Source organism: Brachyhypopomus gauderio, chromosome 8, assembly GCF_052324685.1.
Source record: "Brachyhypopomus gauderio isolate BG-103 chromosome 8, BGAUD_0.2, whole genome shotgun sequence".
NCBI lineage: Eukaryota > Metazoa > Chordata > Actinopteri > Gymnotiformes > Hypopomidae > Brachyhypopomus > Brachyhypopomus gauderio.
The window spans coordinates 25,260,030-25,332,118 of NC_135218.1; the positions used below are offsets into that span (position 1 = coordinate 25,260,030).

The 72,089-nt window shown below is 40.8% G+C and overlaps 3 protein-coding genes and 1 non-coding gene across 6 annotated transcripts in view; 1 reads left to right on the forward strand and 3 right to left on the reverse strand.

Annotated features, from left to right (window-relative positions):
• Nucleotides 1-22,929: 22,929 nt before the first annotated feature.
• Nucleotides 22,930-39,547, forward strand: LOC143522117 (membrane-spanning 4-domains subfamily A member 4A-like). 2 transcript variants are annotated; one of them, XM_077015847.1, is made up of 8 exons: nt 22,930-27,220; nt 27,638-27,748; nt 28,016-28,072; nt 28,153-28,287; nt 28,589-28,702; nt 29,043-29,123; nt 29,395-29,524; nt 37,899-39,547. In XM_077015847.1, exons 1-7 carry the CDS (start codon nt 26,906-26,908, stop codon nt 29,494-29,496), a joined length of 915 nt encoding a protein of 304 aa, XP_076871962.1. In that variant the 5' UTR covers nt 22,930-26,905; the 3' UTR covers nt 29,497-29,524; nt 37,899-39,547. The 2 variants fall into 2 exon arrangements, with proteins under 2 accessions (XP_076871962.1, XP_076871961.1); XM_077015846.1 differs by lacking the exon at nt 37,899-39,547 and having other exon boundaries at nt 29,395-29,771.
• On the reverse strand, nt 34,676-39,433 carry LOC143522119 (membrane-spanning 4-domains subfamily A member 4A-like). The gene is made up of 8 exons (XM_077015848.1): nt 39,364-39,433; nt 37,872-38,092; nt 37,443-37,553; nt 37,221-37,277; nt 36,697-36,831; nt 36,169-36,282; nt 35,985-36,065; nt 34,676-35,729 (listed from the first exon to the last, which is right to left on the reverse strand). The coding sequence occupies exons 2-8, from the start codon at nt 38,088-38,090 to the stop codon at nt 35,571-35,573; spliced, it is 876 nt and encodes a 291-aa protein (XP_076871963.1). The 5' UTR covers nt 38,091-38,092; nt 39,364-39,433; the 3' UTR covers nt 34,676-35,570.
• A 9,897-nt stretch (nt 39,548-49,444) lies between the features above and the next one.
• Nucleotides 49,445-49,608, reverse strand: LOC143522257 (U1 spliceosomal RNA). The gene has a single exon (XR_013132971.1). It is a non-coding gene; the product is annotated as a U1 spliceosomal RNA (small nuclear RNA).
• An 11,153-nt stretch (nt 49,609-60,761) lies between these two features.
• The window catches only part of LOC143521095 (membrane-spanning 4-domains subfamily A member 4A-like), a 12,800-nt gene continuing 1,472 nt past the window's right edge, over nt 60,762-72,089 (reverse strand). Inside the window, exons 2-8 of one of the 2 annotated variants that reach the window (XM_077013666.1) lie at nt 70,877-71,043; nt 70,485-70,595; nt 70,322-70,378; nt 69,636-69,776; nt 68,489-68,614; nt 62,295-62,369; nt 60,762-62,073 (exon numbers count right to left, since the gene is read on the reverse strand). In XM_077013666.1, the coding sequence (XP_076869781.1) occupies nt 62,026-62,073; nt 62,295-62,369; nt 68,489-68,614; nt 69,636-69,776; nt 70,322-70,378; nt 70,485-70,595; nt 70,877-71,023 (705 nt within the window). In that variant the 5' untranslated portion in view covers nt 71,024-71,043 and the 3' untranslated portion in view covers nt 60,762-62,025. The remainder of the gene's footprint in view (nt 62,074-62,294; nt 62,370-68,488; nt 68,615-69,635; nt 69,777-70,321; nt 70,379-70,484; nt 70,596-70,876; nt 71,044-72,089) is intronic. The other variant, XM_077013669.1, reaches the window with a different exon arrangement.

Here is a 72,089-nt window from a genome sequence, read left to right on the forward strand (position 1 = left end):
TACTGTAGTCATGCTTAAATTGCAAAGCTTTTGTTTATCATTTATAAGTTTTAAAATCTGTAATGTCACTTGTTTGAGTGCTTTTTAAAACGTTGAACCACAGCAAAGAGGCTACAAATTCAAACTACTATGCAGCCTTTCAACACACCTTTAACCTAAATATCTAAAATGCTATGATAGCCTAAAATGGATACTTGCTGCTCATCCAACACTTCTCAGTCTTGACCATTTGTTATTTTATCAGAATAAGGGCGCGTGGCTGCCAGATTTTGGGAAGTATGCAAATACCAATTAATATTGATACTAATCAATCGCCATTGCTCATCATTCTCATGTAATAAAGTCCCTGTGTTATCCTAACGTTACTACCTGCTTACGTACTACACTTTCCCGCTCAGTCTGTCCCTCGGTTTCTCTTTCACAAGCCTGCATCTCTGGCTGCTGCTCTCCCTGTCTGCTGCTGCTGTCTTCACCTACAGAGGACGTGGAGGCTACAGCAGCGAACATGTCTGTGATTTTTACACATTTTGTAGCATCTACATTGAGACTCTTCAATTTCTTTGCGCGTAACTTCTCCGCACCCCCTTTCTGCCGCTTCTGTTGCTCCATGCTACCTCTCCTTTAACAACGCGCTCAACACTGAACGTAGCGGCGTTACAGCGGACCACGCAGAGAAAGGGTGGGGCCTCTTTCGTCCTATATCCTGATTGGTTCAGTCCACTGTCTATATTGAAGATGAGCCAATGGGCCGCACCCTCTAGATTGTGGGCCGGTCTCTTAGAAAAAAAAGGGAAGAAAAAAATCCATTGGCCCCTGAGGACTGTCAGCCCACCGGGCAAATGCCCGGTACGCCAGATTACCAGTCCAGCCCTGCTGAGCTGTCGTCACTGTCCACTCCAGAATTTCTTATGCTAAATTATTTAAACCTGCACATAAAACTTTAACTTAAGTCATTGTCAAGCAGGGCCGGCCCTTCCCTTAGGCAATATAGCCAAGTGCTAGGGGTGCTGTCTGTCCAGGGGGGCGTTTGCGTGCATGCGTTATTTTCTTTTTTGTATTTTTCTTTTTTTTTTACGAATGAACAATTAATAAATATGAAAACAAGCAAAGTCATGTCACAAGCAAAGTAATGTGGTTTCATAACCTAACAAATTTAAAGGATTTATGTTATAATAACAGACCAACACGCAAACAATTTTTTACATTTACGCAAATATATCTGTAATATTTGTAACTTGAATATGTAATAAATCCATCCGCTACCAAGTGGAGTTTTAGGGGCAGTCATGGCCTGGCGGTTAGGGAACTGGTCTTGTGACCGGAGGGTTGTGGGTTCGATTCCCAGACAGGCCATGACTGAGGTGCCCTTGAGCAAGGCACCTAACCCCAACTGCTCCCCGGGCGCCGGGCTAGGGCTGCCCACCGCTCTGGGCACGTGTGATCCACAGCCCCCTAGTAATCACTAGTGTGTGTGTTTGTGTGTTCTGACTGCACAGATGGGTTAAAAGCGGAGGACAAATTTCGATTGGGGTGTAAAAATCACAATTGACAAAATATGGCACATTAGGTATTTAACATTAAGGAGTAGGTACATTTATAAGTTACATATGACCCTCCGTGGGTAACGATTATGCTGATGTGGCCCGCGGTGAAAATGAGTTCGACATCCCTGCTGTAGCATCACAAGCTCTTTATTGACTGACTCGTCAGTACACTCGCGCAGTACATTCCCAATGAAATACATATATAGCCAGATAGCCTCCTTGGGCGTACCCCGTATTAATGCGCATCGTGCATTGATCCACAGAACACAATAGTGCACATCAAGTCACGTTACACAGTGTTTATTACGCTAACTAGGTATTGTGCCACATTTCTTTCTCCGCGCCAACTATCTCTGGAGATCATCTAGTTTGGCGGGCATTTGCTTTTCAGGCAAGTTCCTTAATTTGAAGAGTTTGGTTCCAAAACGCTATAAATCCATTTTGATCAATTTGAGTAAAAACGTGTTTTCTTTAGCAAGAAAGTGGTAGGCTGAAAACCACCGTTTTCTGTTTCAAACTATCAAATACCATACTAAGGTTAAAAAAACACAAACAAATCAAGATTTTAATATTTAAAGATTTATTTACAAAAAAACAATTCGTTTTTTCGCAAAACGCAATAAATCCATGCCATGTTTTTTTCAAAATGTCTTATATATCATTTGGCATCAATAGAAAACATTTTTTGACTGAAAATGTGCAAAATACAATAATAAATAACAGTAAATTGTACATATTAATATAATAGTTTGACCATTGGGCCTAAAAACTGTCACATTACGGTCACCGACCCCTCCCTTTTGGGCGTGTGTTTACATTGTCTATGTTTAGTTTAGTCGTCTGTGTCTGTGGATCTCCGTGGGTGCGGTTATGTCTTGTGTTCATCCGTCTCACCTGTAACCTGTCACTCGTCATCACTTGGGGTTTATGTGGTTTGTCTATTTAATGTGCGTTCGCGCGGTGTCCTGTGCTCATCGTTGTTTAAGTGTAACACGTTAGTTGCAAGCGTGTTTTATGTGCGCCGTCTGCGCTTTATGTGTAAATTAAAAAGTGACGTTTGCTGCTCACATTGGACTCGTGCCTCGCCCTTCACCCAGCCGCCAGCGTTACAAAAACACACATTTCAAAACATTTCGAAAAAAGTGCAAAACTTCATTAACGAACAAGACATAAATAGTAAAATAGTATAAGTATTAACATATATAGTATAACTCTTATACAAACAGGCTCCTCTATACTATCAAAACCGTTCATTTTAGCGGACTTGGAGAGTGAAAAACGATATATATTTTAACAAAGTAGGCTACAAGAAATGCCGTGCGGCTCAACAGGTCGCGTATGATGTTTCCATATCTGGTGGTGCGCTGTGATTGGATGAGTGGAGATGTGGCGTTCTGCGGGAAATCAGGAATGGCGTTTGTTGCATTTTGGAAGGAAAGAGAGAAAGTAGGGCTATTGGTAGGGCCGTTTTTAAAACGGCGTTTATCGTGTTTTGGAACCAAACTCTTCATTTCTTCACACGTTTAATAAATATAAGAGGCTGTATAACGTTCTTACATTTCTATTAAGGCCAATGATTAAGACGCATATAAAATGGTTTTTTGACCTTTGGAGATTAACCGCTGAATGGTAAGTTAGCTGTCGTTTGAAACTGGCATATCTCTACTGTGAGAAACGAAGAAGTAAAATTGTCAACATTTTAACACATTTGCAGCCTTATTTTTACATTACATCAACATTTTACACTGAACTTCATAATATAATGTGATTTTTTGTTCTAGGATTTTCCTTGCCACTGTCGCCCTTGGCTTGCTTACTGGGGGCTAGGACTCGACACTTGTAAAGCTGCTTTGTGACAACAACTGTTGTAAAAAGCGCTATATAAATAAAATTTTATTGATTGATTGATTGAGTTTCATAACTAAGAGGATGAAGTTGTGTTGTAGTCAACCAGTCTCATTGTTCTGTAACACAGAATGAAGTGCAAGCACCAGACTATGGACTTACTGGAGCCTAACAAATACCCAACATCATTGCTCTTAAGCAAACGGTCAAACTATCCAGTTAGTCCAATTTGAAAAGTGCTTTTTTTACATTCAGGATGGCAGGCTAATCAGGTAATGTTAGTTTTAACTAGTGGTGGGCCGTTAACGGTGTTAACGCCGATAACGGCCCACCACTAATTATTAGTATATGTTCAAATGTTCAGTGTAATTCCACGCATGTTCCTCCCCTTTAGTGTGTGTTGGGGGTAGTGTTGTCACAATACTAAGAATTACAACTTCGATACAATACTTCAAAAAATTTTGAAATTCGATACCAAAGTCAGATACTGTGCTCATTTCCGTTTTAAAGCCTTTTTATTTTATTTTTTAAATAAACAAACAAATGAATATTGCATTTTGTTTCCCAAATGTCAAATAAATAAAAGGTGTAGTTCCTACCACATTAAAACAGAAAAATAAATAATTGCACATTAATATAAATTAACAAATAATAGTAGTGCACTCTGGAATTCACATTTAGAAGTCAAAAAAGGCTAGTGCAAAAAGTTTTTTCTTTAAACAACTTTAAGTAACTAAACCTTCAGTATTAGAGTAGAGTTCAGTATTCATAGATGATTGATATGTTGTAGTCATTTGTCTATATATGTCTGGTCTTTTTACCAGTTGACTGCTGGTCATTATATCCTTAATTCGGATCATGTCACAGGTTTTTTGTTTGCGCACTTTCTTCATTAAACCATCCTTTCCCCCTGAGACTTGGCATGATCACTTCCATTTTGTTTCGTTCACCCTGCCCGTCACAGTTCTGAATTTAACAGAATGCCATTTGACGGTAACATGTCGATATTACATTACAGCAGGCTTAAGCTACAGTGTTAGAAGAAGTAAAAAATGTTTTATTACATTTGTTTATCAGTGTATGCCCATTTTAGCCACGACATCAGCGTACTTTTACCCAATGTGAACCAGTGGCACCGCTTAAATACAATCGGCATCTGCCTCCCCCTGTTTATGTGTCCGCTTCACGGACGTAAGCCGTCCTACTGTCGTAGTTCGACCCACACTCAATTGCTCTGCCACAGCTCTCAATTTGGCAATAACAGTCACATCAGCGCCAGATAAGGCAGAGATGTCTGCCACTTGATCGATTAACCTTTCACACCAATTGAGTGTAATTTCACCATAAGGACTCGTCTGCTACCCTTTGAATTAATCGAATGATCGCTTCTGAGGCCATGTTTAAATAAACTCGCTTGTACTGCTTAGCGTGCTATAGTCCTGTCCTGATTGGCTGCCTGAGGATGAAAGCTGTGGAACCCGATTGGCTGAATAAAGTGGTGGGCTGTGGAATTTGATTGGAAGGCTGATGGAATCTAATTTGTCTATAAATTGACTGTAGTGGAAGACCATGAAAATGCATTCTGCTCAGATTTCATTTTCATAATGCAACACAGTTTGAGCGCTGTTGGAATTGTAATGTTATTGCAAACAGGTACTATTTCTCCATTAACATTTGAATATTGGCATCTTTTTAGTGTGGTGGTGACGTTGAAAATTACATATCAAACGCATTATCACAGAATGCAAATTTAACAGGTTTGGTCCTAAGTGAAACAGCCAGATCCTACTGAACTTCCATCTATGGGTGTGGCTTTTAGGGGTTTCTCTAGAGTCCCCATACTCTCTCGACATGAGGTCCTTCCACATACAGTATGAAAACAGGTTTGAACATGTTTAGTTTTGCCATGTGGGCAACCAGATATAAGAACCAGGGCTGGTGCTTGTCATTTGGGTGTCCTAAGCACAAACGTTTTGTTGTGCCCACCAGATATTAACAATAATTCAGTATTTGTGTGCATTTCTGATTATTTCTCAAATAACTCAATATTACTGCTTTGAAATAGTTGCAAATAAGCAACTAAAACACTGAAGTTTTTCATTAACAATCTCACCAAACATTTAATCATTTGATGCGCAACATACGCGTACCCCCTCTAATGCTCAACATGGGTAAAAAATGACCCACATTCATTTCCCATGTTATGTCATGCTGGCTGGGCTTTTCTATTTTCTGTCTTTGAAAATCAATTCATTTTATGACTGAATATTTCAAGTATTCTTTAAATGTATCGTTTTTGATTACCACTGAATATTATTAAAATTTTTATTTAAATAGTTTTTTTAATATAAAAATTATTTAAAGTTACTACATCGGATTTACACACATGGGTCAAGAATGACCCCTTTCATCCAAGTGTGATATAAAATAAAGTAATTTAATATAATATTTCTTCCAAGTAGTTACTTTAGTAGTGAGTGGGGACAAACATTTACTTAGTATTTGCAGCATGTTTTTCACTTTGTCACACACACATACTGTCAGGTTTTCAGGGTGGCGACGCAGGTAAACCCAAATGCAGACACCATAGGCAGGGACAAAGTGATCAAAGCATCTTTAATATAACCAATAAACGCAGACACCATATAACAAGGGAAAAGACAAGGGCACAAGAAACATGTGAAGAAAGAGAGGAGAAGTATGAGCAGTGAATGACACAAAGGCAGGAAGTAAATATGGAACAGAACACATCCGGACAATTGCTACAAGATAAAACAGGAACTAAATAACAGATATAACAGGAACTAAATAACGGCGTGCATTGTTCACACCACCCATATAACCAGGGTGTTGTGCGGTGAAGTTGGTGAAAGCATTGAGGGTGGAAACACCTAGCATGTTGTACCAAAGAACCATGGACCACCTCGAGGTTCTCCGCTTACATGTGTAGTTGCTAACCATCTGATCCATTCTGTCCACTCCTCCTTTTGTTCTGTTGTAGTACTGGATCATTTCTGGTTTCTGGTTCTGACTGCTGTCACCCACTGCCATGTAGGGGTGTGCGATATTGCTAAAAAATGATATCTCGATATTTTCTGTAATTTTGTGGATAACGATAATAGACGATATTTTGCATTATTTAACATTTTGTTTAAATATACACACACACACACATATATATATATTAAATAAAGGCCTTTATATAATATTCTTATATTTTTTAGCTTGCACTTCTTAAATATTAATTACTGCTTACTAATTATATTAATTGAAACTATACTTAATGCATTTTCTTTTTTAAGGCATATTTTATTTCAAACAAACAAAAACATTGAAATCAATAGTGCAAATAGTTCGTCCACACAGTCCTCTGTGTATTTTGTGTTAAGGTACTCAAGTATAGTTTGTTTGATTTTTTTGGTTAGGTCTGTGTCATCAGATTTTATCTTCAGGACTTCAGTGTTAAACAAAGCCAGCACAGGTTTTAGGTAGGAAACTGTTACAAGTTTCTCACCTGAAAGAGCATCTGTGAACTCTAGAAGAGGCCCAAGTGCTTTGCTGACCGCTTCCAGCACCTCCACATCCTGCCATGTTGGGACAAGGTGTCTGAGCTTTTTGTCTTCAGCCAACACATGACGAATGGCCTTTTCCTGTTCAAGGAATCTCTCTATCATGCGCTGTCTCAAGCCCTTGTTGGTGACTCTGTGATGAGTTTATGCTCCGGGAGCTTCAGCTGCTCTTGTGCATCAGCAAGTTATTATATATATATATATATATATATATATATATATATATATATATATATTAGGGATGCAAATTATCGATTAATTCATTAATCGTTAGTTTACTGATCTTATCGATCGACTTTCGATTAATCGATAAGCGGCGTTTTTCACCTGAATTTCAGTGTTTCAATAGGGCTTTTAAAAATATCAGCTAAATATACTGCTCAAAAAAATTAAGGGAACACTAAAATAACACATCTTAGATCTCAATTAATAAAAATCTTTGAAATCAGTTGAAAATCTCTCATTTCTACCTGTTGTCTGTTCCATTTGCACAAGAGCAGTTGAAATTGATTCACAATCAGTGTTGCTTCCTATCTGAACACGAAGTGTGGATGACTTGGAGTTACATTGTGTTGTTTAAGTGTTCCCTTTATTTTTTTGAGCAGTGTAGTTAAAACACTTTGTTCAAAAAGTATATATTATATTATGATAATTATATTGTATTATATTATATATTGCTCAAGTAATTATGCATGAGGAAATTTTTATGGTATAACAAAATACATTCTTTCATTTTAAAAAAGGAATAAATTAAGGACTGGCTCAGTTCAATTTGAAACATTAGACATAAAAAAAATTTTTTTTTTAAAAGAAGAAATTAAATAGAGAGCCAAACAGAATATTATTGAGCCCATGTTTGGACAATGTTTCTAGCTTTGTAGTGAACACATGCAGTAACGCGACCGGAGAGTGCCCAAGTTTCCACAACATCATTGAGCTTGTCAGTTAAACTGTCAGCGGTGTGTCTATCCGACATGTTCGTCGTAATCAGCACTGCAGATTTTAGCTGCCAGTTCTCGTCAGTGTAGTGGCACGTCAAAGTAATGTAACTTCCTGTTGTTAGAGCCGTCCAACAATCTGTTGTAAGGGCTACAGTAGTAGCAGTAGATAGCTTTGTTTTTAGCTCACTCGTATTTTTTTGTAGCGAGCTTCGAAAACGCTCGCCTTCCCAGTGTAGCTGTGATTTTAGGTTGACCAGGTGCACAGGTGATATGCAGGACAGCTGCATGCATGGTGTTCAAATGATAATTGAGTGAGCTAGTGGAACTGTTGTACTTCAATACCGCATTACACAGAGAACATCTGACTTCTTTGCCTAAATTAACAATGTTGAAATTGTAGCGACTACTACTCCTCGCAGCAAATTCCCTAACAGACAGGCACTTGGCCCTTTAAGTGACACTGGGAGAGCGGTGCCTGCGCGCGCCAGGGGAGGGGAAGAGAACAGTGCTGTTGTTTGAGTTGCGTGGAAAATAAAGTTTCCCTCCTTGGGATTTTCTGGATTACGCAGTTTCTGCCTCGTTTCCCGAACCCGCTTCAAAATGGTCCCACACCGCACGTCTTTTTGCCCGCTTCATTTTGTTTTCCACTCTGGTCTTTCGCGACACGTGTTCACCCCTCGTTCTTACGCTCTGTTCAAGTTAATACAGGAGCGCTCTCTAATGATTAATCATGATTAATACATTTTGATCGAGTAACGTCTTAATCGACAATTAATCGAAAGTCGATTAATCATTTGCATCCCTAATATATATATATATATATATATATATAAATAACTACAACCTATTACATTATATTTAAATGTCATGTACTATTTAAAATATTGTTATTTGCATACAACAGCTTTGCTTTGTTACACAATGTACACAATGTACAATATACTTTGTTACACAAGTTACATTACGTACATTTTCACGTTTGCACACACTACTGTAACAAAGTGTAACTTCAATTGCATTATATAAAGGTTACTCACCAATAGCAATATGTAGTCTGTGTCCAAAACATGGAAGCCTCTTCCATTTGTTTATCCGTAGTGCACTGACAACATTAGCCCCACTGTCTGTTGTCATGCACACCATGCGGTCTTCTCACAGTGACCAAGATGCCAGCGCATCTTGCAGACCTTGGGCAATTAACTCTCCTGTGTGATCTTCAGGAAAGTATGATGTTTGCAAACAGTAGCTTTGCAGGTGCCAAAATTCATTGATTCAATGCGCTATCAGTGAGAGGTTCAGACGTTCTGTTCAGACGTGGTGGAAAAATGTGCGACGTCTTTTAGTTTATGCGCCAGAGTTTGGTGACATGATTCATACAGTTTGGGCAAAGCTGTTGACTGAAATATTTTCGGCCAGGCAGTTTATATCTTGAATCTATAGTGTTTAAAAGTTGTTTAAAGCCATCTCGCTCAATTACTGGAATAGGCACCATGTCTTTTGCGATATAATATGTGACCGCGTCTGTTATCTCTTGCCACCTGCTGCCTTTTTTGTCGTAAGGCACTTTTTTATTAAATGCCTCCGTTAATGATTGCTGTGTGTGTGTTTTACCAGACACATTAGTTGTTTTAGGTTTGTCTATGACAGCGGGCTCCCACAGCTTTTCATATTCCTCATAATCAGAGCCGGCCCTGACCAATGTGGTGCCCTAGGCGAGATTTTGGTTGGTGCCCCCTGCATCATCAATCATTGGGTTGATTGTGTCACTATTAAAGAAACAAATAAAAAGCAAATGACTTAAATATTACCATATAACAAGCAATAAATATAAAGGTGTTGCACAAAAATATTTAACAACTATTTTACATAACGATTCTAATTGGATAATATGATTGGTTGATAAAACTGCCAATCTATAATAAAAGCTCTCAATGTAAAAGGCAAGCGTATGCGACAGATAAACAGAAGTTCCTGGGGGAGGGCCTTTCTTTCTTTTACCTAGAAACAACGGTGTGAAATATTCTGATTGGTTGATTTTTTATTTCAGCACTAAGTTTTTTTTTCCAGCGTTGAAGTCCCTGACGGTTCGCCAATGATATAGTGTTAATTCACCACATATTACCATTATTACCTGTTTTTTTGCCGCCTTTCTTCCTCCACTTTTCTCCTTTTACTACCCTGGGCACCAGAGGACTTCTGCCTTTTTGACGTCTTTACAGGGAGATGTCACTCACTCTGTGGTGTACAGAGAAACAGTAACGAGGTGCGCAGAGCGCGCGGGGGAGGGCGGGTTGGCGCGCGGGTGAGAGGTGTTGTGTGTTGTTATTATAAGAATTATTAATTTGACTAATATTATAAAAAAATGAAATTATGATTATGTGGACTTTGCTTGTTTTCACATTTATTAATTGTTCATTTGTGTAAAAAAAAAAAAAAAAAAAAGCATGCACGCGAGCGCCCCCCTGGACAGACGGCGCCCCTAGCATTTGCCTATATTGCCTAATGGAAGGGCCGGCCCTGCTCATAATCTTTGCGGTGGTTTGTTCGGAGATGATGGAACAGGTTAATTGTCGAGCTTTCTTTTACAGCAACCGCTTTCTTACAAAGTTTGCAAATTGGTGTCTTTTGACCAATGTCTGTCTTCAAATACAAACCATCTCCACGCGAGTGAAGATGATCCTCGCCTAGGAATTAAATCTAAGGCGGTAGATTGCGAGGCTGGCGCAGTGTCTTCACTCATGTTTAGCATTAGGCATTTATGCTAGCGCACAGTATGGACCCCCCCGGTCTGTAGCATACTCGATAACGTCATCTTACACATTGTTAACGCGGCAATTAAGATATTATCGTAGACGATATATATTGCACACCCCTACTGCCATGTCATCATGCATGGAGTTCAGGACAACAACAGTCTTTCCCCTGTTTGGCAAATACAAATGTGCAATACATCGTAGCTCTTAGTAATTTAAATTGTTTATACTTAGAATTTTTATAAAAATAAAATAGAAAAATCCTATTTTCTATTGCACCAAGAGGGGGAGGGGGTTGTAATACAATTTCGTTGCGCAATGTACAAATACAATGTGTAATGACAATAAAGGTTCATTTCAATTTCAAATCCAATTTCATAGCTCACCATGGTCATGTTGCCATTGAATCCAAATTTGGAGCTATGAATCTCCTGTGACTTGGATGGCTTCATGACCTGTGTGTCTGATTCCACTGCACAATTGTTTGGACGACTTTATCTCCAAGGTTCCTCTGAACCTCCTCTCCTGGCTGTTTCCCTGTATGGACAATTCCATCTATCGAATAAGGGACCCTTGCGTCGCACATCCAGAAGATGTTTATCCTATATTTTGCTGGCTTGCTGGGCATGTATTGCTGGAACTTACACCTGCCTCGGAATGCCACAAGCTGCTCATCTATGGTGACACGGTCATTCAGTTGCCCAGGAGACAGTACCGCACATAGCTAAATGCTGCCATGTGGTCTGTTTCCATTCGTAGAGATCAAACTGTATAACGCAGCGGATTGCTTCATATCTTCTAAGCCCCATGGTTGCTTTGTAAATTGGGTTCTGCAGTGGATCCACAAACAGCTCCCACAAGGCCACGTCTCAGCTCATGTGTGCCCATGTGTATGATATGGTCTTTGCTGTAACACAGTAAAAAAGTGGCTTTTTATATACAAAGAGCGACTTTTTTACTGTGTTACAGCAAAGACCATATATATATATATATATATATATATATATATATATATATATATATATATACAATGGGGAAAAAAAGTATTTAGTCAGTCACCAATTGTGCAAGTTCTCCCACTTAAAAAGATGAGAGAGGCCTGTAATTGACATCATAGGTAGACCTCAACTATGAGAGACAAAATGTGAAAAAAAATTGAGAAAATCATTTTGTCTGACTTTTAAAGAATTTATTTGCAAATAATGGTGGAAAATAAGTATTTGGTCACCTACAAACAAGCAAGATTTCTGGCTGTCACTAGTGATGTGACATTTGAAGTGATGCCTCGGAGCTTGTATCGAGCAAAAAGGGGCGTGCCAAATGAAGCCCCGGTTCGAGGCGTGTCATTACCGTAAAAATCACGTGAATGATGACAAACGAGGCCTCAGATTCAGTGGGTTACTTCATCGTTTCATTTTGAGTGTCACATAAAGCGGTTTGAGCCAGAGTCCTGCACGGGTCCGTTTTTTTAGACCCGCACCCACCCATATCCACAGAGTACAGCACCCACCCACCCGCGAACCCGTGGCTATTCCAAAGTTAAATCCGTACCCGGCCGAACCCGTTAATATTCTACCCGTTACCGACCCGTAATCACACAAATCAAAAGTATTCCTATAGAGCACTTTATTTTTCAATGCGCCTCTGAAAAACCGTCAGTACAACACAAAATAAAATCTAAGGTTGCTGTGCAGGAACAGTATTCCTATCTAAAAGTAGCAACTGGTAAAACGCAAGACAATTTATGTAGCCAACCGTTGTCATAACACAATGCAAAACGAGAGGGAACAAATGCCAGTATAACAACTAAATAAAATCGCATAGGTTCACAAATCTATCCTAGGTTACTGTGCAGGAACAGTATATCGTCCACAGTCCCACGTTTGAGCTGCGTTCTGCGCTTTTAGATCACAAAACCAGCGGAGGAAAAATCTCTCACTTGCAGCGCTGGATGCGGGGATTGAGAGGACACTTCGGGCAGTTGTTGCCAGGTTGGGAAAATCATCTTGGTGTTTTTTCCTCCACAAAAGAACATCCAACGATTCATCCTTAGGTGGTCCGTATTTAACTTACCCGCCCGCATACCCACCCGTTAAATTGCGGTATGTGTAAAACCCACCCGTTTCAGCATCTATTTGCCTGTACCCGTACCCGACCCGGTGCAGGACTCTAGTTTGAGACTTGTGGACCTTTGTGGGTTTTGAGTTGGTGTTGTGAGAGGTGTGCATTGGTTAATTAGTTAGAGTTAGTGGTTAAAGTTCTGTTATAAAATAAATTAGATCAGCTATTATTTATTATTCGTATTATTATAGACTTTAAGCTAGTTGTAAGCTAGGTAGACTTCTAAGGCGTCTAAGAAAAGGAATCGACTCAACCCCAACACTGTTAAAAAGCTTCTTTAAAAAAAAAAAAAATCAGTAATTTATATTTGTTCCATCTGTTGCAGTATCCTGTCTTTCAGTTCCATAAGCACTCTTGTACTCCCAGTTCCATTTATTTTAAGTATTTATTTTACTTGTTCAACATCACATAACTCAAATAATAATATTTCCATGTAAAAACGCACTTTTATATTCATTGGGACGTGGCAAAAATATTTTATTTTATACACAAGACATTCTAGTTTTCTCTGACTCAGAATTAATTGAGTCTGTCATATATCCTTTTGCACAGCAGGTGTCACTAGTGAGAACGAGTCAGCGAGGCTTCGGGTAATGAACCTTTTGGTGAACCTTTTAGATGGAAAGCCCCATTGGTTCATGAAGCCTCGTTTTGCCATCACTAGCTGTCACAGACCTGTAACGTCTTTGTTAAGAGGCTCCTCTTTCCCCCACTCATTACCTGTATTAATGGCACCTGTTTAAAGTTGTTAACAGTATAAAAGACACCTGCCCACAACCTCAAACAGTCACACTCCAAACTCCACTATGGTGAAGACGAAAGAGCTGTCGGAGGACACCAGAAACCAAATTGTAGACCTGCACCAGGCTGGGAAGACTGAATCTGCAATAGGCAAGCAGCTTGGTGTGAAGAAATCTACTGTGGGAGCAATAATCAGAAAATGGAAGACCTACAAGACCACTATTAATCTCCCTCGATCTGGGGCTCCACGCAAGATCTCAGCCCGTGGGGTCAAAATGATCACAAGAACGGTGAGGAAAAATCCCAGAACCACAAGGGGGGATCTAGTGAATGACCTGCAGAAAGCTGGGACCAACGTTACAAAGGCTACCATCAGCAACACACTACGACGCCAGGGACTCAGATCTTGCAGTGCCAGACGTGTCCCCCTGCTTAAGCCAGTCCATATCCAGGCACGTCCGAAGTTTGCTAGAGAGCATTTGGATGTTCCAGAAGAGTATTGGGAGAATGTCATATGGTCAGATTAAACCAAAGTAGAACTAGTTGGTAAAAACACAACTCGTCGTGTTTGGAGGACAGTGAATGCTGAGTTGCATCCAAAGAACACCATACCAACTGTGAAGCATGGGGGTGGCAACATCATGCTTTGGGGCTGTTTCTCTGCAAAGGGACCAGGACGACTGGTCCGTGTACATGAAAGAATGAATGGGGCCATGTATTGTGAGATTTTGGGTGCAAACCTCCTTCCATCAGCAAGGGCAATGAAGATTAAACGTGGCTGGGTCTTTCAGCATAACAATGATCCCAAGTACACTGCCAGGGCAACAAAGGAGTGCCTTCGCGACGCAGAGGGAGTTTCGAGAGTGCAGTGTACTGTGTTTTACTGAGACTTGGCTCTGCGGAAATGTTCCGGACTCCGGCGTTTCAATACCGGGCTTCCAGATCGTGAGGGCGGACAGAGACCCGAAACGGAGCGGCAAGAAGAAAGGTGGAGGGGTTGCACTGTACGTGAATACAGGGGTGATAGTGGGAAAAATTCCTGAGCCTGAACTTTTTCTGAGCGGGGGGTGGGGGGGGGATTAATTATTAGAATATTTAATAATTAATCTTTAAATTAATTAATAATAAATAAGTCAGGTAATCATTATAGTGAAATAAAAAACTATAAATAAAAAAGAAAATGCTGTAACCTAAAGAGGCTGTAACCTAAACAGGCATGATTAATTATTTATTCATTACTGTTAGTAAATTATAGGATACCAGACAACTCAAAGAAATTATGCAAATAAAGTTTAAATGAATTACAAGTATTATGATTATAGTTAGTTTTTATATATAAAATTTAATACATTTAATAAATATTTTGTGTTGGTTTATTAGGACATACATTTTGTGCTTTTGTTCATGTATTACACCTTACGCCGTAAGGCGGCCAGGATGAACCAGATCGTCTGACCACCTGTACCGGCTCAAAAGAAAACCCTCTTATATTTCTGATAAAAATTTAACTTAATCAGAGTAAAGATAAAATACTGAATTTATCTTGTATCTACCTCTGAAGCTCTTCCGATGTCTGAAATACAGGTGGTCTACGGTTTACGACGTTGATCCGTCGTAAATCGATTTTCGGTGTAAATCGGAACATACGTACATACTGTACGTAAATAACGTACTATACGCAGTTATCCTATCCTAAAGCTAGCCTTTTGGCCAATACCTTTATCCATAGCTGCGTTTAACTAATCCTGACGCCGCACACACCAAACACCACGTTCCGTTTACGACGCAGAACCACTTAGGTCCAAACGAGGCTTTATACAGTAAATGGGAGATGTGTAGTAACCACGAAAAATCGTAACTTGGGAACCTCGTAAGGATCATAAGGATCATATTTCGGCCTCAAAACAGATAGCATGCGCGCGCGTGTGGTTTATCATTATGATTTGACGGATTTTTTCCCCCCCTCAAATTTTTTTTTTCTCGCGGACATGTCGGTACGCCGGAATTCCGGCGTGGCGCCTGAAATCTATCAGGCCTGTGAATAACAGGTGGTGTAACCCGGGACATATTACTGTGAAAGAGAGTCACTGCTGCCCGAACATTGAGCTGCTAGCTGTCGGTTTACGTCCATACTATTTGCCCAGGGAATTCACGGTCGCCATTATGCTTGTTGTTTACATTCCGCCGGCTGCGTGCGCGGAGGTAGCGTGTGACGTCATACTCGCGGCTGTCGCGAGACAACAAACAAAACATCCAGACTCTTTCATGGCCATCTCAGGTGACTTTAACCATGTTTCACTATCCACAATCCTACCAAAATTCCACCAATCTGTCAGATGTGCAACAAGGGAGAACAAAGTGCTAGATCTGCTGTATGTAAATGTGAAGGACGCCTACACCTCATCTGCTCTTCCTCCACTCGGAAGATCGGATCACAACCTGGTACTACTGACTTCCATATACCGGCCCGTGGTGTTAAGGCAACCGGTGATAAAAAAGACAATCAGGAGGTGGTCACCAGAGGCGGAAGAGGCATTACAGGTCTGCTTTGAAACCACAGACTGGGGGGTTTTGTGTGACCCAGTTGGTGAGGACATTAACGGGATGACAGACTGCATCACAGATTACATAAACTTTTGCACAGACGCAGCCGTTCCTGTCAGGCGGGTACGTTGTTTTCCCAACAACAAACCCTGGATCACCAAAGACCTGAGGGAACTGTTAAAAAAGAAAAAGCAGGCTTTTAGACAGAAGGACAGAGATGCAGAAGGAAGTTCAGAAGGAGCTAAAGGTGAAGTTGAGGGAGAACAAGGAGACCTACAGAAAGAAACTGGAGGGAAGACTTCAGCAGAACAATGCTAAGGATGTTTGGACTGGTATGAAAAAGATCACGGGATTCAAGTCAAGGACACAGGCTGCCGGGGGTAGTCTAGACACAGCCAATGAGATGAACCACTTTTTCAACAGGTTCAGCACAACAACACCCTCTTCGGTCAGCAGCGGCACCTCCTCCACTTCCTCCACACCTACACCCACATCCCTATGTGTGTCCTAGTCCACACTCCTTATTGAACCCCCATCACCCAACAGACAGCTGCAAGCAACAGTAGCACCTCCCCCACCCTCTCCACACCACACCACCCCACAGCCAGTATCTGACGACCTCCACCCACATCTGGAGGTGACAACGACCCAGGTGAAGAGACAGCTGATGAAGCTAAAAATGAACAAAGCTGCTGGGCCAGACAAAATCAGCCCAAGAGTGTTAAAGGTCTGTGCTAAGCAGTTATGTGGAATTCTTCAACAGCTCTTTAATCTGAGTCTCAAACTAGAGCGGGTGCCTGTGTTGTGGAAAACATCATGTCTGGTCCCTGTCCCAAAGAAGTCATCTGCATCCTCTCTCAATGACTATAGACCAGTGGCCCTAACCTCACACATAATGAAGGTGCTGGAAAGGCTGGTCCTCTCACACCTGAGACCCCAGGTTAGCTCTTTCTTGGACCCCCTGCAGTTTGCATACCATCCAAAGATGAGTGTGGATGACGCAATAATCCACCTACTGCAGAGGGTGCACTCTCACCTGGACCTAAACAACACCTCAGTGAGAATCACCTTTTTTGACTTTTCATGTGCATTCAATACTATCCAGCCCCTCTTGCTCGGGGAGAAGATGGATAAAATGCACGTGGACAAGCCCATGATTATGTGGGTATTGGACTACCTGTCTGAAAGATCCCAGCATGTGAGGTTAGGAACTTACCAGTCCGATAGCCTGGTATGTAGCACGGGAGCACCGCAAGGAACTGTACTCTCCCCCTTTCTATTTACACTATACACCACAGACTTCCAGTACAGGTCAGACCTCTGCCACCTACAGAAGTACTCGGACGACACTGCAGTAGTCGGGTGCATCGTGGACGGACAGGACGGAGAGTACAGGGATGTTGTTAACAGCTTTGTAGAGTGGACTGCAAAGAACCATCTACTCCTCAATGTAGATAACACCACCAAGGAGATGGTGGTGGATTTCAGCAAAAGGGGGTTACAAATCAGTCCCATCAACATCATGGGTCGGAATGTCTAGTGGGTGGATACCTACAAATACCTGGGTGTCCTGCTCAACAATAAACTGGACTGGAAGGCTAACACAGAGGCCGTGTATAAGAAAGGGATGAGCAGGCTATACTTTCTCAGAAGGCTCAGATCATTCAATGTGTGTAACAAGATGCTGGAAATCTTTTATCAGTCTGTTGTTGCGAGTGCACTTTTCTATGCGGCAGTTTGTTGGGGAGGCAGCATCAGGAAAGCGGAGGAGAAAAGACTAAACAGGCTGCTCAAGAAGGCGGGTTCTGTTCTTGGCTACCAATTGGTTGGTTTCGAGGTGGTGGTTAACAACCGGTCACAGAGCAAGCTCACAGATATACTGGACAATAATACACACCCCCTCCATGGGCTGCTGGTCGGACAGCAGAGCACCTTCAGCAACAGACTCCGACAGCTCAGGTGTAGAAAGGAGAGGTACAGGAGATTGTTTGTACCAACAGCGATCACACTGCATAACACACACAGTGCCAGGACACCAACAGACACCAATAACTCTGAATAACTGAGCACAAGCTGGACACTTTAAACTTGGACACTTTACACTTTTGAAGGACTGAGCATGGGCTGGACACTTTAAACACTTAAACTTGGAAAAAAATTTTAATTTATGATACGGTTATTATTTTATTACTTTATTTTATTTTGTATTTTATTATTATCATCATTCTCTTTAATCTTAAGTTTGTATAGTGTATTTTGTTTTTGATTGTACTGGAGTTGCTGCAATATGTGAATTTCCCACCGGGATTAAATAAACTTCTTTCTTTCTTTCTTTCTTTCTTTCTTTCTTTCTTTCTATCTATCTATCTATCTATCTATCTATCCATCTATCCATCCATCCATCCATCCATCCATCCATCCTCGTAAGAAACATTTCAAAGTCCTGGAGTGGCCAGTCTCCCGATCTCAACCCCATCGAAAACCTTTGGAGGGAGTTAAAAGTCCGTGTTGCCCGCCGACAGCCCCAAAACATCACTGCTCTAGAGGAGATCTGCATGGAGGAATGGGCCAACATACCAGCAACAGTGTGTGCCAACCTGGTGAAGACTTACAGAAAACGTTTGACCTCTGTCATTGCCAACAGAGGATATACAACAAAGTATTGAGATGAACTTTTGTTATTGACCAAATACTTATTTTCCACCATTATTTGCAAATAAATTCTTTAAAAAGTCAGACAAAATTATTTTCTCAATTTTTTTTCACATTTTGTCTCTCATAGTTGAGGTCTACCTATGATGTCAATTACCGGCCTCTCTCATCTTTTTAAGTGGGAGAACTTGCACAATTGGTGACTGACTAAATACTTATTTTCCCACTGTGTATATATATATATATATATATAGGTGGGCCATTAACGGCGTTCGTTAATTTGATACTCTTATTGGGCGATATAAAAATTATCGCCGTTAATCTATTCTTAAAGTTGGGTTAGGAACTGGGTCAAAATGGGTAAGCAAACTATGATGACTTTCAACTTGATAGTTTAGCTCGGGTGTATTTCTAACCAAATTGCACAGTAGGGGCGAGAACGAGGTCGCCAGGTTTGCTTCATGGAAAATTCATTTTTAGGAACGTAAAGTGTTAACTGAGCGGAGCTCCGAGCGGTCGTTTTCTGCATGGTCCTAGTGCTAGATTCGTTGCTATTTAAATATTTCTTTTTAACCATTAAAACTGCAGAGGACCAAAACCGGCTTTTGAAAAAGTCCCCCCCAAATTACGTCCGTGAGGTTAAATGTACTAAATGTTGGCTTACATTTCAAATAACATATTTATTCAGCTAAACAAAATATCAACCCCTTTTAATGTACAGTATAGGCTTACAAATTCATGTTTAACTGAATAAACCGTTGAACACGAGTAGCCTACATTTTATTGAACATGTTTTTTCTTCAAGTATCAAAGTAGAACAGCTTTCTCAAGCAGTCATTGATGTATTTTGGAAACAGGAGATGAGCCCCTGGTCTAATGCACCCTCTGTATTAAGAAACCCTATCTCAAAGACTGACTTTTAGTCATTACTTGGGTAGCACGCATATGAGCCATTTTAATCAAATCAAATCAAAGTTTATTTGTATAGCGCTTTTCACAACACATGTTGTCACAAAGCGCTTTACAGGATTTAAAAGGTTAACAATACTATGGGTCCAGAACCCTAATGAGCAAGCCAAAGGCGACAGTGGCGAGGAAAAACTCCCTATGATGGTGGGGATTAGGAAGAAACCTCGGGAGAACCAAGACTCAAAAGGGAACCCATCCTCCATTGGGCGGCCCGTTAACACACAAATTACACAAAATACAGACAAATACACAAGTCACACACAAATCACACAATCAGACTAAGTAAAGGTAAAAATGAAAGTTCTGGGTTTTGATATTGTCACTGTAAATGTCTGTTGATGAACGCCAGGCTTTCATTCCATGTCGGAGCAGCGATGCTGGTATTGTTGGCTCCGACTGCAATGTTACTCTCCAGGTGAACCTCGGAGAAAAGATACGAGATGTAGTAACTATGTAACAGATTAATCAAAGGCCAAACTAAACAGATGAGTCTTTAATCGAGTTTTAATCAATGAGACTGTGTCTGAGTCCCGAATAGAGGCAGGAAGATTATTCCACAATTGTGGAGCTTTAAAAGAAAAGGCTCTTCCACCTGCTGTGATCTTTTTGATCCTAGGAACAGTTAATAACCCTGCGTCCTGAGAGCGAAGTGAACGCGCTGGGTTATATTGTTCAATAAGTTCACTAAGATAGTCTGGAGCTAAGCCATGCAGCGTTTTATATGTTAATAAAAGTATTTTATAGTCAATACGGAATCTAATTGGCAGCCAGTGTAATGACGATAGTATGGGACTAATGTGATCAAACTTTTTAGTTTTTGTTAAAACTCGTGCTGCTGTGTTCTGAACCAGCTGGAGTTTGTTTATCGATTTACCAGAACATCCAGCTAGGAGACTGTTGCAATAATCTAAACGAGAGGATATGAATGCATGGATTAGTTTTTCTGCATCACTAATATTTAATATGTTTCTAATTTTGGCAATGTTTCGCAAGTGAAAGAACGCTACCCTAGTTATATTATTAATATGTGTATTGAACGAGAGATCTGGGTCTATTGTGATGCCCAAGTTCTTTACCTCTGCGCTGGGGGTTATAGTAAAAGAATGTAGATTCAATGCTACATTATGTATCTTGTCTCTCGCAGCCCTAGACCCAACTATTATTAATTCTGTTTTATCGGGATTTAGTGCTAGAAAGTTACACGCCATCCAATGTTTTATCTCTTCTACTCGGGTTTTGCCGATAAATATAGCTGAGTGTCGTCTGCGTAGGAATGGAAACTGATGTCATGCTTATGCATAATCTCGCCTAAGGGTAACATGTACAGTGTGAATAGAAGTGGTCCTAGGACTGTCCCTTGTGGGACACCATATTTAACCTGCATAGATTTAGAGGTTTTATTATTAACACTTACACATTGGAAGCGGTCAGTTAAATATGATCTAAACCAGGAGAGTGCGACTCCTTTAATACCTACCGTGTTTTCTAGTCTATCCAGCAAAATGTTGTGGTCTACAGTATCAAAAGCTGCACTAAGATCTAACAGTATAAGGAACGAGACAAGCCCATTATCGGCCGATATTAGTAGATCATTCACTACCCTGAGTAAAGCTGTTTCAGTGCTGTGGTTTGGTCTAAATCCTGATTGGAACTTTTCATGGATACTATTTGATTGGAGATAGTGGTTTAACTGATTGGAAACTGCTTTTTCTAAAATTTTAGAGATAAATGGGAGATTAGAAATAGGTCTATAGTTAGCTAGAGTCTGCGGATCGAGATTCTGTTTTTTAATCAAGGGTCTAATTACGGCGCATTTTAATTGTTTGGGCATGTAACCTAGGTTAAGGGAGGAGTTAATCATATTAAGTAAGGGCCCTGCAATGGCTGGGAGTAGGTCTTTAAATAGACGGGTTGGAATTGGGTCAAATATACATGATGTAGGCTTAGACGAATTAATCAGTGTTGTGAGCTCTTTTTGCGATATAGGATCGAAGATATTTAGCTCAGTAATATTTTTGGATGCATAGTTACTAATAACTAAACTACTGGGGTTGGATTGGAGGTTAGGCTGCGATGTGTTATGACTTTGTAGTCGGATATTATCTATTTTATTATTGAAAAAGTTTAAAAATTCATCGCTAGTGTGTGTAAGTGCTGTGTTAGAACTAGTGTCGTTGATATTTCTTGTTAGTTTAGATACCGTCGCGAAGAGAAATCTAGGGTTATTCTTGTTGTTTTCTATTAGTGTTGAATAGTATGCGGCTCTAGCTTTTATTAGGGCATGTTTATATTTGACTATGGCATCTTTCCATGTGATTCTAAACACTTCTAGTGAGGTGGATTTCCATTTTCGCTCCGCTGCTCGAGCTGCCTGTTTTAGAAGACGAGTGTGTTCGTCATACCATGGTGTAAGCTTTTTCTCCCTAATTAATTTTGTTTTAATTGGCGCTACACTGTCTAGGGTATTGCTGAGTGTGGAATAAAACTGTTGTGTTGCCTGTTCCAATTCATTGGGCTGCAGTGGCATAGTGTTCGGTAGCTCCGGCAGTAAGTTTATAAATGTTGCTGCAGTGTCGGATGTGATAGTGCGCGTGGTTTTTGTATGGCGCATCTGATGTACATTGTATAAAGTCATTTCATATATTAGTAAGGAATGATCTGAAATGGCATCATTTTGGGGGATGACTGCCAAATGTTCTATGTTTAATCCGTAAGTAAGTATTAAGTCTAAGGTGTGTTTACAGCGGTGGGTAGGCCCTGTCACATTTTGGGCTATACCTACTGAATCTAGTATGGAGTCGAACGCAATTTTCAGTGGGTCTGATTCATTTTCATAATGAATGTTGAAATCACCCACAATTACAAATCTCTCGATGGTTAAGACTAGTTCCGAAAGAAACTCAGCAAATTCCTGAAGAAATTCTGAGTAGGGACCCGGCGGTCGATAGATGGTCACTAATTTAAGCTTTGTTTTAATATAGATTAATTTCAAGATTTCAGTGAGATTAATCTAGATTAAAAAAATTAATCTATGCCCACCCCTATATATATATATATATATATATATATATATATATATATATATATATATATATATATATATACACACACACACACACATATATATATATATATATATATATATATATATATATATATATATATATATATATATATATATAGTAATAATACTAAAATAATACTAAAACAGCCAAACAATAAATTACAACAACCTGTGATCAAACAGCAATAACACTGTACTTTCCCAACTGTGGTCTTTGTGCTCTTTGGGTAATAAAATAATATACATATTTCCTCTGGCTCTCTGCATAAGCTCCTCCTCTCCTATAGAGTACCTGGCTTCTTCCTGTCTGTTCAGTCCTCTTGCTCTCATTAGCAGAGGTGGAAAGAGTACTGAAAAATTGTAATTGAGTAAAAGTATCTTTACTTTGCCTAAAATCTACTCAGAGTAAAAGTAAAATTACCCATCTCAAAATTTACTCGAGTAAAAGTACAAAATTACTTCATTTAAAATGTAATTTGAGTAAAAGTTACTTAGTTACTTTCAGTTATTTAATGCATGGATGAATCATGAACCAAATTCAGCACAAGTTGTTTTAATCGATTTCAAAGTGTATTTAAGTGCACATCCACACTTGCAAAAAGATCAGCTGGGCTCAGGAACGCAACCTGGTGGCAACACGGTGGCTTGGTGGTTAGCATGTTTGCCTCTCAGCACTGGGGTCTTGAGTTCAAGTCCCTATCTGAGTGGAGTTTCCATGTTCTCCCTGTGTCTGTGTGCCAAAAACATGGAGGTTAGGTAAATTGGCATTCCCTGATTCCCTGACAAATTCTCCCTGAGTGTGTGTCTGTGTCTCTCTGTTCAATAAAAAGTAGTGTCTGAGTGTATGTGTATGTGTGTGCTTGTATGCCCAGTGGTGGATGGTGCTTTGCCACTAGGGTCTGTCCTCTCTCCCCTTCCTGCACCCCATTCAGTCCCCCAGGGGGCTGTGGCTTCCGGTAGAGAGTACGCTGTGCGCAATTGGCTGCCGCTTCTCACCGGTGTGTGTGTGATTGGTTGTCTGTGACTTGTACCTGTGTTAAATTGTAAAGCGCCTTGGGTATTCTGAAAGGCGCTATATAAATCGAACATTCATTCATTCATTCAACCTGTACCATAAAGTGCAAACAATTTTCAGTTCTATTGTCCAACGGACAACACTATGATAAGAATAAAGAAATTTAAATTACAAATTATTTAAAAAACGCAATGCACACAAAATTAAGTGTCCACAAGATGCCACAAATCAAACTAAAATGCAACAGGATTCCACTACTCACAATAATATGCCCACAGGATCCCACATCAAAAATTAAAAAATGCTCATAGGATCCCACAATTTAAAAGTAAGTGCTCACAGGATCCAACTATTCAAAACACAGTGCCCACCGGATCCCACTATTCACAATAAAATGTCCACAGGTTGTCACAACTCAAAATAAAATATAAAATGACCACAGGATCCCACATCTCAAAATAAAACAAAATGTGCACAGGATTCCACTATTTAAAACGCTCACAGGATCCATCTATTCAAAATACAGTGCCCACAGGATTCCACTTTTCACAATAAAATGTCCACAGGATCCCACAGAACCTGATAGATAGAAGATTTAAAGATGAAACAATCTCATCCTTTTGGAAAAAAGTGCACCAGATTACGACCTGATTATGAGACAATGGAAAGGGCGTGCGCAAGGGAAGGCCACACAATTGGCTTTCAGTTCTGGGACTCAGAAGTTTACATTTCTGCCCGCATTTAATTTTTCACCATCAATATTTTTTTACTCAGTAATGTGAGGGCGTTCAAATGTAGTGAAGTAAAACTACTTGGGTCAAAATTTACTCAAGTAAAAGTAAAAATTACATATTTCAAAAACTACTCAGAAAAAATACTCAATTACAGTAATGTGAGTAAATGTAATTAGTTTCCACCCCTGCTCATTAGTGATATTCAGACAGTTCCAGGGTTGCCAACTTTTCAAGATCACTTGGAGTGAGTGAGATTAGATCTTGTAAATTGTTGGGGGGGGTTAGACCTGCAGTTCTAGAAGTGCAGTAGTTTTAGACATGCGCCACCTAGCGGCTCGGAATGTAACGTAATATTCAGATACTGTTCTGGGGTGGGTTTCCCGAAACGTTCATAGCGCTAAGTACTTCGTAACCTCGTATGAAACGTATGAGGTTAAGAAGTACTTAGCGCTAAGAACGTTTCGGGAAACTCACCCCTGGTATGTCGCGGGAGCAGATGGAAGAACGATGTTTGTAAGCAACAATAATATATGACAGATATATGATAATGTCTGGAGGTCATTTTTGTGTTATCGTAACATTTATGTCATGAAGGATGAATCTGGCTAGCGTTGGTGTTTGTTGGTTCTGGCTACCTTTATGGCTGCTTGGCAGCTACTTTGACTAAATTTGAAACAACTTAAAGGAAGGGAATTAGCACCAACTACACAAGTAGTAAGCAAGCTAAAGTAGCATTTTTTACGGTTCATGATTTAACGTAAATGTCACAACAATTTCATAACATGTATGTTTAACATTGTAGTTATATGAGACATAAATAATTTTATTAAAGCATTTCAATTATTAAAATGATTGGAACAAACCTGTAGAAGCTAAAAATACACCTTTCAAATCAAAGGGGGGGGGGGGGGGGGTGAACGGAAGTTGTTGACCTAGATTTTTTTTGAGAGTTGGCAACCCTGCAGTTCTACCTCTCCACCCACCACAGTCTGTAAGCTTCTAACTACTTGATTTTACTGGAAATACTCCATGAAGACTGTTAGCTGCCCAGATCAGTCTCAATGAGGCTTTTAAAATTCTTTTACACATCTTCCTCAAATTCATTACTGTAAAACATTAAAGCTTTGTCACGAGATAGCAGCAGACTTTAATCATTACTGAGAAGAGCTACAACACCTTTATGTAAATCCATTTGTTGATAAGGGATGCATCATGATTCCAAAGGTCATTAAAAAGTCAAGGAACTTCCCCTATTTAAAAAGGAACCAACAAACATAACAAGGGTTCTCCCTGAATCCACACCAGACGGAAGAGCCATTTCAATCAATTCCAGGTGAGGATAAAACATAACATTTCAGTAATTCTTTAAAATACAATTTTAGCTGTAAGGCAGAATATTTGCAATTATGTTTTTAAAATCTATCTCATGCTCATATCCATGTTGGTTTGAAGCTTTGGCTCTTTGTTTTCATACATCATGACAGACAAATCAATTTTTGATTGTTTTTATAATTGGCATCCAGAGATGTTCAAAAGTCGCAAAATGCAAGTCCAAGTCAAGTCATGGGTCATTTAGCTGGAGTCCAAGCAGAGTCTCAAGTCAATACCATAAGCTAAGGATGTAAATTAAGTGGGTGTGGCTACATTTTAGAGCAACTCACTCTCCAAAATAATTTGATTAATACAGATGTCAAACGAACACATCATGCTAACACTCATAATCGATAAACAGTACATTTCAGAAGGGAAAGAAAGGTTGCAAAAGCAATATCTAAATAAAAAAATAAAATCACAATTGGTGAATGTACATGTAGCACAATTTTTGTTGTTGAAAAAGTTATTTATTTCTCTTGCTAAATATTTGATTTAATATATTTCTAACATTTTGATATTTTGTGTACTTAGTTTCTGTCTGATTTTTTACATTTGCTTTCTCCCTTTGCGTTTGATGTGAAGACGTTAGTTCTGATTGGACGGTTACCCGGTTTGTCCCGCCTATCCGTGTATGCTAAAGTAGTTACGGTTGGATCTCTTCTTAACTTATCCCTACCTTTCACTAAACTAAATCAGGTCTGATTAGATGTCGTCGCTGGCCAATATTTTCATCTCGTTTTTATTCATTGACGAAAATGTCCATTAATGTCCATAGTTTTTTATTTAGTCTCGTTTTCGTCATGAAAAAAGGTTCGTTGACGAAAACTATGACGAAAATTATTCGTCAACGAAATTAACACTGGTTGCACTACATGATTGTTTTTGAAAGCTGAAGATTATTGAAATACAAAAGTCTGATGCATTAATCTGCTGATAGTTTTTGCAATAAAACGCAAATGATTATTTCAGTTGGTATGGATGGATTGTTGATGGCATATATTTGAAAACTTGATTTGTGACAGGTGAAACATCTCTAAGGATGTCCTCTGGTGCAGTGTCAGCCAGTAATGTGGGAAGCAGCTTTCCAGCCTTTAACCATGGGAGCCCCACACATGTGTCTCCAGCTGTAGCACAGCAACACGGAGCTACATCTGCACCGCCCATCCTCACCCTCGGAATCCCCATTGTTGTGCCAGGTGGCAACGTGGGAAACCTGGGATATGTGAGCAACGTGGGAAACATGGTCAACATGGGCAATGTGGGAAATGCAGGCAATCTGGGAAACATGGGAAATGTAGGCGCCCAGCCAGGCCAGTTTGAGAAATTTCTGAAAGTGCAGCCAAAAGCACTGGGGGTAAGATATTTCATGTGTTCAGCCAAATTATACACACACACAATCCTTTTTGAATAGACCTTAATGATGTTGAACTTTGCTACAATTATGACAGACCTGTGGGTGCCAGCAGTATTGTCATAAACAAAGTACTGAGGCAACAATAAGGAAATATTAGAGATGGCCAGCAGAAAAATACTATAAATTCAGTGTTGAGGGTAACAAAGCTTGGTTTTTTGTAAAATAATAATAATTTATTTACTTATTTTATAGAAATATTCATACATAATATGTATAACCATGAGGGCAGCATCTTATATCTTTCTGGGGTTTTGATTTCTTTTAAGAACATGTGCACAATTCCTAACCAAATGTCACAAAATGCAAATGTAATAATAAAAATTTAATAAAATAATAATTTCTTCTATGTTCTGACAGATTGTCCAAATAATGATTGGGATCACAACGATACTGTTTGGCATCGTGACCACATTCTATGCAGAGGCAGTCTCTGTGATCAGTGGTAGTGTTTACTGGTGTTCTGTAATTGTAAGTCCAAGTAGCATTAAAGAGATGAAGGATTTTTCTTCTCCAATCCTGGGGGCCCACGATCCTGAATGGTTTCCAGTTTTCCCTACTCTCCCTCATCCGGCTCTTGAGATCCTCACTTGTTCTTGAGCTGGATTGAGCTGCAGGGGCACTGAAATGGAAACTGGCACCAGGATTGAAACAAAAAATCTCTAATAATAAATTTCAGATTTATAATGGCTCCCAGTTTTGGTTGAATAGCTCATTTCCCCCCTCTTTTTTCCCCAGTACATCATTGCTGGATCTCTAACTGTCGCAGCAGAGAACAAACGTCACATCTGTTTGGTATGTAAACACTCTACATTTATGGTGTCATAAAAGCATTTAAACTGTTACTCTGTAAACCTGCTGTTCCTCTCATCCAGTTGAAAGGATCCCTGGGCATGAATGTGGTCAGTGCTGTATTTTCTGCACCAGCCATCATTCTATTGTCTACGGACTTTGTAGTACAGCAAGATTACAACTGCTATGAAAGCTATGGAGGATGCTGGATGTTTATCGTGAGTGTCTGAATCCTTGATTCTTTTCTGTTGGTGGATGATGTGGACTTTAAAAGTCACTGTCCTTAAAACACAGATTTAATATATTTTTGGAGCAATGCTGGAACCTCAGAAAATGTCCTATTACCCGAAAACACAAACCTTAAGCTTCACTCCACTGTGCTGGCTTTTTATTACCCACACAAAAAGATGCTCATAACCAGAATCAAAGAACAGACATTGTTATGGGTCTGTGACACCAATATAACTTTTTCCACATTTCTTCACATTGTTTCTATTTTACTGTTCCACCATGTACCAGAGTCGGTCCAATGGAATCAGTGGAGTTCTTCTACTGTTCTCACTGCTTCAGTTAATCATCTCCATCTGCATCTCAGCGTTTGGCTGCAGGGCCACCTGCTGTGATGAGTCCACGGTGAGTATCCCAGGACCCCCATAAAGGACTTTAACCTTCAATTTGGATATTACAGTACAGGAAACAGTTCGTGTCCATCTACGTTTTTTGTGTTATTGGTGAGGCTTTCATTTTTTCAGCTTTCTACAGTACATTAAAGTACTTTTCATCCCACATTTAAAAAAATAAAATGCTTGTTATTGCATGTAGTTTAATAGCACGGACTCTGAATATATTAGGGATTGGGTTAGGATTAAGATTAGGATTGGGGTTAGGATTAGGGTTGAGGCGAGATCTCCGGTACTTCTAAGAAACACTGCTGAATGACATGCTGATTTAATTCAATATCTGTATTTGAAAGGTGCCTGCTGTAATGGTGTCTTCCGCCTATGGAGGGTACTGTGCAATGTACAGTCCTTATCCTGCGCACAACAGCCAACAGGTAGAAGTCCTCAACTTGAGATTATTTGATGTAAAAATGCAGGATTTGCTTTTCTATTTGTTACAGTTCACCTCCCATCATTGTGGTTCCCACAGTAACTAGCAAAATCTGGATCTTTCTGTTGGTCTTTGTTTCTGCTTTCAATAGTTAAATCTTTTTTTGTTTGTGTGTTTTCCCATATTTATTGTTTTTTTTTCCCCTTTGTCTTATTAAAACCACCTCCTAAACTTGCATCTTGTCTTTACGTAAAAGTTGGAATACATTTTTACAGGTGTTTTCCATACCAAATCCACAAACCGACATAAACCACATGCCTACGGAACATCCCCCAGCGTACACAGGGAGTGTACCTAAAGCACAGAGCTGTGACTGACGGCAGAACCTGATCTGGACAAAATCAAGTAAACGAAGTCTCCATACTGTTATGCATCCTGATCCCAGGGACTCTGGGTCTGCCTAAGCTCCAGCCATCACACATACAGGATTTTTTATTGTTAATTGAGTTTCTGATCTAGGGTTAGGGTTACAATTAGGGTTGGGGTGAGTTCTTCAGTACATTTAAGAAACATTTTCAGTTTGTATCTCAACGAATGCTTAATATATGGCATGTGTAAATATCTTCATATCACATGTGATTTTATGTTAATGGCTTTGGTAATAAATGTGTTGGGTGGTATTCTGAGTGATCTTTGAGGCCTTTGTGAAGCTGTTCGAAAGGGGTGTAATCTGTTTGGACTTATGGGCACAATATGCAGCTCGTGGCCTCCCTCTGGTGGCGAACATCCGGCGCTGCAAGTCACCCGTTACAGAGACACAGTGCTATATGAATGAAGACGAAGGTGTTTGGTGGCATTAGTTTTGCTGAAACCCTTCACCAGGTCTGCATGTTCAGGAAGGCAATTCACTCTGGTATTGGTGACAGGGGTCTCTGTGAAACTTGATCCAACAGGTATGGATGGACAGTTCTGATGGTAGAATGGTGACCATGACAGTCATTCTTGCTCTGACCAAGAAATAAGGGGGTCATATCTCGTTAGCCATGGCAAATCTAATACTGTGTATTTGGATGACTTGAGGACATAATGTGTTGAGTTCAGTGTGTAGTGCACTGTCACTTAAATTTAAACAGGTTTGGTCCTAAGTGAAACAGATCCTACTGACCTTCCATCTATGGGTGTGGCTTTTAGGGGGTTCTCTAGAGGTTTTACAGGAATTTGAAGTTCCTCCATCAGAATGAAATTTCCCTCAGCTCTCGACATGAGGTCCTTCCACATATATTATGAACAGGTTTGAACATGTTTAGTTTTGTCATGTGGACAACCAGATATAAGAACCAGGGCTGGCACTGGCCATTTTGGGTGTCCTAAGCACAAAAGTTTTGTGGTGCCCACCAGATATTAACAATAATTCAGTATTTGTCTGCATTTCTGATTCTTTTCTTCAACATTACTGCTTTGAAATCAGTTCCAAATTAACAAGAGGAGAAATTAAAATCTTGCTAAAACAATAAAGTTTTTCATTAACAATGTCACTAAACATAAAAAAATAAACACAGTCATTTAAAATCATTAATAAACAGAGGTGGGGACTCGAGTCACATGACTTGGACTCGAGTCAGACTCGAGTCATTAATATTAAGACTTTTGACTTGACTTGAAAAAATATTCAGAGACTTAGACTTGACTTGGACTTTTACACCAATAACTTGGGACTTGAATTGGACTTGAACCTGTTTACTTGCAAAGACTTGATTTTTTTTTTACCCCAAATCTAAATTTTAAAACGCATATTAATATTTATAAAGTGCGCCCCATTAATTTCATTTCCGTCCTTCTGACGCAGACCGGCGTTACACCAGATTCTGTGACCGTCGAGTTTTGTGACCACAGGGGGCGCTATTTCACAGTTTCTGTTCAGAGGCACAAACGCTTTACGAATGCTACGTAAACTACGCTGATGCACTTTCTTTACTCGTTTTGTTGGTGTCCACGAGCCAAAATATGACAGATGTTTATATTTACATTTATCGTCTCTTAATTACATAAATGTACTTAAACAAGATTTACCATCCCCTCACCATTGCAGCCAACAAAGAAATCATGAATGGGATGTACAGGTGAGCCTTTTTAACTGGGGTCACCAATTCTGACGGCAGCCATCAGAATATGTGACCCCACTGAATCTCCAGGTAACAATAGTAGCCTACACCGTGACCCCACAATAACAGAAAACAATGAAAAATAACCGTAACCTTTTATTAGTCTATATTTAAACATTTTATCCAAATGTTTAGAATAACCATTCATAATGACAGCATCTTGCTTACGATGAAGCTTGCTATTTTCATGTAAAATGATGTAACGAAACATTCTTGTTTAAGTACATTTATGTAATTAAGAGAAGATAAAATGTAAATGATCTGTCATCTTTTGGCTGGCGGACACCAACAAAACGAGTAAAGAAACGCATCAGCGTAGCATTCGTAAAGCGTTGGTGCCTGTAAAAAAAAAAAGACTCGAAAGGACTTGAAATTCCAAGTTTCAGACTTGGGACTTGACTTGACGGTTGCTTGTCTTGACTCGAGACTTGACTTGAGTTGACTGTCTTTGCTTGAGACTTGACTCGGGACTTGAGGATAAAGACTTGGACTTACTTGAGACTTGCAAAACACTGACTTGGTCCCACCTCTGTAAATACCAAAATCATAATTTTAAAAGATTTGTGCAATGAGTCACGAATAACAAGTGTAACGTGTCACAAGCAGCAGGAGGCGCTATAGAGGCTGTGTGCTCTTTAATATCCATAAATCAAGGTGTACACACAGCACGCGATAAAGAACAAAAAGTATAATCGCGCGAACTCGTAACAATCACGTGGCGACAAGCGAGGAGTGAGAGAGACAGTCTGGGTTCTTATCTATTAACATGCTTTACATATTTCGATTTAAAAATATTTCGTTATAATGATTACATTTACATGTAAATGAAATTTACATAAAAATTCACCGATTACTATTATGATTTTTTTTTTTTTTCATAAAATTTTTTTTGGTGACCTACGCGCAGTGCAGTGCGTCATCCGCGTGGGAGGAGCGACTCTTCAATATTGGTTTCAGGGTATTGTTTTACTTATTTGTATTAACTAATAATACTTGTACTGACTAAGGATACCCTTCTGAGTTGCCAACTAAAAGCACATTTTATTCCATTCTGGCTAAGCACAAAATTGTAATGGGAAAAAAAGATATGACCTTTACACTAGTAAACCTTTGTATGCAGTAAATACGGACAATTTTTTGCTATAAAACAGTGAAAGTAAAGCTGCACGCGTCACACTAAAGCAGCTCGTGTTATGTTGCGCAATAAAGCACACGCGGGGATTTTGTAACATGAGCCCGCGAACGCCCCTTTACCAGAACGGTTTCTTCGTATTGTGAGCTTTAACACAGCGAGAAACTTAACTATTTGGAGAAAGAGCTACCGACACCAAACTGCAGTCCGAGAAGAACAACAAAATAATTTCACTGGTATGTTTGACTGGTCTTCAATGTCTAGCGGTAAATCCAAATGAAAACAAATGTTATGAATTGATTTTTTTACGTTCTTGGTATAGTTTTTACTGTAATGTTAGTCGTATAACAATTACAAACCCTCCACCCCCAGCTATTTAACACAGAAATGCACTCTGCACAGCGGCAGGACAAACCACTGTCCTACCTTCACCTGCAGCTGCGCCCAGGTGTCTCATAAAACCCCAAACGTAGCCTTTCTCTCGGGGTTGGCGCTAATGAAAGTCTTAATTAAAGTGTGAATGTCCAAACTCTCCAGAATGTGAGTGTGCACATGCATAAGTGCTAGACGTGTCAGTCTCTTGTGTGTCATTGTAGTGTGTAACCAGGTTTTCAGGCGGCGCAGAGCAGAGAACGTTCTCTCAGATGAAGCGGCTGAGACAGGAAGGCCGAGGCAAAGTTTTCTGTGCTTGGTTTGCAGCGTCAGATAGAAGAGCATTAATAGGGGTGTTCCCTAAAGCAGCAATCTTTTGAATGGCATCGCTGTGAAGTTTTGATTTTTCGTGCTCGTTGAATTTCTCTGTAGCTTTCACGAAGCTGCTGTCTAGCCTTACACACTGTCTTCCCTAATGAGGCCAGTTTGAACAGCCTTGACACAGCTGAAACAAACGACATGGTCACAGTCTTCAACATAATGCAGCCACTTCCATTTGTCAAACCAGCTAGAGTTAAATAGAAAAACTTTCCTTGCCAAAATGTCTTGCAGGAAAACTGAAATTAGCTGGTGGGGCTTTTCAGCCAAGGCTAAGTTAGCTGACCTTGTTGTGCTAGCTTCTTGCTCCGGGCCGTTTAGCTCTGGTGGAGTGGGCCTAACACTTCTTATATTAAAGCTAGAATGAGCTAGTCTTAAATCAGCAGGTCCACTTTCTGACAGTTCGCTGCCTGAACGTTTTTTGTTTTGTCCTGTGTTCATTAAGAAGTACTCCGATATTCGTTTCTGTGCCATTTTCGCTGTCACTGTTTGTTCCCGCTTCTGCGGTCACGTCTACATCCTGCAGTTAACGGTCAATGCAAAAAAAAAAAAAAAAGATTCATGAATTTAGATTGGAAAACCAGATTATTATTACTATTAGTAGTAGTAGCAATATTTACTAAATTATTTTTTTTTCAGTTATTTGTTTTATTCATTTTTATTTTTTGGTATCTATCATTTTTCTTTACAGTTACAGATGTTTGAAGTTATACTCGTACTGCCCACAGGGGGTGCTGCAGCACCCCCAGCACCCCTAATTCCCGCGGATATCTACGGCTGTTAACAGGCATGTCCCGTGTACGTTGTGACCGTCGTTAATTATCCTAAAATTGTTTTGCTGTTTCACATTAAGTGGTAGACTAACAGAACTAGAACATATGTCACCTTATCCGTGTAATATGTGTGATTGGAAGACTTGGAAATGCACTTGAAGAGGATTCGGTAGAGCTTGTTTGAACATTTTATTAAAGAAAAATACATTGAATGGGTGTTTATAATGTATTTGTATAATTTTGAATCTTTCTGTTTAAAATTCACGTGTATCCCCAGGATAATAATGTTGTTAATCTACTTATGTTATGTACAATAAGATGTCCACTGTTAACACAGCGCTGTCTGTCTGCTAGACGTCCATTAACACAGCGCTGTCTGTCTGTTAGACAACCCTACCATAGCGCTGTCTGTCTGCTAGACGTCCATTAACACAGCGCTGTCTGTCTGCTAGACGTCCATTAACACAGCGCTGTCTGTCTGCTAGACGTCCATTAACACAGCGCTGTCTGTCTGCTAGACGTCCATTAACACAGCGCTGTCTGTCTGCTAGACGTCCATTAACACAGCGCTGTCTGTCTGCTAGACGTCCATTAACACAGCGCTGTCTGTCTGCTAGACGTCCATTAACACAGCGCTGTCTGTCTGCTAGGCGTCCATTAACACAGCGCTGTCTGTCTGCTAGACGTCCATTAACACAGCGCTGTCTGCCTGCTAGATGTCCATTAACACAGCGCTGTCTGTCTGCTAGATGTCCATTAACACAGCGCTGTCTGTATGCTAGACGTCCATTAACACAGTGCTGTCTGTCTGCTAGACGTCCATTAAATCTTGCAGGTTAACCCAGTGTGAATACATGTAGAGTAAAATACATTTAGAGTTAAATACATTTGGAGTACACCACATTTAAACAAACAAAAATACCTTTAACCACTGTATAAAACTTTTTTTTTTTGATGAATCATAGTCCCATTTTTGTAAAAGCAATTTTTTTTTCCTATTTCTTATCCTATAACACCTTAAACACAATAACGAGGTACCACCCACACTGCCATCATATCCACAAAACAACTGGGGTTTATTTCAATAACTTAAGCACATACATGACATTGGAATCTAGACTATAAATGTTTAACTTAAAAAATCTTTTTAAAAACATCAGTACGTCTAACTGTCAAGAGCGCGAGTGACTAGGCACCTCTGTGTGTGTGTGATGTATCAGCCATTACAGAATAATTTATGAACTATTCATGTGATTTTTTAGTTTAAACAAGGCAATGCTTAAATTTTCTTTAAACTATCCGTGCATACATATGACTAAGGTTACATTCTGTAGACCAATAGAAAACATGGCTGCAAGATTGTCTTAAATGGCTTTGTCTAAAGATGAGACTACAGTATATAGGCTAGACTATAGATAATTATGCTGAATTAGCTTCAAGCCCATTTCCCCATTTGCTAATGAGTTATGGTCTATCAAGTATCATCATAACATTGACCATGTGCAAGCACAGGTAGAATTACACTGATGATATGAACGTTTTCCACTTCCTAAAAGCTTCACTAAGGTTATGCTTGCCAAATCATTTTTCATTGCTTGCAACAAGTGTCATCTGGCATGCCGCCTTAGAAGCCATTAGACTCCACCGGTGCTCCACCTGTGCTCCACCTGTACTTCACCTGTACTCCACTCTGCTCCAGCTGCAGCAGGTCCAGGTGTCTCGGTTTCACTGTACTCGGGAGGATGAGCCAGTATTGGGTTGTTCATGCTGGTATTACTGATCACAAACAGGCCCTGCAGTTGGAAGTGCGTTCATATATCATAACACCATAAAGATGAATCATTGTTTTAAATGTATATTATAAAATATTATTATTATTTTTTTCATTTTTCAAATCTCTTTTTTATTTCTTAAAAGAGTCAAAGAGCTGCTGGTTCTGAACACAAGAAGGACTGAAACCTACATCTGCATCACTGCAAAACTTCACACACCTAATGGACTCCATAATACACACTAACTGCCCCTTAAAGTCTGCTTACTTCACTTACCCCTTGAGTGCTGTAAGGTGTTATGGGACTGAGCAGTGAACAGCATGCTCCGTGGTTTAGATCCTGACCGCTGAAGGTCTCCTTAATGATACAGATGCATTAACAGATCTTAACACCTACACTTTGCCAAAAAAAAAAAATGCCTTGAACATCCGTTATTAAAGAAAGTGAAGTAAGGTGGCACCAGTGTGATTGTGCTGCACGTGGCATCGCAGGCAAACAGCGTCATGCAGATGGAGATGATGAACTGAAGCAGAGAAAAGACTAGAAGCACTCCACTGATTCCATTCGTCTGTTTCTGAGAAGTAACATTGCATGAGATGCATATAAACAATGCAATGGCAGCATTACATAATTTTGTATTTAGTTAGATATTAATACTTCACATTAGTGTTTTGTGTTGTCACACACACAAAAAATGCTACATGTGCAGGAATTCAGCCTGAAGGTGCGGAAGACCCACAGCACCGTAGTGTCTGGTTTCCCCTGCCGTAACACACCCAGCTCCACTCTAGAGCAAACGCTCACAGGCTTCAGGAGTTGGACCGAGTGTGCTACAAGGAAAACACTCTCTGCACCAGTGCTGTGGACCTTCAGGGTGTACCACACCTGTCTCACCCTGCCCAGCGAGGCTCTCCAACAGAGCGGCGCAGGGAATTCCTGCCATTTCAGTAAGCTGTTCCGTGTGGGTCTGCTTTGATCGGATGCACACCTTGAACGCGTTGCACATGATGAACTCGTTGGCACAATCATTTCTGGGCCCATAGATCAAATCCAGAGAAAACAGAATCACTGCAATGGCTGCAGTTACCACACTGACCATGTTCATCCCCAGCAAACCTTTCATCTAAAAACAAACAAATACAGAATGCAGAACATGGCTGTTTTGTGTCCTTGTGGGATTTACACTGCTGCCTGTCATGGCTAATGATGTCTAAAGTTGAGGCGATGGTGTGAAATACTTGTTCTTATTGCTATGCCATAATTATGAATGACTCTCATTGAACTCTCATCAAATAGCTAATGTAACTCAGTTATGTTTTGGGCTGTTATGACACTGGTAGAGAGAGACTCAGACTTTGTGGGTTATTCTTTTAAAACCTGTGTTCAATAAGATGAACTTTACTACCAGTGAAGACCTCTCTGCGCTTTTGGAATCTACATTTTGTTCCTAATTAATAACAAATATGAGAACTGTTGAACATAATGAAGATTCTGTGGATAATGTCTACATACCACACAGGGATGAGGGTTGATTGTAGCAACAAAAGACAGACAACCAGCGCCCATATACTGAGGGTAGGAGGGGTGGGGGTAGGAGTGGGGGGTGGGGGGGGGGGGGGCAGATGCAAAAAAGTCTGTCAAAGTTTATTGCACATTGTAAGCACTGTGAAAGAAAGTGATTGGATGTCATTGCAGTAAAAATCTCACAGAAATGGAAAACAGAAAGGGGCTTACGATTAAAGATCCCCAGTACACAAACAGACTGCGGACAGAGAGTGTGGCAGCTTCTGTGGTCAGGACTATGCCCAGCAGAAGAGTCACCACTGCAGCTGTTATGTGCATCATCTGTGGGAAACACAGGCACGCGGTTCATTCAAAGTTAATTTATTTCCTACCTATATTTCTTAGTTAAATTGCATTTTCTCATGACTACTGCACTTTTCAAATCATCTTTAAGGGTTTTTATTTATTCTTTCTTTCACAGTCACATTATAGATTAGTCATAATTTTACTGGTTATTATTTGTCTTTATCTAGTGTTTATGTTGACCCCAGTGACCTCTTTATTAAATCCGAATCAACAAACTGAGACTTTTTGTATTGCTAGAACCAGAAAAGAGGAAATTAGAAGGCACTGAATAAATCAGATGGAGTGGCCTCTTACACCAATTGCTTTCGGTTTTCTTTTCAGGAATTTCTCCACTGCAAATCCTTCGCTGGAGTGACAGTGTTCTGGATGTCTGTCTAGCGCAGCACTGAGTCCTGGTGCAGTGGCAGGTTCATACAGACCCGGTCCAGCTGCTGCTGGCTGTGCTGGGATCACACGAGTCACAATGGTGAAGCCACCTCCCATGTTATCAGTTGGTATAAAAGTGGAGGCCATCCCTTTAAAACAAGTTAAATAGAACAGAGTACATTAAAGAGGGTGTGCTTGTGCACAATAAAAATAGTTTGCAGTGAATTTATGTGTTCTCTTAGAGATTGTGCGTGGCAAAGTAAACTCTGGGGTTGTAGTTCACTACTGCTCTGGGTTGGTTCGTTTCTGTGTTGTTTTGGAGTTATGACACCGGGCAACACAATTTGATCTTTTGCAAACCAAAATAAATAATTGTACTGTATGTTTTATGGTGAACTTGGTTTTTCTGTGGTTTTGAAGTATGCAAATTCTACATTAGTAACATTATTAGTCATAAATAGGTCTAGTATGACATTTAAAAGGTGTGCCTCTATTTGTCCTCAGAAACAACAACACTCTTCAGTACTCAACATTCAGTAGTCTACCAACACAGAGGGGATCCACTAGGGTGGCCACCCAAATACGGAAGCGTCCTTAAATGTTGCATTCTCTATTGAACTAATACGGGACACTATTTGTTCCATATTTCCATAAATGTTCCCTCCACACACACAAAAAAACTGATTCCCCCCCTCAGCCCTCAGTTCTATCCTTCCTGCCATACGCCCCACGCAGCTGATCCAGAATGCTGGTCAACAACTCAAATTCAGTCCTTCCATGTTCACACACTCCCGTGTTTCCTTCCCTCAATTGGCTTCCTGCAGTTCATCAGATTTAAAACCCTGAAACTTGCCTACAAAACCTGCCCCATCCTAGCAGAAAGCACTGGTCTCACTCCAGCTTTACATCACACCCGTCCACAGGGCCGGAGTGGGACACTTTTTCAGCCCGGGAGTTTCATGCCCAAATCCGGCCCAAAATTATTTTCCCCTCCCAATCGGCCCAAACTAGAGATTGACATGAGCCGGCCCATCGGGAATCCTCCCGAATCTCCCGATTAGCCACTCCGGCTCTGCCCGTCCAGCATGGACGATGCTTCAAGACGTTTTCTGCACTTGTATCCACACGATGGAATGAACATGCCCCACCTCTCCATTCAGCAGAGGTCACACATCGATTGGAGACTCAGCTCTTTCAGATGCATTTGAATGTACACACACTTGTGTGTAGTCTCTGAGAGGGTTTGGGTTTAACACTGTCCTTACTGTCCTAACACTCTGAAGACAACAAAGTCACTCTGGGTTGTAACATTTATTTGAATTTCCTATCAGAAATAAAACACCTTTCAATCTCTGGAAACAGTTCCCAACAAAAAGAAATGAACCAGTGTAAAACATTAAACCAAGCACTGGGAATTTACCTGAAATGGATAATCCGTATTCTCTGAATGTGTGGGAGCTGGTAGGTGCTGTTCCTGTCTCTCTGCTAAGGTCAGTAACACCACTCTGTTTTAAATTCAGGAAGTTCACTACATTTATCTTGACCTTTGGAACTGTGTAAAATTCATGAGCAATAAAACAGTAGTCTGTCCATGTTGGGTAGGAACTTAGGAACACTACATTATGTATGGTACACGGAACTGCATTGATCATTATGTAGTAGCTACATCAGAATGAATTCTGCATATATTCATTTTTAAACGTACATCTAAATTATCTTTCATTCTCTCTCTGTGCACACACACACACACACACACACACAGAGTTATGTCGATGGGTACATGTATTTGGGGGTTTTCCATTATGCATGTATGTTCAGTGTCTTTCTTCCAGACAGAGTAGTGCTGCTCGGGGGGGGGGGGGGGGCAGAATGTGTAAGTGAATGGAATGCAGACGCCATTGGAACGCAGAAGAAAGCATCCATAAAAGCGGATCAGTCATTTGCGCCGCGGCAGCTTGGTGGTTCTGTTATTTGTTTGACTCCTTTTGCCGTCTGTCTTAAAATATGTGATTGTGTCATTTTTGGACCATGGTTAAAAAACCCCTTTAGTAGTTTAGTGTTCTGTGGACTTTATTTTGGAAGCGTTTTTTGCAACTGTTTCAGTTTCTGTACATATTGTAGAGTTTTGATGGTGTGTGTCCAAGTCACCCTGGGTAGTGTTGGTGGCTGTTTGATTTGTCTTTTGGTGTGGGGGTTATTCTTTTATTTTGGTTTTCAACCTGAAGTCAAAGTGGGGTGTCACATTTATGTCTATATATGTATGTCTATTCACATGTCTCTGTAAATATCACCTATATATAAACTTATATCAGTATGCGCTCTTTGTCACATGTGTAGTTGCTTATATGTGTTAGCTGTCGGATCACTAGTCAGTTGATCACTAGCTGTCAGTAGATCACTAGTCAGTAGATCACTAGCTGTCAGTAGATCACTAGTTATAGACATAACTGGTTCACCACCTTTCACTACATTTGTTATGGGCCCAACCTAGACTGGGACGTAACACACACACACACACACACACACACACCCACCCACCCACCCATATATATGTGTGTAACAATCATCAGACTAGATAAGCATTTAATAGAGGTAAGTACAGTAGCAAATGAATACAAAGTCCAAATGAAGTCAAACCAGAGAGTAAATACACATCTCTATGCAGGCATGCAAACAGACAGTACACTGCCAGGGAACTGCACAGACATGCAGACTAGGAAGTCAAGACTTAGAGATGAAGTAAAGCAGAGGAACACAGAAGTTTTGGAGGGGTCGCCCTCTGGTGGTCAGAGATAGCGTTGCTCAGAGTTGGTGTGACAGTAAGCCACAACATTAAAACTGCTGACAGGTGAAGTGAATAACTGATTATCTCATTACATTGGCACATGTTGGAATATATTAGGCAGTAGATGAGCTGTAAGTTCATTGTTGTATTGGAAGCAGAAAATTGGTAAAGTGTAAGAATTTGAGTGAAGGGCAAAACTGTGATTTCAAGATGACTGTCAGAACATCTCCAAAATAGCAGGTCTTGTGTGGTGTTCCTAGTATGCAGTGGATACAAATTCTCTCATAAAGACCCCATCTGACCATACGCCTCCAAACAGTTGATGGCTATAGCTACTTGGGCCACACTGGTTTCTGTCAGCTCTGAGCTAATGGTACTGCTGGACATCTCAGTTCAAAGGGACGTTAGCATGATACATCCTTCATCTGCACTGCTGCACATCCACTCCGTCTCCAATCCTACACGTTGCCCACTTCTCAGTTTTTTTTTTTTTTCGTTCACGTCGTTAAACACTGCAGTGGGAGGCTTGTGCGCTAGCTTCCATTATGTCTGCACGTTCATTGCCCATGACACCAAGCACTTTGTTTTAATTAGAAAGATCACACAGTGTTTTCTGCTTCTCGAGTTGCAAATTAAAATAAGCAACAATCGTTTTTTTTAAACAACGTGCTGCGTCTTTGAATTATTAATAATGCGTGGGTGGAGAACTAGTCCTGGAGCAAGCCCTTGGCTTTATAAAGCCGAGGGAACCTAAATCCACAATTTATTTCTACTTCGGTTAATTCTGGTGTATCAGGAACACAATATGCCTGTTCAAAATATAAATGGCTATAGTATTTCCAGTATCTTCAAGTAGGCCTACGTCATCAGAGTTGTCTCTTCGGGTCTTAACAACCCGGGGAGGCAGTTATCTCAGCGAACAACGTCTACTGTGATGATTTTGAAACGTAGCCTCAGTGGGATTGTAAATGTACTGCACGCCTGCTGCCTACTGCCTGTGGTTGTGCTTGCAGAGAGGGACGTCAATCACACTTGATGCTAGAATATTAAGACCAGACCTTGACAGTTTTCACAGGGCTGATGAATTCAATCAATCATTCAAGTTTTGCTGGATGTTTATTTCACTCCAGTATGGCATGATACAAAACATTAAAAATATATAACATTATGTAAATAAGGAAATTGTTGTTTCACTTGAAACCTGGAGTTGTGTTCATTTTGTAGCTGAGTTTGTGATATGTGATCTGTATCCTCTTTTGGATGTATCCACAAAAATGATTTAGCAAAAATTATTTACCATGCAGCAGTAATTGTGATGAAACAATATTAAAATTTTTGTTAATATGTTTAATTATTTCATATGTATCCAACCATGTGTCCTGAAATATTTATCAACTTGGTAGTAAAAACATGATATTTCAGTTCAACTGCCAATAATACTGTACCACAAAAAGCAGGAAAAAAATTAATTGAAATTCATTTCCTTCTCATACTCACTCATCATCATCATCGTTTGCCTGCATCATGCAAAGAGAATTTGTCTATTGACTTATTGATTCATTAATCCACTAATGCAACACTGAGTGAATAAATCAAGGCTAGAATTACAATGATCAAAAACATGGGAAAACCTGGTTGAGGCCAACAGCACCCAGGCATCGACAATGATGAATGCAACACAGCATAAAGTGATTAGGAGGAGCTAGGGCCCTAGGGCCAGCCAGGGCCAGTGCTCTAGGGCCAGTGCCCCAGTGCCCTAAGGCCAGTGCTCAGACTGACACAGTGGTTCTCGATCCGAATGGTTTAGATTGGGATGTGGGATGGGAACTGTGAAGACAACCGCCTCTGCAGATTTAGTAGACACATCGTGCATACAAGGAAAAAAAGCACATAACTGTACATATGTATACATGTACATGGCCGATGAACTGTATATATGTATATGCACATTATGTCAGAGCTAAAACCATAATGCTGTGCCTACGGTAAATATTTTAAACAACCGCTGAACTTACAGTAGGATCACATGTAGAGGTGGTTTTTGGCCTCGCTCTACTAATTTTTTCTAAAATGTACAACATAATTGTTATTTACTGGATGAAAAATTATTGATTTGACCCTGCACAGCTCATAGGTTAAAAAAATAACAGTATTGTAGTGTTACCAAAATGTGTTATTAAGAAAAGTAAGTTATTGTTTATATTATTGAAAATGTATTACAACTCATACTTGTCACGTTGAGGACCCCGGCCCCTCCCTTTTGGGCGTGTGTTTACGTTGTCCACGTGCATCGTCTGTGTCTGTGGAACTACGTGGTAATTGTCTTGTGATAATCCGTCTCACCTGTGACTCGTCTCGTAATCACTAATGTGGTTTGTCTATTTAATGTGCGCTCGTGCAGTGTCCTGTGCTCGTCGTTGTCTGAGTCTACACATTTACGTGAGTGTCTGTATGTGTTCTCGTGCGCAATTGCGCAACATCTGTGTGTGGGGAATAAACGTGAACATCAGCAAAAGCAAGGATTCCGTGTCTCGTCCTTCGCCCTGCCCGCGCGTCACAATACTTACTTGTCTTTGTACGAAGTTGTGGATGCGAGCTGTTCTATTCTTGTTGTATAAAGCCTGATAATAATAAAATCTGAGCGTTACATCCAGGACCAATAACTGTTGTGAAATCTGTCTGGGAAGCTAGTTATCTAATTGATGAATACAATAATATATATTAAAATGAAGTAGAATGCTTCATACTGGGCTCATATATCTGCAAATGTCCAACATTTTCTCAAGAGTGTGAGGGTTTAGAGACAATCATTCTGTTGTTGATAATTCCAAAAACGGACTACTATAGGCATCCGCTACGACTGTAGACTGTTAATCATTAGCTAAGCTTTGGCATTGGTCAGATATAGAAAGCATAATTTGATTAATTTAAATAACATTACAAAAAATAGAACTACATATTTTGAAGCCCTGGACAGTTCTGAACCACAGTATGCAATTTGTGGGAGTGAAAGGAGTTTTGCCCAGAGCAAGATGTAGTGTTGTTTATTTATTGTATTTTTATTTTAGTACATCAAAGACAATATATTGTTTACAAATCCGTTTCACCCCACATGCATAATGCATCTCCATGGCAGCGAATGCAAACTTTTGTTTCACTTAACGTTTGACGAAATGCTTACTGTGTCACTTATTGGCCTGTGAAATGTACCCCCCATTTATATCCAGCTTAGAAAGTCTAACAAGACTAAAATTTTTTAAAGCCGGATCTAGTACAGAACCAGGGTAATCAGACAATGAGGCATACACTGAGGAAAATAAGTATATGAACACCCTGCGACTTTGCAAGTTCTCTCACTTAGAAAGGGGGCTAAAATATATTAGTAGAACTTACTGCAGCCTTCTTCAAGATCCAGCCGGAGGTGACAGACTGAAGCAGACAGATTGTCAACAGCACTCCAAGGATCCCTTTAGTTTGGCTCTATAAAAATAAACAGCACTACTATTTTTACTCCTTAATTCTTACTCCTTGTCCAGTTCTCTTTACACGGCGAACATATTGTTTGATCTATGGGGAATAAAGACACTTCTGCTCAAACTTCACCTCCCTCCTTGTCACCCACGGCACAATGTCACAAATTTGTCCCCAGGCATTTACCCATCTGTGCAGCGAGAACACACACACACATACACACACACACACACACACACACACACACACACTAGTGATCACTGTGGTACCCATGTGCCCAGAGCAGTGGGCAGCCCTAGCCCAGCACACAGGTAGGGTTAAGTGCCTTGCTTAAGGGCACGTCAGTCGAACCCACGACCCTCCAGTCACAAGACCGGTTCCCTAACCAACAGACCATCACCACCCCTGGAACATTCATTAAAAATGCAGGTCCCAGAGATTCTACGTGTTCAGATGCTTTCCACATGTCTTTTTCTAATGCTGAATTAAATTTAGGGTCAAAGGTCAGAATAAAACCAGTGTGAAAATAATATTTAATGATTAGACATTTAAATAACATAGTTAGATACCTACCCTTAAAACAAATGCATCCACTGTGTCAGCTGGAATTTGTCCAAATATGTAAAAATACAAATCAATGGAATATAAAATAATGGCCAATTTTCCAACATATGAAGTGCTTCTGTTTACCAGCCTGCACATTTTCACCTATAGGAGCAAAGAGACAGCAGAGAGCATTTAATTGCACGAACACTGCTACAAGTGTATTTAAAATTTTTATTGTTTTGAAATGATGGCAGATAATTGTAATGAACAAACACTATAATGAATGCACGCTACATTAGTAGGTAATGTTTACCCTATCTGGATGAAATCTGTGTGCCATTAGGACTGTGCAACAACCAGCCCAGATATACTGCAGAAGAGGAACGCAAGATTGTCTATTTAACATTTTTAATGACTTGTTCAGTTAAATCTTGCTCAATTAAAATCTTGCTCAGTTAAATCTTGCTCCTTGCGCATAAATATGTTTATAAGCACAATGTATGACAATTGCATAAACATGCTTGTTAACTTGTACTGGACTAAGGGATCCAGAGGAGTCCTCAGCACTCTGTTTAACATTACACTTTAATCCCACACTTTAATCCCACACTTTAATCCCACACTTTTTTTTATCAACTTGCTCCAAAGTCCAAATATGATTTTAGTGCCTAGTCTGCAATTCTATGCACTCAATGCATAGACAAAAATAACTGATGAGCAGTGAGGCAGAGGCGCCTTTGCAGAGACGCCCTGTCTGATGAATACAACCAAAACCATTTGGAAGGGATTATAACAAAGCCCTGGATTGTCACACGACTTTTCCTCAGAGCAACAGGTTTAATGCAGGTATCAAGACAGTTTAATTGAAGTGTTCTTACATCAGCTTTAAGATCAAAGATCAAGGGCAACGATTCGATTAAAATGTTTAGTTGGACTAAAGTTTGTATTGAAGTGTTTAATCAATGTATTATTAGACTTACCAACAGAGATGCACAAAAAATCAAACCACTATAGACAAATATTATTTTATTCAGGTGGATGGCTAGTACAATGCCGAACAAGAGAGTCACCACACCATTCATTATCTGGACAGTCTGTGCACACAAACAGAGAGATATTTCATAAATGTTGGCAACAGCAGCATTTGCACACAACATAACATATTTGATTTGTGGGTTTTGATACTTTGACTCTATTGTTTGTGATGTTTTAAAATTGTACAAAAGAAACAAATTGGAACACAAATCACAAGTAATTAACCTGTTTGCCTACTTCTACTGTATATGTGTCACGGATATATATGTCCGTATATGTATGTCCGTGGGTGTGGGTTGTTAGTGAGCGTGTTTAAACTGTCTCACCTGTGGCTCGTCTCGTGATCACTGGGGGGATTGTGTAGTTCGTCTATTTAATGTGCGTTTGCGGAATGTCCTGTGCTAGTCTTTGTCAGTCAAACACGTCTCTATGCGTTACTGTTCCACGTGTGCTGTCTGCGCTTCACAAAAAAAAAAAAGTTAGCATTTTCGTTCTGTGCCGCCTCGTTTGTTGACGCGCACCGAGTGTCACAGAAAGACGAGCCGACCAAGACATGCCAGGCTACGTGTCCCGCGCAAGTAGGCACCATCACGCCTCTTCCCCTGTTGCCGCGAGGCCCCCGTGACCATCACAGAGATGCAGCAGGACCCCGTTTGTGCGAGCCTACTGTGTCACGCTCAGGAAGCCGAGGAGGCGGAGCATTTCCAGCAAGCCGCACGGAGGGTGTGGAGAGAGAGGCACTGCTCCCCGACCCTGATAGCGGGGTCCTTTGAGATCTTCACGACTGAGATGTCTCCAAAAGGCCCTGAGTGCGAGTTTGAGGGGGAGGAGACTGAAGGGGAGGAGGACTCCTCACCGTCAGTGTACTCAGCCCCCACTGAGGACTACGGTGAGGATGTGAGCTCCCCTCCGTCTGAATGCTCCAACCCCACGGAGTGTGAGGGAGAGGAGGGCAGTCCGCCTCCATCTGAGTACTCAGAGGGCGAATACTGCACTGAGGGGGAGGGGGTGAGCCCACCTCCATCGGAATACTCCGGGGAGACCGCGAGGGAGAAGAGAGTTCCGACGGAGGGCGTTCATCTTTCCCGCTCCGAGGGGAGAGGCATGGACTGCACCCTGGAGGAGCCAATGAGGTGGAGCTCGGGGGGCTTGGAGGGAGAGATGGAAGTGGAGGAACCAGCACATGGGACCAGACCAGTGGGGCGACCACCAAGGGGAGGTGGGGTTCCCCTATTGGGTCCTCAGAGGGAAGAGAGTGAACGTTGACAGGCGTACCCGGCGGTACGCCCCCCGATAGCTCCCAGAGAGACTGGTCGCATGCCCACTGAGAGGGCTGCAGGGGCAGAGGGTTTGCGGCAAGGGCAGGAAGAGGACCGTCCACTGCAGCGCCTGCAGCTCAGGGAGGGTTTTCTCCCCTGGCAGCCCTCCTACAGGCATGAAGCCTGCTTCTGTTTTCATGTGTATCTACATTTATTTACATTTACATTTATGGAATTTGGCAGACGCCCTTATCCAGAGCAACTTACTTTTTTTAAATCTCATTTTTATCTGTATCTGTGCCTGTGTTTGTGTCTGTCCCAGTGTTTCTCCCTAATCCCCCTTTCCCTATTGTGCTTCTCATGTTTCATGTTCCCGTTTGTGTGTTCATGAACGTGCCAGTGTTGTCTAACGTGTTTTCCCCTGTCTTCCCAGGGAGGGTGTTCTAGAGGAGTTCGTGGCGGGCCCCACCATTTGAGGAAGGCTTGTGGTTCCGGTTCTGCCAGTGTAGGTTTAGGGGGAAGGGGGGTCTCTGTCATGGAACAGCTCCGGACCCCTCCTTTTTGGTGTGTGTTCATGTCGTCTGTGTCTGGTTATGTCCGTATATGTATGTCCGTGGGTGTGGGTTGTAAGTGAGCGTGTTCATCTGTCTCACCTGTGGCTCGTCTCGTGATCACTGGGGGATTGAGTAGTTCGTCTATTTAATGTGTGTTTGCGCAATGTCCCGTGCTCGTCTTTGTCAGTCAAACACGTCTCTATGTGTTACTGTTCCACGTGCACTGTCTGCACTTCACAAAAATAAACGTTTAAAGTTTGCGTTTTCGTTCTGTGCCGCCTCGTTTGTTGACGCGCACTCAGCGTCACAATATGCTTGCATACATGTCACATGTGTAATGTCTGGCGGCACGAGGAAGGACGAGACAGAATCCTTTGCTGGCACGGACGCAACGTTTATTACCACACACAAAGATAGCGCAAACAGCGCACATCGAACACGGAACATACACGGTAACGTGTAGACTCAGACAACGACGAGCACAGGACACTGCGCGAACGCACATTAAGTAGACAAACCACATACACCCCAAGTAATGACGAGACGAGCCACAGGTGAGACGGATTATCACAAGACATAACCGCACCCACGGAGATCCACAGACGCAGACGAGTAGACGCAGACAACGTAAACACACGCCCAAAGGGAGGGGTCGGGGACCGTAACGTGACAACATGTGACTTGCTGGCAAACCTGGCTAATGTCTTTCAATGTAGTATTAGCCAAAGACTGCAATGAATGTTAGAATTAATTTGTTGTTTCAGAGGACAGCAGTCACACTATAGGTAAATACATCTATTCATATACAAAAATAGCCAATGATTTTCATTACTTTTTAAATTATGTTTCTTTATTATGTGTATCTGATTTTATCTCATTATTGTTTCATTTCAGCTGTTTTCAGGCTATCAAGACAAACATCTAGAAATCAACCCTGGTGATATGGAAGAGGACCGGTGTATTTTCAGGACTAACTCACCCCCAGTGCGGCCAGGCTCAAAACGAGCTTCCTAAAGTTGTGTGTCCTGACCTGTGCCTTTGCTCCTGCTCCAGGTGGCACTGATGCCCAGGCAGCAGCATCCTGCGTGCCCTCCTCTGTTTCACGGGGAGCGGCCATGGTGGAATCAGAGCTCTTCACCTGCAATAGTGTGTAGGTATGCAGTGTGAGTGTACAGGCATTCAATTAACGCTACGGTGCAGTACATAGGCAGGTTTGGGTGGTGTGACCCAAACACAGAGGCTGGACAGGAGCGGTGGAGATGGAGGGGGCATCAGGGTTTTATCCAAACGAAGGCAAACGGCACCTAGAGCAGAGAGCAGGCAGTTATGTAGCCGAGGAAACAAGCCAGGCTGCGGCAGACGAAACGTGAAGCGGCGCAGAACGGCTCCTGCGGCGTAGGGATACCAGGAGAGAAGACTGGGAAGAAGTGGAGGTAGTGAGGTCTAAACGGCAGATTGAGAACAGGGAAGTTGTGACGAAGCAGCGCAGTGCTGGAGAAAGCGGGTTCCTGGTTTGATTTTATTGTACATTACTGGCAGCTGTGCACTGAAATGAAATGAAATGTTCCATATTTTGTCAATTGTGATTTTTTTAAACCCCAATCGAAATTTGTCCTCTGCTTTTAACCCATCTGTGCAGTCAGAACACACACACACTAGTGATTACTAGGGGGCTGTGGATCACACATACCCAGAGCGGTGGGCAGCCCTAGCCCTAGCCCGGGGAGCAGTTGGGGTTAGGTGCCTTGCTCAAGGGTACCTCAGTCATGGCCTGTCTGGGAATCGAACCCACGACCCTCAGGTCACAAGACCAGTTCCCTAACCGCCAGGCCATGACAGCCCCAAAAATATCAGGGGAGAGCGCGAACGCAGTCCCCCACTACCAGAAATTATGCAGTCAAGATTCCCGCATTTGGGGAATTCGCAAGGGTCAGCACAGCCTGAGTGCAATGGCTGAGCCTCACCTTGGGCGAACCACCTTCCTGATCATGGTCTCACCCCTGCCAGGTAAGTATGTCATGGAGAGAAAGAACAAGTGATAAAATAAAGGCAATATAACCTCCATTTACTGTAATCTTTACTGTTACTAACTCACAGTACAGTGCTGTATACACACAACAGTTTACTGGATGGGTCTCTCGGGAATTTATTGGAAAACTAATCTGTCACTGTGACTTTACTGCAAGAATGAACTTATTGTTGATTTTTGGGGAAGGGAGATGGATCCTAGCATTCTGTCCAGAGGGAAATGATGGATCCAGATATATGGTACCCATAGCTGATTTTGTTTAGTCCTTCAGAAAATCATTGTTGTTTAGAGCTTTTCAGAGGTATGATGGGTAAAAGAGTGCAAATAAAAAGGAAGTGAGACACCAGTCTCAGGGAAAACGGGTGATTTAATAGATAAAGTGCATCAACTGTGATAAAATGCACCAAGCCCGTCACAAATCGAAATAAAGCAGTCAACTGCTACAAAGACAAGACATATATGGCCCATATAGACAGACAAATGACCCTCAGGTGTCAGGGTTCCTAATGGGCCCCACCCAACATGAAATACGGCCACTGCATACGGGGGTGCGGCCCGGCTGGGGGTCTCCGTACCGTGACAAGAAGAGCTTAATAAGAATCCATTGTTTATTGTTTTGGACCAAGGGCTTCACAGATCATCATGAGCCTTGTTCATTCAATAGTGTCCATCGAATAATGAGAAACTTGTTCTATAATAAATTAGAAAATGCTTATTATAATGTTCAACAAACAAATAGCAAAAAGTAATAATAAATATGTATCCTATTATGTAATAGAAATATTAGTCTGGTTTTCACTTCTGGATTAAAGATGTCTCTATTAGAACACACAACACTACACAGCACAACACTATACGCCCAGCAATGTTTACCACGATTAAATTTAAACTATTGTTCGTCTAGGTCCACGATATATGCATTGGAATGCTGATTACAACTCATGTCACACATATATAACAGCACACTTACTGTTAATAAACCAGAATACTTCAGTCTAAGCCTGTGTCACCTAAACAGTGATTATAGATTTCACTAAACTGGAACCATATCACTATGCCACTGTGCAATGCTGATAAGGAAACATTAACATTAACTGAGTCTTATTGGCTTATTCAGTCAACAGTAAGTGAAAGAGGGAGGTTAAACTGAGATTTATTCGGAAGAGGATTGTTTCAGCAGTGTGAACATGACTACCATTAGGTCTGCTTATACAAATAGAATAAACAAATGCACTTTAGTTATGTGCCCATGACCAAACTGCGTAAATCCAACAAATGCAGAATCTCATTTGTTTTACTGTGTGGTATTTCTTATTTAAAGTTAGAAAGTATCAAATAGTGAAAAAAAAGTTTCAATTATACATTTACAGACACATTGCAGAATATAAGTAACATATATTCTATACCAGAGCTCTCAGGGAACTTCTGTAAAAAGAAAAAGAGCAGTTTACTGACAGGTGCCACAAGTAATTTACTGTACACAGCATCTTTCTCCAAATGCACTATGAATAACAGATATTGATAATAAAATCAGATTCTTTACTTGCTTTCTCCTCCCTGGCCTCTTGCAGGACTGTGTACATTGAAATAAGCTGCACTCTGTCGCCGTTAGTTTTCAGGACATCTGAATGAACTACTGAGTGAACTACTGATGTGTAGCATTCCTTTGACTATGGAATCATGAGTCAAGTTGGCATGATCACATGAGGATCTTGTGATGTAATTGTTTGAGCAGCAAATGTGAGTTGAGGGATGTCGGGATGTGACGTCTATAAAACAGCACTATAACTGGATCATAAGAAGGCATCACTGCGTTCTTCGGATGTTTTGTGACTCATGGTTTTCCCACAAGGGTTGCTATAATCTGGAATGGGCATGACTTGGGACTACATAACAAAATAACAATACATTTATTTAGACAACATCCAATACTTATATCTGTTCTGTTATGGAACAACCTACCGATCCATATTAGACAGGTCTCATCACTGGCAGTTTTTAAAAATCGTCTTAAAATCAATTTTTTTCCTTGGCTTTTAACCCAGCATGTGACCTCTTATCTGGTTTTAATAGTTTTTCTTTTTTAAGTTTTTATGTTTTTTGTCATACAGGCACGTGGAGGCCACACACAATACTGAGCCTCATTTTGACTTGTTTTAAGGACATTACATCAAAGTTGGATCAGTCTGTAGTGTTTTTCCACTTTAATTTTGTGTGTGGCTCCAAATCCAGGCCTCCATTGGTTAATAAATTTGATTTCCATTGATGATTTTTGTGTGGTTTTGTTGTCAGCACATTCAACTTTGTACAGAACAAAGTATTCAATGAGAATATTTCATTCATTCAGATCTAGTATGTGTTATTTGAGTGTTCCCTTTATTTTTTTGAGCAGTGTATATAGATTTCCCTGAGAATTATCTAATGAAGAGGTTGGAAATGGGTATAACATGTATAACATCACATATATTGGACTAAATGTATTGGACTAAGATTTATTCTCAAAATTAAATGAGGTTATACTTAAAAATAAAATGAAAATTTTTTTCTGTTTAATGATGGGTTTCAAAATGTAAAAATAGAGAACACATACCAAAATGAAGCAGCTGAAAGAGCCACATCGAGAGGGAAAAGCACATTTTTACTGAAGAAAGAAACGTGCTGTGAATATTGGGATTTATTTTGTATATTTACAGGAAAATGTCCTTTCAGTGGAAAGTTTACAGTCAAACGTTCCCCAGAGAACCACACTAGTGCTGTTGAGTGACAGCACTACACCAAATAAAGAGTGTCGTGGACACGACAGAAAGATCAGCCAGCATGTGTTCAATAACATGCCTGTATTCTTAGCCTTGAAAAATGGGACACACCCCACCTTCTTTGTACTGTACAAACTGGACAGAGAAAGATGGAAAGATAAAATCTTATCTGGTGAGATGCTGTTTTAGCACATGAGATTTCAATCAAACACTCAGGCAGGTGGTCTATGGGTGTTTGGTAGCGTAGGAGTTTTGTTTAGTAGTGTAATTTTAAACCAAATTAATGTAATGGAAAGAAGAATCCTTTATTATTATTATTATTATTATTATTATTATTATTAATAATAATAATAATCATAATAATGTGTTTTTTTCTGATTTCCTCAGGTGATTATTATTGTTAGAGTTCAAGTTTATTAGTCATATGTAAGTTAACACAGGGGCAACGGTTGGATGAGAAAACAGGTCAGCTCAGCAATAAAAATATATATATATTACATTACATTTATAACTTCTGTCTTGCAAAAGTTCCACTGGTCTGAATTATTGTAAAATGTAAATTAGGGGGTGGACTTTGGCCTCCTCGTCCAGTAACTCACTCTGTGTGATCTAGTTCCAGCTGATAACGTTCATGATGGGTCATAGTGCAGACGATCTCCGTATCGTCACTAATGTTTGTTGTTATGCTGCACACTAGGAGCTGCAGGGTGGTGAGATGAGAGACGGCCTGATGGTAGAGCTTAATCAACACTGGGTAAACCCTCAGAAGACAGACATGTACTAACTGTAGTTAATGCACCACGCAGGCTATTAAACTAAAAGGTTCGATAATGTGATCACGTGCAAAAATAAATATTCTTCCAATAAAGATTCTATATTTAGGTGAAGCTCATCTCAAAGACTATGTATGAGTATAGACATCATCGGCATGGAAACAGACAGAGGTTTAAACATTGGCTTACATGGCTAATTTAGCTCGTCAAGCACTGTGCTAATGAGCTGATGAAGTTAATCAGGTGTGTTACACAGCAGACATCCAAAATGTCTCGTGATATGGGTCCCCAGGGAACTGGGTTGTTTTCATTAGCAAAAAATCTTTTACCTTTACTTTTTTTTATTTTTCAACATTTCTAGACTACAAAAATAGCATGTGAATCTACATTACTTTACAGTATTTGTAATGAACATAATACAAAGCCAATTTAGACTAGAAATTCATATCCATCTATTATCTTTACCGTTTAATCCCACTAGGGGTCACAGGGGAGCTGGAGTCAGTTCCAGCATCATCAAGAGAGGACAGTGAGGACACCACAGCCAGGTCGCCAGTCCACCATATGGCCAACACACACAGGCAATTTAGAGTGACCAATCAACCTAACATGTATGTCTTTGGACTGTGAGAGGAAACCGGAGGACCCGGAGAAAACCCATGCAGGCACAGAGAGAATATGCAAACTCCACACTGAGCAGAGAGAACCGAGAATGAAACCCGGACCACTTTGCTGTGAGGTGACCGCGCTAACCACCACACCACCATGCCACCCTAATTCATATTCATCTATACCTTAAACATTGGACACAATAATCACAGTTTCTTCCTAACATTATTTATGTAAGTGAATCCCTGCCCATTCCTAGTCTGAAGTACACAGCTGGTTCTGTCAAAGGTAATTCTTCACTAAACAGCATTGAGATTGCTAGTTTACTAGAGATTCTCTAGTAAATATCGACCTCTGATGAGGAGGTGAAATCAAATTTATTTTTGTCTCTCCACCTCAATGACAGATATACACCCACCCATGTGTAGCTACCCCTTGTCCAGTTCTGTTTGGATAAGATCTGTCCAGGGGCGCAGATGGCACTGGGGACGGGGGGGACATGTCCCCTCCAGATTTATATTGACCCCATCCGAAATTTAGCATCTACAACTTGTGGATATATATATTGTACAGCTTGGTCCCCCTCACTTCAGAATTTCCATCTGCGCCCCTGGATCTGTCCCCACGCTGGGTGGTGCTGATAAGATCTGTCCCCCTGTTAGGTGGTGCTGATACAGGCCCGTAGCCAGGGGGGATCGGAGGGTTCGTTCGATCCCCCCCCCCCCCCCCCCCCGCCCCCTCCCCCCGTCCACACATGCCCCCTCAAGATAGGTAGGCTATTCAATGAATGAATTGTTAATCTCCGATATACAGACAAACAAATAAGGACAGCAACAACAGACTCACAACAAACTTATAACAGTGTTGCCAACTCTCACGCAATGAGCGTAAGACACTCGCATTTGACCGTTTTCACACGCTCACACGCCATACATCCGATTTCTCACGCTGAAAAAAAATCTAGTTTATTTATCTCCGATCTACATCTATGATTCAATGAGTTACTAGTTCGCTCTGGCGCCAACCACTGGCGATCGATCGCTTTAGGCGCAACATAGAGGAAACATATAAGACATAACACCCCCCCCCCCGCATCAAATCTCACTCCTAGTGATTTTGAAAAGTTGGCAACCTTGCTTATAATGAATAAAATATGTGTAAATTAAAAGGTTTGAAGTGTGCTCGTGTATTTAGGGGGCATTGGAGTAGAGAGGCAAATGAAGTCCATTTTTGGGGGAAAAAGATCCCCCCCATCACAATGCTGGCTACAGGCCTGTGATAAGATCTGTCCCCTCGCTGGGTGGTGTTGATGAGATCTGTCCCCCAGTTGGGTGGTGTTGATGAGATCTGTCCCCCAGTTGGGTGGTGTTGATGAGATCTGTCCCCCAGTTGGGTGGTGCTGATGAGGTCTAGCCCCACACTGGGTGGTGCCGAGCACTCTGTATCTCTAATATCTTCTATTTTGTATGATCATAGCCCCTCTCAACACACAAACGTTGTCAAGTGAAGGGTTAACTGTGAGTGTTGCATGCGTAAGGGATATTTAGATATTTATTTGGATTGTGATACATTTGCTTATTCACATAATGAAATATGACACTTGATAATCCGTGGAGAAAATCCTTTTCTCTTATATCAGCAGAAATTATATGTATTGTATAAATGTCAATGGAAAGTAGGAAAAAGTGATTGGTAATGAATAATACAACACACTTATTGTCACGGTACAGTGGGCCCCCTACTGGCCGCCTCCGCCCATAGCAGCAGTGGGCTGTGTTCGAAATAGACTACTACATACTGGATACTGCATACTGGACTCAGTATATACTGGATACTGCATACTGGTCCTCGTAGTAGTATGCAGTACAGTTTCCAGTATGCGACAAAAGCAAAGCATACTACGGGGTCACGTGAATGTAGCGTTGCATGATGGGATGCAGTACACCACGAAGATAGCTCTGTTCGCGTACTGGAATATTTTGCGGAAGTAGTAGGTCATCCGGGTATGTTTCGCGTACTGGAAATTTTCATTTTGGTCACATACTGCATACTGATTTGGGGCTCGATCAGTACGCCAGTAGTATGTAGAAGGCTATTTCGAACACAGCCGTTGTCTTCTTGTTATTGTGTTCGTCCCTCAGGTGGACGGGGGCCGCGATCCGTCTCACCTGAGGGTCGTTTGTTTGTCTATATATGTCTTGTCTTTGTACCAGTTGACTGCTGGTCATCATATGCATGATTTGGATCACGTCACGGGTTTCAGTTTGTGCACTTTCTTCGTTAAACCATCCTTTTTCCCTGAGACTTGGCGTGATTGCTTCCATTTTATGTCGCACGCCATGCTCGTCACAGTTATCTTTACAAGAAAGAATAAATGCATATTAAGATGGAGTGAAAAGCATTCTGAAAATTCTAATTACTACAATACTGGTAGCAGTAATAGTGCTAGTCACTGATAAACCAGCCATTCCTTGGGTATAAATAGACTGTAAACAAATGTAGTCAGTTGATAGCCAGTTACACATTGCTTTTCTGACACTTTATATAGTGTAACGCGGTGGGCATGGTGACGTAACCACTGCATGATTAAACTGAGAGGCGGACCCAAGTGTTGGCTCGGACTGGCACAATAAGCCGTGATGTGAGTAGTGAGTGCGAGATTAAAGCACACACACGCACAGTGGCAAAAATACCAACACAAAATGACACGGAAAACTCAACGCATGAAAAGCAAAACTCACCCGTAGCGAGAGGGGAGAAAAATAACAAAGGCAACTCAAAAGACACGAAAAAAACTCGTCGCGTAAAAACGAAAGCAAGACGTTACAAAACAAAACCTTCCCAAAATAAAAGAATAACGGATAGGAAGAGAAACAGATGGAGGAAAACTTGAGATAGGCCAGGTAGCGGCGCAGGAGATAGAAACCCGAATAAGTGACAGGATTAACAAGCGAGAGAGGAAGGTGGCGAGACACCTCACAACACAGCGCAATGACAGAGAAAGCAGAGAAGGGCTGAAGTCGTACCGGCATGACCAAAACGAATCAGCAATGATCCGTCTTCACAAGCTTCCTTAAAAGAAGTCATGGCCACAGGTGAAACGGATCATTGCTGATTGCGTAGATTCAGTCTAGGACTGACTCGTGCCTCTTGTGGAGGTAGAAGGCGTGGCTTCCGAGCCAGCCCTGACAGATAGAGCCCCATTCTCTCCTCTCAGTCTTGGAGTGTCATGGCCAGTGTTGGGAACGTTACTTTAAAAAAGTAATTAGTTATAGTTACTCACTACTTCTTCAAAAAAGTAACGGAGTTAGTAACTGAATTACTCTATAATAAAAGTAACTCGTTACCAGGGAAAGTAACTATTTGCGTTACAGTTAAAAAAAGGTTATATGCCAATTAATTTTTTATTTAAATAAATAAAATTAATTAAATAATTAATTAATTAAGTTATTTTTTTAAGCAGTTTTCACAGTCAGTTGATATGAGTAGATCAGAAAGTAGTTTAACTTTTGATATTTATTGCACATCCACAGACCAGTGCAGGATAAAATCCTTTAAAATCCCAAATCTTTGTAAAAAAAAACAAAAAAAAAAAAAACAAAAGTAAACAGTTACACTATATAAAGTGCATTTACATCTATGAAATTAAATTAAATTCTCTCAATCTGAGACAACTGGTTTGTTCACAACAGAAGTAAACTTAACAATAAATCCTCTATTCTTAATTAAATCAAATACCCAGTATGGTAGACATTCAGGAACTTCAAGTATTTTCTTATATAAGGTTTATATCGCCTTGAAAATGCTAAATTTTCTTCGGCTTGCACCTGACGCCATTTTGGCCTCTTCTCCGTTTGTGTCGTGTCACTCACGTGCTTCGGCGCGCATGTAAAAACACTGGCTCTGACTGGCTATCATAACGCTGCCTTAGCCAATCGCTTACTGACTTGTTAAGTTAAACAGGTGTTACACCGAGAACTGTGACCTATCGGGATCTGTGACTCCTCACTAGCCTGGGCAGCGGTCCGCTCGCATTAGTATATCAATATATAGTAACGCACCGCATTTAATGACCAGTAACGTAAACGGCGTTGTAATGACAGGAAAAGTAACTAATTATATTATCCCGTTACTGACAAAATGACGCCGTTACCTAACGCCGTTATTTTTAACGGCGTTATTCGCAACACTGGTCATGGCAGACTCAACTCATCAACTATCTATCAAGCTCTTTGTAAGTCAGGGGTGATGTGAGGACAAAGCACATTTGTGGCCCCTTAGAGCACCAGATTCACAATCCACTATATAGCTTGATTTATTTCATGTTTTCCCATTGAGAGTTTAGCATTTAATTAATCCATCTTACCAACAATGATTGTGGGCTTGTTTTGCACCTTAACGACGGCTGGATCAACAGCTAGTGTGACTCTGGTGCTGAGCCGAGTCCAGAGTTAATCCGTAACCATCTGCAGGGGATTGACAGGAGCTTAACATGATTCATTTCACCCCCTTGAATGATACAAGATGTAGAATGTGGGCAGAGGCAGAGAAAAAGTCAGTAATGGCTTCCTCACACGAAACCTTCTGTCAGAGTGAAGATCTGACTGTACAAGCCAGTCTGTCAAGCCGGCACACAGAGGCATCCTCCAGGGACGTATTAACCCTGATCACAACCCTTGTGAGTTTTTAATGGTGATGACTAGATGTGGTTCACACTGGTGCAGACTGCCGTGAGTATGATTGGCCTTAGAATGTCAACTGTTAACAGATATAGGGAGAAAACGAACGGTTGTGTGCCTTTGAGCATCCCCTGCACTATGACAAAATTAAAACCCACTCCTCTTTCAGACTCTAGCAAGCCTGTGTAACCTGTGCATATAAAATTTCCACCTGGGAATTGAAGTGATGTGAAGTGATATATCATTTGCTAGTCAGCAACACGATACTGGCAGAAGACCTCAGAAGATCCGCAGTAAATGAGAACTCATTTATTTGTACTCAACTACAGCCGTTTTACTGATAGACTAATGATAAATCAATTATGAATGAATAGAAACAAGATTCATGATGCCATGATGTAAGGTGAGCTTCTCATTCATATGCATTACAATATATATATATATTATCGCGTCGGTCCAATGGGGGGTGCCAGAGGGTGACGTCATTACCCATGAGCCCTTGCGGCTCCGGCCCTGTTATGCGTGTTATGTGATGTTTATGTCTGTATAGTGTTATTAATGATTATTAATTGTGTGTTATTAGTTAAGTCACCCCGGTCCATTTTTATGTACAAGTGCATTATCCGAGTCCCCCCTCCATGTATGTGTAACGTTGCCGTCTTCATGACCTCCCCCTGTGTTTCATGTGCAAGGCCAAGCTAGTTGTAGGCTTCGAGTTTGAACTGATTGTGCCTGTGTGTGCCAATTTTCTTGCGAGGTGAAAATAAAACCTCTGTTCTTGGTAAGAATGGACTTGTCTGTGGCCTCCTTCTCCCACACCACGCCACAATAGTTTGCCTCCCTCTTGTGGCTGTTGATGTGTTCTTCAGGTAACCAGTTGAAGGTGATTTGCGACTAGGTGGCCTACACCAGAGGACTATTTTCTTCTACTCTACAACTATTCTTCCATGTGTTCCTTCATTTGATCGCTTGCTGTTTGCACAAGTAGTGCACAAGTACATACATTTGTGGCAAAGTGCACAAAAACTGTAGTGAAGCACACAAATCCGTAGTGAAGTTAAAACTTTCCAGAGGTACAGGATCTCTCAGACAGAGGTCATTCATCAGCTGTGCAAACAAAACAATGTTTTTCTAAATTCATATTAAAAAATGAAATAAAACTGTGGTATTTATGGCAGAATTCAAATATGTGGTCAAGCCTGCTTTATTAGAGCTATGGACAGAAACAGTAATGATCTTGCTTCAGGCTGAATCATACGAGGACAATTGTGAGGGAGACGAGGACTTACTAGGCTGAGTGAGGGCTTCCGAAGATGACAAACACAACCAACTCGCAAAATCGAGTTTCGTTTATGTGATCGACAAGGCATGATTTACAGAACTTCCCTTTAATTACACGACATGGAGAATACAAGAGGTCTAGTACAGACATGCACAGAATCTAGCGGGCAAGAATATTTAGGAAACGGAAAGAATACCTCAACCGATCAAAGTAACGCACAGATTACAATACTGGAACCACAAAGACAACATATGCACACTGACAATAAGAGGCAGGAATAACTAAAATCAAAATCAACTGACTATAACGCTGAGAAAATACTTTGTGACATTACGAGTACCTCAGACTAGCTAACCACAGGAAGTTATAAAAAAATAACAGTTAACATGAAACAAATCTGAAAAAATATGATTACTTTAACTAGGGGTGACCTGCAATAGTTGCTGATTCGACTATAGTCGACTATACCCCCTAGTCGACTATGAACGTCATAGTCGAATGTACCATTCTAACTGCATGGGGGTGCCCAAGGATGCTGCTAAGCATTAGTTGTTACATAAATGTCTTTGTTTTGTTATATATAGCCTTTTGCTAAATAAACTCATCCTAATTTCTGTTAATAAATATTTTTAAATGATGTGTGCACATTAACAATAGGCATCTTCCTTACTACACATTAATAAATCACACCCTGCACAATCCAAATGAACACGCTACATCTGCCGAGATTATAATGGCTACTAAAAAAACTTCAAAAGTATTTTGAAAAAGATGAATCAAACAAAGTAAATTGCAAGTTATGTCATCAACGTCTTTTATTTCGCACAACAACCACCAACATGGCATACCATTTAAAACACGTAAGGCGAAATAAAACAGTTCAGCTGTTTGTCGTTTCGGTTGTGTCGTCTCGTCGCGGTGCGTCTCGACAAGTAGGCCTATAAAGATTTTTTGTTGGTGTTTGCTTTTTAAACCCCGTTACGTGAACCTTTCCTTATATATTTTTTGCTGTTGTGTGGCAATTTTTAAAATATTTTCAGGCAGGCATATTTTATTTAAAATATTTTTGACATTTTGCACAGTGCTTGTCTTACAGTTTGATATGTGCACTGTGTACTGACGGTTAATGTTCTCTAACGTTTCATTAAAAATGTGATGGGCAGGGTGGTGAGCAAAATAATATGGAAGCGATCACACCAAGTCTCAGGGAAAAAGTATGGTTTAATGAAGAAAGTGCGCAAACCAAAACCCGTGAACTGATCCAAATTAAGGATATAATAACCAGCGGTCAACTGGTACAAAGAAGACATTTAATAGGCAAACAAACGACCCTCAGGTGAGACGGATCACAGGCTCCGCCCACCTGAGGGACGCACACAACACAACAATTACAGGACAGCTGCCGCTGTAGACGGGGGCGACCAGTAGGGGGCCCGCCATACCGTGACAAAAAAACAAATAAGTAAATAAATAAAAGCTGAATAAAGCCAACCTACCATGTTTATTCATTTATCTGAGTGTTTTAGGTTTTTACTTTGAAGTGGAAAAAATTCCTGAATGAGAATGCGATCCCGTTTAAGGTGCTCTAGATTAAAAAAAAAAAAAACCCTGATTCGACTATTAGTCGACTAAAGGGAAAATCTGACTAATCAGATTCGACTATGAAAATCCTTAGTTGAATACACCTCTAACTTTAACATATAATACTAAGATGCATAACAAAAAAACGAGAAATACTTTAAACACAAAATACTGCGAACTCTAGAGCCAAAACAAATCAAACCAGACACCAAAACACATAACCAGCCTGACTTAACAGAATCATACAAAAGTGATGAGAGGCAGCTGCTAGGAAGACACGGACTTCAAATACATACAACCACTACAATGATAACAGGTGAAAACCCAGAAGCGGAACTGTAGCAGCACTAACAAAACAGACCCACAACACCAAACAGAAAGAGGGGTTTAAAGTACCCCTCAAAAAAACTACAACAAAAAACACCTGGAGACAATAGTTTAAAAGGATTGACGGAACAGGGGCGTGGAACTTAAAAATAATTACAACTCAGAAAGTAAGACACAAAATACAAACACCATTTTAAGTGACAGGAGAGGGAGAGGTCATATGTGACACATAGTCCTCAGACAGAGCACTAGAGGACATGACAACCGGTACTAAACAAAGCCTGACAAATCAGGAAGGGAAACACTGAGGCAAAACTTAAGCAAACGCAGTGGTTAAGCACACAGGATCAAACCACCACCATGGAGAAACAACCAGGCATGGTGAGTGTACGCATATTAAGGCAGTTCTGGAGACGAGCTGTCCACATCGTCATATATTGGCTCCTAAAAATGATGAGGAAAATCATTATTTTCACTTTGTCTATTTACAGATCTAGTGTAGTTGGACATTTAACATTAACACAATAAAAACTGTGGTATTCTGTATAATATCACCAGTCATGTGACTGGCAATAAACAAGTACTATTATGCTATTTGACTGCAAGAGAAGTACAGACTTATTTTTTTATTTGAAACAACTGAGCTGTCTGAGTCTTTTTCTTACCCCCGAGATGTCTGGTTTATTGGTGTTAATGTTCGCAGTGCTGACGGAGGAAGCTGTGGCATAAATGTGCACCTCCTATATAGAACAGCAGCGAAGACACAAAATCCATGAATAGAAAATCTACTTACAAAGAAAAATGTGCAAGTACTGTTACTAACAGGCCAACACGATGGAAATGGAACCCACACATTGTCTTTTCATCATAGCCGAAGATTTGATCAAGAGTATTACTTCAGTCTTGAGCTCTGTGTTTAAGAGGGCTGAGAGTAGTCAAGACTCAAGGGAGGACACACCAATTAAGCTAATTAAGCAGCTAATTAACAACCCCAGTGTGCACAGCGCTCAAGTGAATCTAAATGACTAAAAAAGTAGAAAAGTAAGACGCAAGACAATCCAATCTGTACCAAAGAGACACAAAAGAATCAGCAGCTCATTTTCCCGCCACATTCCTGTGGGTCAAACCAATTCTACAAGCAGTGGACCTGCTCAACACGCACTCTTTGCCATGTACATAGAAGATGTATCTAACATGGACAATACACTTCAGTACAAAATGTGTTTATAACAGTCTAATACAAAAACCGTTGATTAACTTTTTGGTTTTCTTAGTCTAGGTTTACTGTGTGTAGGAGAACGTTCCCCCTTCTCCTGGACTGAAGATGGTTTTCTTCCTTTCCTTTTAAGGAGATGCATGGATGTGCTCATGCGTGCGTTCCCCTTCTGTCTGCCGCGGTGTTGTAAGACATGTTTAATCATCTTTACATGATTTCAATTTTCAATTAGCACTGATGTGTCTCGGCCACTGTGCTATTGAGCACGTCTCAGCATGTGTCTGAAATTTCGGTACAAAGTGCAAGTGATGCCACAAGTGATGACAGTCACAGTTTGGTTTTCAAATACTTGTGGCTCAATTTGTACATTACGTATTAATTGGATACGTAATAAGAATTACGTATTAATTGGATAGCTATTGTAGTGTCGAATGCCAGAACATCCCGAACATCCACCAGAACAGATGGCCATATGGTCTTTCTTGCTTATCATGACACATTCCTATCCGAACAGACCTACATCCAAGATTGCCAAATTGAACATGATTTTTATAACTCTATATACCAAGATAAACACTGGATCCCAGAGGACGTGGCTCTTCAAGACCAATCTACAGACACCAAATTTGGAGTCTGAAATAAGGTTTTAATGAAACGATTAAATCCCATGTCTGTACTGGTGGAACACCCCATAACCTGTGTCAGTGTTTGATGTATGACCATGTGTTATCGTGTGCTCTAATACTCAGCGTTCATATAACCAGACGGCTCTGGATCCAGGATGAATAAAAGTGATCAAGTTAGTTCTTGATTACGTGAGAGGAATTAAGTGTACTCAAAATTAGGTGAAAAAACTAAACTATCCACAGCATTGATTGTCTGTTATACCTTTTTATTTATTTTATTTCTTTGATTACACTGGCTTGTTTGGCCATCCTTGAGCTTGAGAAAGACACCAGGTCGTGAGGTGTCAGCAGTACGGCTCTGGCCCATGGGTTCAATCCTATGCTGCAACTCAGATCAGCCATCACATGGATCTCACAACCACTGCCATCGACTACACACGGACAGGGCGTTCACCTTCCGTTCTGATCAAAGTAAGCTTCGTCTTGGGGTGCCAACTGTGAGTTGTTTGCTTCTATAGAATTATACTTGTCCAAGCCTCTCTGCATAGTACAAGCACTTAGCTTCACTCTGTTAGCCTAGTAGTAACTATCTACTGGTCTCTTTAAATCTTTTCCTGTTAGGGTTATCCATCCGGGCATTTCCCTCATAGTCTCTTATTCCTCATTGGTAATCATTTGGTTAGCTAAGGTTTATTCAGGGCTCTCAAGTTTAGAATTAATTTCAGAGTGTGAGAGTCGGTGGTGAACGTAAGTTGTTGAGGGGGGGGGGGTGGCGAATGTAAGTTGTTGAGGGGGGGGGGGTGGCGAATGTAAGTTGTTGAGGGGGGGGGTGGCGAATGTAAGTTGTTGGGGGGGGGGTGGCGAACGTAAGTTGTTGAGCGGGGGGGCGAACGTAAGTTGTTGAGCGGGGGGGGGGGTGGCGAACGTAAATTGTATATCGTGATCGATCGCCAATGGAGGGCAACATAGATAGATATGGATCAGAGGTAAATAAACTGGATTCTTTTTTTTTTCGCCGTGTGAAATCGGAAGTGTGGCGTGTGAAGACGGTCAAATGCGTGTGTCACACGCCCAATGCGTGAGACTTGAGAACAGGCCCGTTGACAGTCTTGCTGGGGCCCGGGACAAGAAAGTTTCATGTGCCCCCCCCCCCCCGCCCCCCCCCCCCGCTTTCGTCATTTGAATTTCCTCTGTACCAGACAATCCTTGTGTTAGGTCATATAGTATATAATATAGTCACACATCAAAGCTGTTTCTGACAGCTGACTGGTTTAAGCCTGGTTTATACTTTCGCGAGCGACCGTAGCGCGCGACTCCGCCCACCTCGCGTGACCCTGCGCGAGCGGTGTAGGTGTTTATACTTTCGCAAGCGTCGCTGCAGTGTTCTCCGAAACGATAGGTGGCGATAGGTAGCAGTGGAGAATAAAAAACCTCTGCAAAACCGGGGAAAGAACATTTTTTACCTGACCAGAGACCGTATATATACACATCAGACATCAAACATAAATATGGCTTTGCAATGTTGTCCGAAACGATATGTGGTAGTATAAAGAAACACCCCTCAAAAAAAGGGGAATGAACATTTACCTGACGCATTTTGATGTTGCTTTGTGTTTCAGGTTTGAAAAGTGCTGGAATTGAGGCTAAAGTACATTAAAATGTTGAAATTACGTTAACAAATACGAGCCTCTTGTAATTCCAGGACGAAACATGAGAGAACGTGAAAACGTGAGAACGTTGAAAATAAACAACCATTAAATAATGTGATAAAAAAGCGAATTATTTCGATTCATTTCGAGTATATGTATAAATATTTAACTTAATTAAGTTTAACGTGCTGGGAAATATTGAAATGGACCTTTAAAGTACAAGTGCTTTAATTCCACCTTGTATAGGTGTATGAACCCGGCAAACATGACTTTGTCCATCGCGCTGAAGCGCGGCGCGCGCGCGAAGTTACAAAATTCGAGAGGTGCACGACCTCGCGCCGGGACAGCGCGCGAGGCCCTCGCGCACGGGCGGAGCCACAGCGATTACGTCATTTTCGCCGCGCGGACCCTCGCGCCGCTCGCGGCGCGTCGAGTATAAACCAGGGCTGTGTTCGAAATAGTCTACTACAGGGGTAATCAATTAAATTTTTCCGCGGTCCATTTTTGGCAGATAGCTCAGACCTTAGGTCCGGGTCCGCGGTGGCGAACGAAAGTTGTTGACCGGGGGGGCTGAACGTAACACTCAAATGGGTGGTGAACGTAACACTCGTCTGAAAATAAATTCTCCGGTTTAAAATTTCTTTGGCATTTGGGTCCGTATCCAGTTAATCAGGAATGTGATTGGGTCCGGACAGGACGGCGTTCGGGTCCGGATCCGGACCGCGGTCCGCCATTTGGTGATACCTGGTCTACTACATACTACTGGCATACTGATTGAGCCCCAAATCAGTATGTCGTATGCAGTATGTGACCAAAATGAAAATTTCCAGTACGCGAAACATACCCGGATGACCTACTACTTCCGCAAAATATTCCAGTACGCGAACAGAGCTATCTTCGTGGTGTACTGCATCCCATCATGCAACGCTACGTTCACGTGACCCCGTAGCGTGCTTTGCTTTTGTCGCATACTGGAAACTGTACTACATACTACTACGAGGACCAGTATGCAGTATCCAGTATATACTGAGTCCAGTATGCAGTGTCCAGTATGTAGTAGTCTATTTCGAACACAGCCCCAGTACTTGACGTGTCGCGAGCGGCGCGAGGGTTCGCGCGGCGAAAATGACGTAATCGCAGTGGCACCGCCCGTGCGCGAGGGCCTCACGCGCTGTCGATTCGCGAGGTCGTGCATCTCTCGAATTTTGTAACTTCGCGCGCGTCGCTTCAGCGCGATGAACAGAGTCAGGGGCGCAGATGTAAATTCTGAAGTGAGGGGGACCAAGCTGTACAGTATATACGTTTATGCTTGTAGATCAGGGGTAATCAACTATATTTCTCCGCGCGCCAAATATGGCAGATAGCTCCGACTTGGCGAACGTAATTTAATGTGTTGAGCGGGGGGGGGGGGGGGGGTGGCGGCGAACGTAACTTGTTGAGCGGGGGGATTTAGCCTAAATTCTAGCACTTTTCAAACCTGGAACACAATGCAACTTTAAAATTCGTCGGGTAAATGTTTTTCCTTTCTTTTCTGCGCTCCAGATTTCTGTATTTACTTTAACTATCCACCACTGTATTTCCCGCTGTTGGGCGGGTACCAGCCGGCTACGGTCGGTGCTGGATCAAACCATTTTTCAGTGGGAGGCGGGGGTGTATGCACTTAATGGAAACTATGCAGATAGGTAAAAAATATATATATTTTAGCCATTGAGCTTATTTTGAGTACAGAATTTTATATTAATGAAAGATTTTAAGATTATTTAAAAATGATAGACTTTAAATAAAAAATAAATTGCTGGGCTCTTTGATGGGCCCCCCTGGCCCTGGGCCCCGGGACAACAGACCCGGTTGTCCCCCCCTGTCGACGGGGCTGCTTGAGAACACTGGTTTATTTGAACTGTGTTGTTAACTCTTAGTTCATTTTAATTATGAAATTTGTGTTGTTTATGATTATCTTCCATTATGCTAGTTAGCCTGGTCGTTATTGTGAAAGACAACTAGGACAACTAGGAGGGAATGAAAAAACACTGAGAACGGACTGTCTGTTAGAGGCGGAGCCACACATGACAGTTAGTAATATCTCCTCTCCTGAGCCAAGTTCTTTACATATTTTACACATTTTACCCTCTTATATTCTTGATATTACCCATTCAATAAATGTTGGAATTTATTCATTAAATTGGTTGTAGTGGTAAAAATATATTTGACCAAAAGTATTAGGTCACTGCACAGATTCAGAACTTCCCCTCCCACAACTACTTAAGCTTCCTCCTCTCTCTTCCGGGTTGCGAAGTATTGTTGCGTACCGAGCGTTTAGGGTTGCCACCTAGGTCTGACAAAAAACAAGGACATACTGACACAGGGTGGGGGTGGGGGGGAATTGTTGACGGGGGGGGGGGGGGGGGGGGGGGGGGGCAATGTAAAATGTTATTGAGGGGGTGTAAAATGGACACAGCGAGAAAAAAAAAGATGGATTTAAAGTGTGCAGAAACAGTCTAAATAGTCGTTTGAACTAACCTAGCGAAAACCGGGACATTAAAGGAATTATTTTTTTTTTTGCCGGGACCAAATATTAAAAGGAAGGAAAACCGGGACAAACCGGGACAGTCCGGGAAAACCGGGACAGTCACGTGAAAACCAGGACAGTCCCGGGAAAACTGGGACAGGTGGCCACCCTATGGGCGTTCCTTCCGAGTTATTGCCTTTCCGTGTACTGACCTCTGTTCTCCTCCTAGACCTCGTCCCCTGCCTAGTCCCTCTGTACCTTCTGGCTTCTGTCTTACCGGTGTGACCCTGGACCGTCTTGACTACGTTTGCAGTATTCCTGCACAACTCACCCTGAACGGAGTTACTCGTCAGTTCGATTGCTCTGTAAGCGCTATTTCAATAAAAGCGGCTATTCTCCGCACTTGGATCCTTGTCTGCCTGATCAATACTTTACAATCACCCTCAGGTAATGAGACTGATATAACATTATTTCACCTGTATCCATTAAACTATTTCCATATGTTTAGAGTGGTGCCCCAATATCAAAAATCCATAACTTCAATCTGTTGCTAGACTAAGACCTACATGTAGCACGAATTGCAGGATCCCAAGATATATTTCAATTTTTATTTAGTCAACCCACAACTTTGTATTAATTTCTTATCAAAAATAATCAGTACCCTTGAGTTCATGGGGTTTTTGCATGCTTATTTTTTTAAATGTTTTTTATAGGACCTTTTTATCAAAATGATTGGTGATCTGCATTCGTCCTACAGATTAGGGCTATACTGCAAAAGACTAGGATTATACTGCAAAAGACTAGGATTATGTCTAAGGTGATGTACATAGACATTTATGAAAAGTGTATGGCTATTACTGACCGGAACCACTGTTTCAGTCCAGCAAACGGCATTACATCCAAACCCAGCGATGCAGAGGGAGATGATGAACTGAAACACTGTCAGCAGGATCAGGACTCCTTCAATTCCATATTTGAGACGATAAGTCTGGGAAAAATCACAGCAACAAAACAAATATTTACAACATCTGGAGTCACCGCATTGTGTGTGTGTGTGTGTATTCCATACATTGTGAGTTACACTGGTGGCACACCAAGATAATAATCTTCAATTTTCTGGAATCAAAGCAAATTTTGTTCAATCACAAATTTGTGGCATTAATCTGCATGTTTGAATTTGCCACTGTCAAGTATGTAATTCAAACCAAACTGGCTCCTGCAATTTGAAAAATAATTATTAACAAACACATTGATTCTGAACTATACACATCAAAATATAAAACCATGAAATTAATGGACACAAAATCATAATCCGCTAAGGCTACCATTCAGAACACAAAATGTTAATCCACTGATGGACTAAGCAGATTGATCATTTTTGAGCCACACATATAAGAGCCAGATATCATAACAAATAACAAGACTGGTCAGACATCCAATGTGCAGGCTGATGTCACAAATTTGCAAGAATGATGTTGATCCAGGAAAATAAATTATCTTGATATTACACAACTTATAAAAATCCGGAAAACACACATCACTACAATGTGTTAAAGCAGAGATCTACGTTTTGGATTATATTTAAATACAATGTATATTAAGAAAAGACACATATGTACCATCATTATACAAATGATTGTACCTGTGGAGATCTTACTGTGCAGACAATCAGTTTTTAAAATAGGTTGGCAATTTTGATCATGAAATGATCATCACAATCAGGGAATCCTACTTATGAAATAACCATGTGTATAATAAACGTCTGGCTATTGATTGCCTATGTAATGCAGTGGGGGTGGGGTATTCAAAGCAATTCAAAACTTTTATTATTTCAAAGAACAATAGGAGTGAGTCAAAGAATGACTGACCAACAACACATGCACGCGCACACACACACACACACACACACACTAACAAGACACACATGTAACACATAATGCTAACGAGACAATGTACAGACGATTGCCAACACGACAGCCTCCTTAACCTGAAAATAATCATCAACTTGCATTTTCAAAATAGTATATCCCACAGGTATAGTTCCAGGTATAGTAAGAAAACTGGGATGATGCTAAATCCATGGCCAGCATGATGATGCCTATCCCAGCTGTTACAGCACTGATCACATTCACTGCAATCGAAGCTTTGACCTAAGAAAACAGAAATTCCACATCATTGCTGAATAGTTTGTGTTTGTGCAACGGCTCAGTGGTTAATTCTATAACGGCTCTATGCATCACCTTCAAATGCTAAAGTCTTTTCTAATTTCAAAAAGAATGTTGAAGGATTAAGTAATTGGATTAAATATAAATAATATAATAAAGAACACATTTATATAGAACAAAATGAACAACTGATTTTGCTTGATAAAAAAAGGTGTCATGGGGATATTCACAGAGTCCATGGCAGTTTTACACAGGGCAAATTGAGCCCTGATTGTGGGTTCTGGATGTCTTTAAGTACAAGTATTCTTAAATTTTAATTTTGAACTTGAAGGTCTTCTTTCTCCTTTATGGGTTTTTTTTTCAGTTTTGTCAGGAATGCAAGAAATGTCTGAAATGTCATCAACTGACATGAGGTGTGTGGCAACATACATTTACCCTACCCTTACCCTACCCTTAACCCTTAAACCCTACCCCTAACCCCTATACCCTACCCATAACACTAGGTTAGTTCATGTGATGTGGGGACCTACCATGCCACTGCTGGGTTTACTCTCCGCTATTATAGAAATTATACCTGCAATTAAGTACTAAAGAAGAGAAGACATGATGTTATGTGACAGTTTAAAAACATCAGAAACATAAGTTTAAGAAACATCAGACTCCACACCCCCAAATATGTGATCCATAACTTACTATAAGAGGCCCCCAAATCAGAAACCCTGACTGTAGAAAAACTCCATATTCCACTGATGATAAGACAATGAACAGTTGAAAACTGATCACCCCAACCATTACTTGAACTATCTGTTGAAAATAAATACATAATAAAATCAAATAAGAAAACAAGTGAACAAATAGCAACAGTAACAACTCTTCCCCTTACACACACACACACACACACATACACAATAACTGTGTTTATTACACTACTCAGGTTTTACACTGACTCGTATTATATTGTATCACAGTAGCGCTGACCCTCACTATACCCCAACATTAATCACATTAGAAAGGTATTTGCGTAGCGTAGCTGTAAGCAGTATAGCTGCAGAGATTGATATGAGGTGTATGCTGGAAACCTATACCCCCAGTGCCTTCGGTTTCCCCTTGAGAAATTTCTTGAGGGGTGTGGCAATACTCCTAGTAGTCCCAGATGTGGAGAGTACTGTATGCTGTGGTAAAATCTGAGTAATTACATTCCAGACAGTCTGGTCAGGCACAGTGGTGGACATGCTTAGGGTGTGTAATCAACCTGTAAGAACATGACCAAAACATCATGGTGTGAATACAGTGAATATATCTTTTAAATGCACTTAGATTAAAACATCCGTAGTAGCAGCAATAACAACAACAACAATAAATATTATTATTAGTAGTAGTAGTAGGGAAAGACAAAAATACCTTAATAGTACATTCAGAAGATGGAAAAATAGAGCTGCTAAGAAAAATAGCAAAAAGCAATGTGCCTTCCAGGTGCATGTATGGTGTGTTATTAAATGTGGGTTCTTTATTTCATGTGATCCATGTTATAACACAAACCTCATGGTCATACCGTAACATTTTATTTTTGTTTCTCAGGATGTAAAAATGATGTAACTACAGTTGTGATCAAATTTATTCAACCCCCAATGCTGCGAAGGGTTTTATGAAATTCAGTGCACATTTGTAATTGTGTTCATAATGAAATCTTACAAGGACTTGTTAAAGAACTAAATGCAACTAAGATAGCATCAATTTTTTTTTGTCATAAAGTATTAAATGGCCTTTTTGTGATTTCTTCATTGACACAATTATTCAACCCCTTTACGACTACCACTCCTAAGAACAGAGGTTCATTCCAGTGTTTTCCATCAGGTATTGAAAACATCTGTGGATGTCAACGAGCAGCAGTCAAGCATGATAAGCACCAATTAGGCAGATTTAAAAGGACTGTGATACTCAGCTCCTTCTAGACATCTACTGGTGTGTTTCCAAGCATGGTGAAGGCAAGAGAATGGTCCCAGAAGACAAGAGAAGAGGTTATTGCTCTTCACAAGAATGGCAATGGATATAAAAAGATTGCGAAGTTGTTAAATATTCCAAGAGACACTATCGGAAGTATCATTCGCAAGTTCAAGTTAAAGGGCACAGTGGAAACGTTACCTGGTCGTGGCAGAAAGAAGATCCTGACCGCGACTGCTGTGCGCTACCTGAAGCGTAATGTGGAGAAAAATCCCCGCGTGACTGCTAAGGAACTGAAAAAAGACCTGTCAGATGTGGGCACTGAAGTTTCAGCTCAGACAATAAGGCGCGCACTGC

Bases quoted from the DNA above. Each gene is read 5' to 3' on its own strand.
- LOC143522119 (XM_077015848.1), bottom strand. From the start codon at position 38,090: ATGGCCTCCACTTTTATACCAACTGATAACATGGGAGGTGGCTTCACC. The intron at 37,278-37,442 runs GTAAGCCCCTTT...TCCTACCCTCAG, and splicing joins TGTACTGGGGATCTTTAATC to TATATGGGCGCTGGTTGTCT. The intron at 36,066-36,168 runs GTGCCACCTTAC...TGTATCATTAAG, and splicing joins CGTGCAGCACAATCACACTG to GAGACCTTCAGCGGTCAGGA.
- LOC143522117 (XM_077015847.1), top strand. From the start codon at position 26,906: ATGTCCTCTGGTGCAGTGTCAGCCAGTAATGTGGGAAGCAGCTTTCCA. The intron at 27,749-28,015 runs GTAAGTCCAAGT...TTTTTTCCCCAG, and splicing joins TTTACTGGTGTTCTGTAATT to TACATCATTGCTGGATCTCT. The intron at 28,703-29,042 runs GTGAGTATCCCA...TGTATTTGAAAG, and splicing joins CCTGCTGTGATGAGTCCACG to GTGCCTGCTGTAATGGTGTC.